Below are 67,752 nucleotides of genomic sequence, written 5' to 3' on the forward strand. Positions count from 1 at the left end.
TTTCTCAGATTTCTAATAGGGTTGCACATAATGAACCTGCAACTCGGGTATTACAGAACTCTATGGCAGTTGGCCCAGTTCTGGTGCTCCAGGGCTCCCCGCTGTATATTCCCAAAAACGTGCTCTTGCACAGATCATGCAATACGACACGGATACCGATTCTGACACTGCAGAAGGTTGTGTTGCGGGGGGGGCAGCATCTCTTCCAAAAGGGATGCAGTTTATGATAGAGGCCATTAGGGATGTGTTGAATATTACGTATACAACACCTGAGCAGGTTGAGGAGGCTTACTTCACGGAAAATAAGAAAGCCTCGCTAACCTTCCCTGTGTCAAAGGAATGAAATGCTATTTTTGAAAGAGCTTGGGAAAACCCGGATAAAAAATTCCAGATCCCTAAAATCTGGAGTTTTGTTTCCCTGATGTGGATAGAAAAAAAAGGGAAAACCCACCCATTGTTGACGCATCAGTATCCAGACTCTCAAAAAAGGTGGTTTTACCTGTTCCTGGATCCTGGAAAGAGCCGGTAGATCGTAAAATTGATAATACGCTCAAATCCATGTACACGGCTTCAGGGGCAATACTACGTCCTACTATTGCCAGTGCTTGGATTGCCCAAGCTATAGTAAAGTGGTCAGGCACGTTACTTGAAGATTTGGATACTATGGAGAAATGTGATGTTGAATTGTTTTTGCTTCACATTCAGGATTCGGAAGGATTTCTGGTGGAATCCATGAAAGACCTGGGTTGCATGGCTGCAGGAATTTCTTCCATGTCTGTCTCCGCTCGTTGAGGACTGTGGCTGCGTTAGTGGTCTGCCGATGTGGAATCCAGGAGAAGTGTGGATTCCCTACCCTATACAGGTCAGGCTCTCTTTGGGGAAGCGCTAGATGCAGCTACAGTGGGTAAGTCACCTTTTCTTCCCTCAGCTACAACTGCTCTGAAGAAACCCTTTTCTTCAACTGCAATACAGCCCTTTCAGGCTGCCAAGCTCAGAAAGGCCAGGCCGTCCAACACCTTCTTTCGGGGAGGTCAGCCCAAGTCCAAGATACCTGCTGCTGTAGGTTCCCAGGAACAGAAATCGTCTTCAGGTACACCAAAGTCCTCTGCATGACGGTGGACTGCATGCCCCAGAGGTGTGGCCGGTGGGAGCGAAACTCAGGCATTTCAGTCACATCTGGGTGTCGTCCGGCCTGGACCCTTGGGTGCGAGATATTGTGTCCCAGGGGTACAGGCTGGAATTTAAAAATCTCCCTCCTGACTGATTTTTCAAATCAGGCTTGCCAGCTCTGCTGGCGGTCAGGAATGTCCTGCAAAAAGCCGTCCAGAAGTTGGTGGAGGCACAGGTCATTGTGCCAGTACCACCTCATATGCAAAACAAAGGTTACTATTCAAACCTTTTCGTGGTACCAAAACCGGATGGTTCGGTTAGGCCCATTCTGAACCTAAAATCGCGAAAACCCTTTCTGAAAGAGTTAAAGTTCAAAATGGAGTCTCTAAGGGTGGTGATATCAGGTCCGGAAGAGGGAGAATTCGTGGTATCCCTGGATATCAAGAATGCGTAACTCCACATTCCGATCTGACTGCCGCATCAGGCTTATCTCTGCTTCGCATTGTTGGACTGTCATTTCCAGTTCCAGGCCCTGCCATTCGGCCTCTCCACAACACCGAGGGTATTCACCAAGGTGATGGTGGAGATGATGGTTCTCCTCCGCAAGCAGGGGGTGAACATCATTCCATATCTGGATGATCTGCTGATAAAGGCATCGTCCAAGGAGAAGCTGTTGCAATCCATTGTTCTCACGACCCACCTACTCAGAGTCCACGGTTGGATTCTGAACCTTTCAAAATCACATTTGGAACCAACCAGGAGGTTGTCCTTTCTGGGAATGATCCTCGACACGGAAGTGCAGAGGGTGTTTCTTCCACAGGAAAAAGCGTTGGTGATACAAAAAATAGTCCATATGTCCTGAAACCAGCCCGGGTGTCTGTTCATCAATGCATTCTCCTTCTGGGAAAGACGGTAGCCTCTTACGAGGCTCTCTGGTACAGGAGGTTTCATGCTCGGTCCTTCCAGCTGGATCTTCTGTACAAGTGGTCTCAACTTCACATGCACCAGAGAATACTATAAAAAATTAATTATACAATAAAAAACAAGTCGATAAAATATATAAATTCATAAGCATATATGTCTCACTAATGTATCCTTGGTGGACTTAATGACCCTTTATATTCTAGCACCAATAATAATAATAGCTTAACTAGCATATAAACAGTCACTGATTAGGACCAAATGAAGGATGAATCATCCAAAAAGATGTGTTTACCAAATCTGTGTTCCAATTTGAGAGGCTCCTATAGATACTGATTCGTATGGCAACGGCAACAGATAATGGAGTACTGGTTCACAGTGGACAACAAAAACCGATGATGAAGTCCTGGTTTGTGGTAGACAAACAATTCTGTGGTCCAATAAGTGGAGTCTGCAAAACGAGAAATTTGTAAGCAGTGGCTCTGCCGGCATTGGAGTCCTGGTCCACAGAAAATCTGCAAAGAGTCCTGACTGTAAACGCTTGGGCAATATTGGTGCTGGTCACAATTGGTCCACCTAAGGCAGGCATGTCCAAACTGCGGCCCTCCAGCTGTTGAGAAACTACACATCCCAGCATGCTCTGACACAGATTTAGCATTCTCTGACAGGAAAACTGTGTCAGGGCATGCTGGGATATGTAGTTTCACAACAGCTGGAGGGCCGCAGTTTGGACATGCCTGACCTAAGGTCTCAGCCTGATGCATTTCGCAGCACCAGGCAGCTTTATCTACCTTTGATAAAGCTGCCTGGTGCAGCGAAACGTGTCAGGATTAGACCTTAGGTGGACCAATTGTGACCAGCACCATTATTGCTCAAGCGTTTACAGTCAGGACTCTTTGCGGATACTGTGGTCCGATGCTGTGTGGGATGAAATATAGGAATACCGCTGGGGATGACATGCAGCAACACTGTAGGCAGATGGTAAGATCAATCACTCCTGGAAGCTGAGAGCGATGTGGACAACACTCTGAAGCTGGAAGCCAGTTACCACAGAAGCTAGAGTGCGATGCTGTAGATAACTGGAAACAATAATGATACCAGGACACCGCTGGAAGCTGGATGCAGAATAGAACCAACGCTGGAAGCCAATGTCAGGACCGCAGTAGAAAGCCAGGAAGCAGAGCTGGAACACTGCAGGAGTCAGGCTGCACCGCATGAATGGTAATTGGTGCCAATCTCTTGGAGAAGCTGAATCACAGGAGCTGGAATCCCTGGAAAGTCAAGCTGAGAATTCACCAAACAGAACAGGCATGTATGCAGGATTGACAACCAAAGCACTGACGAGTATCCAGCCCTGGAGCAGGATATTTATACCAGCTGGTGAGCAGGGATTGGCTGGATAATTACACAGAGCCCAGACTGTAGTGGATAGGCTGAAAACAACATGTGATGCAAAACAAGCATGGCTGCGTCCAATGTCTGAAACTGGAGGTAAAGTCTGTTTGTATTCCACATGTGAGAATCGTCAGTAATGGCGGTGGAGGCTGTAGAGGGTAGGAGACACCATACTTTGAACAGATGAATGCTTATTATGATGTCGCCATGTCAGCACTGCTGCGATCACAGAGAAGCACCTTGGGACACAGATATGCAGAGCGCTGCCCGCAGACAGCGCAGGTGGAATCCGGGCCTGGAACGCCAGGCCAGTCTCAGAAGGCACTTACCAGGTAAATAATGGGGGCTAATAACCCGGATCGTGACACTTGTTACTGTGGCAAGTAAGGTAACAATTCACCTGTGGGTTCTATATGACTGATAACATTTCTCCCTACACCATGAGCCAAAATGGCTTAAGGAAAATAACATAAACATATAGTATGTTCCCCACACTGACCATGGCATATGAAGATATAATGACACTAGGAATATGTACAAAATGATGTTTTGATAAGATACTGATGAATATGTACTTGAGCAGAAGAAGAAATATATCACTTATCAATTGAGACACGCTTACCAAAAGTATCTATTTATATCTCGTGTTTATAGAGCTAAAATACTATGATTTACAATTAATTTACTATAACTCATACCCTTACTGATATATCTTTTGGCTTGCTATATAGACTTGTGATAGACCTAGGAAGTTTTACTTTTATGGACTAGCTAAAAATATAAAGGCTACAAGCACCTCTATAGGACTCATTAATGAAGAACTGAGAGACATTAGAGAAGGTATGATTCAATATCCAGTAGCCATCGATTAGTTACTGCTCAGAGAAGGTAGCGGATAGGAACAATTTAAAGGAATGTGTTTTAATATCTCAGATAATTACAATCCCATTGAACAGAAGGTAAATTACTACAAGATTTACAGGAACACATGAACCAATCGGCTGATTGGGATCTTTTTGGATGGATGGGAGCTAGTATTTCTAAGTGGCTATCTCAAGTGTTACATTATGTCATGATGATAATTCTTATAATTCTCATAATCTATGTAAGCATCAAATGTCTGCCGGCCCTTGGTCGTCAGTGTGGCAAAATACTAACACCCCAAAGAAAGCCAAAAACTAATCTTATGGTGATGACCCCGGTTACCTACACTGCGGTAGCCCACACATGATCACACTAACAGAAATATACACTTAATAGGTGCTTACATGCTTTTGCTTCATACACACACACAGCAAGAAGAACCTCAACCTATAGCCAGGGTAAAGAAACAACATGTTCTGTCGCTATCTCTTCCATTTCTCTTATCTATACAAGTTTTCGGGAGGGTTGAGGCTTTTCGCATCGATACTCAGCGGACTAGTGCCAGCGATTGTATCCAGAGAACGGGTTTTCCTTATTCTATCTCACATCTCACACTACTCCACTCATCACCAGACAAATCATTTACACATGGTGAGTATTTGATTTATTATATGATAGTTGTTTAGAGATTAAACAAAACGGTGGAATGTTGAAGTTATATCAAATATCCTGTATTGTCTCATTAATTGTGCTATGATTCTTGATATTATAATGTTCCCTTAAACAGTGTTTTCTTTTAGTATAGAGTTACTATGCACAGAGTAATATTCTCCCTCAACCCTTGAGCATCATTTGATTAGGTGTTTACGTGGCTAGTAGCAAGGCCTGTGTGTAGATAACGAGAGCTCAATGATATTGTATGAGACTTTGTGTCAGAACAAGGACATATCATGGAATATCTGATGGACATTCACTTTGGACAACACGTTATTATGAACAAGAATGACCTTTATGACAACGAAGCCTATTAGAGAACCTAATTGTTATGTATAGGAGATTCAAGATTCATGGACAAGTCTGCCATCTTATGGATAAAACCACTCTCTTTAATTAGCTAATCTGACCATATTTGGCATTTCCCCTAATTGTTCATCAACCAATGTATCTCCATGATTTAATCTATATGTACGCCTTGTGTGTAAATAAGCTCTGAATAATTGTATAATGTTATGGTATAAATAATGTAAAGTCAGTGTTCTAAAGACACAGGCTCATTGATGAATTCTGTCTTGGTCCACGCTCCTCTGCGCAGAATATTGGGTGTGGTTCCCTCTTTGATAATAAATTCTGTATGCTGAATATCATCACAACGGAGAACTCTCTATTATTATTATAATTCGGCTTTAACACCAGACTTGTTGTATTGGGACTGTTTACCATCTCCTTTTCTTTTTGTTTTCCCTTGAGACAGAAAGGGCTGAAAAGCCGGAATTTTAGGCTTGAATTTGCATGTGGAAGGAAACTTCACTTTTTTGGAGTCTGCTTCTGACTCCAAGATACTGGTTAATTCTTTACCAAAAAGAATATCTCCAGTAAAAGGTAAACACTCCAAAACCTTTTTGGATTCTGAATCAGCTTTCCATGTACGTAGCCAAACCACTCTGCGAGCGGCTACTGCTGAAGCTGATGCCTGAGAGGCAATAGTACCCATATTCATTGCAACCTGTTTGATATGTGCTACATGAAATTTTTGCTCTCTATATGCAATTGAAAGAACCATTTCCAATGCATCAGCCCAGGCAGCCACTGCTTTTGCCAGCCAGGCTGGCAATTGATTGATTGATCGATTGATTGATCTTATGATTGCCCCAGACGGGGCAAAATATTTTTTTTTACCAAAAACCATCAACTCTCCTATCCATGACACCATTTAATGATGTTGAAGGCAGAGGTAATGTGGATATTCCCACTAATAGAATTACATGCGTATCTACTTTGGGGGCCACCTCCCTGTTTAAACAGTCCTCAGCCAGAAGAGGATAACTGGAATTCCATTTCCTTGGAATTCTAAATTTCTTACTGGGTGTAACCAAAGCCTCTTCTATAAATTTCCTTCAGCTGTCCTGACCCAGGAAACTCAGTCCTGACTGTTTTGGGACATTTAAACACAGGTGACTTGGATTTTAACACAGGCTCTGCTGATTATTCTAAGGATAGAATGGCTTTCATCGCATTAATTAACTCAGATACGTCCACTGAGCTGAGACCTTCCGCCTCAGCTTCGTATGCAGAACCAGAGTGTAATGAGTCTTCATTCTCCAACGAATCCTCATCTGAAGCATGTGTAGACTGTAAAGATATTGTTTCATGTCTATGTGATTTACTTACCACTGTCCTTTCAGCCTGTTTTTGTTGTGAGGCTGCTGCTTCCCCTGCTGGATGTGATAAACCCCAGGTGGAATGCTGCATGTAAGGGTTAATAGTGTAACCTAACCCTGGTACAGAAGTTGGAATTATCCGCTCAGCTACACTGGATATTGTCTATAAAAAGGTAGCCCATGGGGGTTCAACTTGCACCTGTGTCCTCCTTGGATTTGTCAAGACTTTGATGAAAGCTAAAACTATGTTTCTGAACCAGATCCTGATAGGTTAACCCAGCTTTGACAAACATGATGAGTATTGGTGTTGCTGTGAGTGTATTTTCCTCACCCTTGCCGCTCTTAGACATGATAAATAATCAGACACTTGCACAGTGTACTACACAATTTGTGACTGTAATCACTTAAAATTTTGTTAAAGTGACATAAAATCCGACCCTACCTTGCTTTGCACAAGCATTGAAGATCGGAATAGTCAGAAAAAAACTGACAGAATTATAGTAAATGCAGCAGTCACAGGTTATACATTAGTATAATCAGCAATAGGAGCACATAATCAACTACAAATACATTTCAAGTATGTTGGAGAAACCTATTACTGATAGAGCAGCAAGCGACTGGAACCGGAAGTGACATTGGGCACGCACACACAAGGACGCACACGAGGATGGAGCGACAAGGTGCTAGAGCCGTGAGCCGGGGGAGCCAGAAGCCGGCAGCAAGGGGGAAGCCAGCGGCCGGGGAGAGACAATAGTCAGGAGGAAGCAGTGGCCGGAGGGAGCCAGCAGCCGGTGGGGAAGGGAGCCTGCAGCCGGGGAGAACAACTTCTGTGCAGAGATCAGTGGAGCAGGGAGAAGATAAGTATTAACTTTCCCTATTAGCTTTTCCCACTGTGTTGTATAACTGATTGTCTTCCTTTGTCCATTACTGCATTTTATTGTTGAGTCCCTGTATTTGTACTAAATTTATCCTTATCCTATCCATTTATTTATATATATTTGTTTTTATTTGTTTATTGTCCCTTATTCCTTTATTTTATTTATTTATTATTTGTCAGTGAGACAGTGTCTCTGGCACAGCGGTGTAATCATGATGTGTGTGTGTGTGTGTGCTGAGTAGTGAGTACTGCTAGCAGCAAGTCTTACAGCTTAACTGCAGTGTAGCAGTGTGGTGGGGGTGGGGAGAAGGGGGTTGCTACACCAATGAGTCAAGGAATGGAGGAGTGGTTGGATGGTACTCACACAGCAGGTGGTGAAAAGCTTAAAAAGGAGGAGTGGTTGGAAGGGGAAGGAACTGGTAGGTTCAGAAGGGATTAGTAAGGACTCTCAAGGGAAATTGGAGTGGGATCCCAGAGGTACCAAACTGGGTAAAGAGCAGCTTTTAGGAAGGAAATTGGTGAGCCAGACCCTGTGTTTGACCCTTCCCTGCCTCATGTGGGGTGGATCCTTGGACTCTCCAGTTCCTCAGGAGGCTGTGGATTCTTCTTGCCCACTACCTGGTGGTTCTGTGGTCATCTCAGGCCATGAACCTCCCAGATACCAGGCCTCCAGATAAACATGAAATGGTCATGGAGATGGTCCTGGGCTCTGTAGAGGAGGAGGTGGAATAGCAAAGGAAAGTTGTGTCCCTTCTGAAGGGGCAATGGTGGACATTGTGAATGGTGAAGGGAAGGTTTTGTGGGTGAAGAGGGAGTTATGCCATATATCCCAGAAGTATGGGTCCTCAGCCTATATGATGTGCCACCATTAATGTGGCCTCTGTCTTGTCTGACCAAGCTTGATTTATGGGCTTTGTCATTTTTATAAGCAGGATAAAGGCTGAGTTTTTTATTTCTGCAGTAGACTAGAATAAGCCGAGACAGTCCCACTTCCATTATACCACCTGAATGTGACGGTCAGTGACCACCGTGCCATCACTTACCTGTATGCTTACACGAAACAGAATGATGGAACACTTACACGGTTTCTTTACATCTTCTGGGGTCCACTCCGAGATTAAACATTATGGCGTAATTACTCAGACGGGAATATAAAATAGAATAAAAAGAAGCTATAATGTAATAATTAGATGCAAACAAAAGCTTTTATTATGAAATCATACAGGGGAGTATCCGCACCATATAGATGTAACATACAACAAACCACCGCAGATGGAACCCGGGTGACTCTAATGCACATGGTAATGTACAGGGTATATATGGATAGGATCTTGTATCAGAAAACACTCAGCACTCCTTATCAAGATGAGTGTCTGCAACAAGTTAGGCAAACTAGAAGTGAAAACACGTTCCAATGGCCGCCATATTGTCGTGCAGCAATACAGATTGTGCAAACTGGTATTAGACATTCACATTTACACAAAGCACAAGATACAAAATAAACAGCAGAAAAAAGACCTAAGCATTTGGGATGTATTATTTAGGAAGTAAATAGAGGTACATTAATGAAAAGCGTGAGTAACAGTCATTAGTCTGTTTGTGAAGGTCTCTAGAGTGGAGGCCTCTTGGACTGTGCAAGGCAGCGAGTTCCATGGTCAGGGCTGCAAAACTAAACGTTCAACCCATAAATGAATGACAGGAGATTCTTGGTACTGCTGGTAACAGTCCTTCATCTGTAGAAGCAAGCAAGCAGGGCAGTAAGGAGGCAGAAGCTGCTTCTAGTACCTTGGACCATGTAATGTTGGGCTGGGAAGGTCAGTTAGCCAATAATGAAATAGATTTTCCATCTTACAGGCAGCCGGTGAAGGGAGTAGAGAATGGGTGTTAGGAGGCAGGAACGGGCAGGTTAGGTAACAGCTTGGCTGCTGCATTCTGTACTAGCTGCAAGCTTTGTAATTCTTTTGCTGGGTGACCCAGGTAGATGGCATTGCAGTAGTCTATGAACTTCTGAGGGAATCAAGTGCTTGATTCTGGCTATGGTCCACAGATGGAAGAATGAGGATTTGTATGTGGCAGATACCTGATGTCTGTGTCAGCCACATACCAGGACAACACAAAGATTCAGCACATGTTCAGTATTTTGCAATTCTGAACACCAAAGCATAAATCCAGATGGTTGGTAAAGCTGTAGTCTTGTCCTTTGTTGGGGAGCTTCTATTATGTTTCACAAAGACTGAGTCACAGCCAACTGGCATCATCCACCCCTGGCGCTCAGCTAGACAACCATTTATTGGTATTCGGTTCTCAGTACATGGAGCAAAAAGCAGGTCATCTGCATAGCAGTGGTAGACCAGGCCATGACGTCTGATTATATCACCCAGTGGTAGCATGTATATTTTATAAAGCATAGGAGATAGGATTCACCCGAGGAACATTGGACGACAGTGATAATTATACTCCAGAAGATGTAAATGGTTCCGTACTTGGGTAATGTCTAATGTGTTCAACAAGAGCGGATTTATTTCTCTCACAGCATGAAAATGGCTTCTCATCTGTGTGACTCCTCTGATGTGTAACAAGATGTGATTTATATGCAAAACATTTCCCACACTCAGAACAGGAAAATGGCTTCTCACCTGTGTAACTGCTCTGATGTGTAACAAGATGTGATTTCTGTGCAAAACATTTCCCACACTCAGAACAGGAATACGGCTTCTCACCTGTGTGACTTCTCTCATGCCGATCAAGAGCTTATTTCCCGACCAACATCCTGCTGATATATCCTGCTCCCTACTACGTTCTCGTTGGAAATTGCTCCACAGGGGTGTTCCAGTGTGCTGCATCTTTTGGTGTCTGTGCTGTCTCTAGCTGCAGAAAAACCTTGGCATTGCGGAGCTGCGTAGTGCGGCCTACATCCTGGGTGTCGCGGCCGGCCTCACTGCCTGACATTGTGCTGTGCGCAAGTTCACTTCCAGCTACGGCTCTCCTCTCCTGACCACTCCGGCTGGTGGGCTGCTGATTCGGGGACTGCTGGCACTGACTGGCTGTGGTGGGAGACTACTACATCACCGAGATTGACCGCATGTTTACTGTGGCCAAACTTACCTGCTGCGGATCCGCCACTTCTACTACCCGACTATTTACCCAAGCTGAATGCGGGGCGGCTTCTTCTGAGTGGTGCTTTTAACTCCGTGTCTGTGCCGCTGCTGTCGCCTTATATTGCGAGCGGAATCCTTGCATTTTGGCCGACCCTGTGAGCAGCTTATTAAGAGTGCTTTCCCGCCACGGAGATGCCATCTTTTGACCGGGCCCCTAGGAACTTCATTACTTCTCTCCTATGCTTCCCTAGTGAGTGCACACCTTTTTTTCACTATAGCTCTCTGCTGAACACTGAGGTCTCCTTCATCATGAACACACAGAACTGCCATTTCTTCTGCGTTTCATACCTCTGATATTGACTGTTTGAGACTGGACCTTTCTAATATTTCTATCTGCTATTCAGTGCTTCTTTACATATTACTGGCTTCGGTGAGGCACCCCCTGCAGCCATGTTTAACCCTGCTAGTACCTCTGAACATCTAACCTCCTCTATCCTGAAGGCTGCTATGGAATCTGAGAAAAGGATTCTTGCTATGTTTGGAGAAGAGACTGTTGCGGTGCCCGTTTCTCCTGAACAGTCTGCCTGCCTACCTGTGTTGATGCCCTCGGAGCCCTTGGGTGAGCCTGTGGGTTTCCGCTACACAACAAGTTATAAATTGGGGGAGTTGCGGATTAATCCCATGCGTATTCGCCGTTATTCCTGGTTGGCGATGGTGCATGGGATGTCAGCGGCAGTCTCCATCTCGTCATTAGGACTGTGTGGACCCACACCATCTCATTCAGGGCCTCAAAATGTGACTTTTTGAACACTGGAGAACTGTACTGTATCACATTGCAGTCCGTTGAGGTGCTAGGGAGGGGGATGGATTTCCATTCTGTAATTTTTGTGGACCTGAGGCCTTTACTCTTCTCTACTTGGATAATGCTGTACAAGATGGCTGATGACTCCATTTGTTTGCTGGTTACTGTTTGTGAATTGTTGGGCTATATGGTTCCGGAATGGGCCCGTCCCCCAGACTGAATTTGTTTCTTTCCAAGTCTGTGTACTGATTCACTGTTGCCAGGACCCTCGCTATGTTTTATTCTCACGGATTCTCTGTAAAATATTGTCCATTCTCATGTTTTTTGTATGTCTTATTATTGGCATAACTTTACTACATAGTTCCACACTATGTTTAATTTGAAAATTTTTCATTTAAGAGCTTATGTATCTAGATACGCATTGGAATATCTATTGGGTATAGCAAACACTATCCTTCATATTTTATGTTCACATATGTAAGTTTATACGTGGAAGTTCTACTAGAGTTAGATCCTTTGATATTATCTTTTCAGTTGCCCCAGTCATATATCTATTTTATTTATCCTCATTTTGGGTATGGGGGGGGGGGTTTAGGGCTTAGACAAGTTAAGTAGCTTAGGTGGGCGGGTTATGGGGATCCAGGTATACTTAGGTTGGGGTTAGGTTATACAGGGTGCGGGGTTTGTTTTGATTTAGTTAGAGACTGTAGGGTTTTGTTTTATTCTGTTTAGATTTATGGCAGATGTCTCCGGAATTATATATATTTTTTTCAATATTCCTTCACTCTATGCCTATTCTATTCATGGCCTGCAATATAGTTATCTCTGTATCTCTATATTCCTCAGCTATAGGTTACTCTCACTTTATCCTAGATATGTGAGCTCACATGGCGCCTGTGTGCTCCTATTGCTTAATGTTATACTGATGAGTGCTTTATATATCCTGTTTTTGTTGGGTATGTATTGTAATTTTATTTGGTATACATTGTCTGACAGTACTCCTGTCGGCATATTGCATGCTCTACTGTATCTGCCATGATTGTGACGCACAAAACGCGTTGGAGGCACAGAGCTACAGTTTACCATTTGACCGTCCCGAATTCCCTGACGCCGAGCCGCAGTGTGACGCCATCGAGCCGCGACTTAACAACTAACCGCGATCTCCCACCGCTGGACGCAGTGGCACGGGAGAAGAGGACTTACCATACTACATCTTGGAGCCCTGCATGGTACCGGTTAGTAGTTAGGGAAAGTTAGAACTTCCACATTTTGTGAAATCGTGACGGACTGAGCTCAAATTCTCCAAAAGGAGCTGTAAACACGTTTTGTATTAACAAATTTTTCTTACAGGTGCCACTTTCTTATAATTCTCATAATTTTTAGCGCTCGTTACAAGTATTTTAATAATTGTTTGTTGTATTTTTTTTTTTTGGGGGGGGGGGGTTAAAAAACTTACAATAAAGAATACACAATTTAAAAAAAAGAGCTTATATCCCACACCGAGAACGGGAATATGGCTTCTCACCTGTGTGAATTCTCTGATGTGTAACAAGAGCGGATTTCTGTGCGAAACATTTCCCACACTCAGAACAGGAAAATGGCATCTCACCTGTGTGCGCATGCTGATGAATAACAAATTGTGATTTGTGTGCAAAACATTTCCCACACTCAGAACAGGAATACGGCTTCTCACCTGTGTGACTTCTCTGATGTATAACAAAATGTGATTTGTGTGCAAAACATTTCCCACACTCAGAACAGGAATACGGCTTCTCACCTGTGTGACTTCTCTGATGTATAACAAGATCTGATTTCCGTGCAAAACATTTCCTACACTCAGAACAGGAATATGGCTTCTCACCTGTGTGACTTCTCTGATGACTAACAAGTTGGTATTTCGATGAAAAACATTTCCCACACTCAGAACAGGAATACGGCTTCTCACCTGTGTGACTTCTCTGATGACTAACAAGTTGGTATTTCGATGAAAAACATTTCCCACACTCAGAACAGGAATACGGCTTCTCACCTGTGTGACTTCTCTGATGTATAACAAAATGTGATTTGTGTGCAAAACATTTCCCACACTCAGAACAGGAATACGGCTTCTCACCTGTGTGACTTCTCTGATGTATAACAAGATCTGATTTCGATGAAAAACATTTCCCACACTCAGAACAGGAATATGGCTTCTCACCTGTGTGACTTCTCTGATGTATAACAAGATGTGATTTCCGTGCAAAACATTTCCTACACTCAGAACAGGAATATGGCTTCTCACCTGTGTGACTTCTCTGATGACTAACAAGATGGTATTTCGATGAAAAACATTTCCCACACTCAGAACAGGAATACGGCTTCTCACCTGTGTGACTTCTCTGATGTGTAACAAAATGTAATTTCTGTGCAAAACATTTCCCACACTCAGAACAGGAATATGGCATGTCACCTGTGTGACTTCTCTCATGTCTAACAAGATATGATTTATATGTAAAACATTTCCCACACTCAGAACATGGAAATGGCCTCTCACCTGCCTTAGCTGGCTGATGAGTAATAAGGTTTGTGTTCTGTGTAAAACATTTGGCATCTATAGACCAGGGAAACACTGTATCTACTCTCAGAGCTGTAACAGATGCACCAATATCAGAGTGATCAGGAGAACATTTCCCAGGATCAGAGGGATCAGCTGATAGAGCTGGATGTATAATTGGGGTAATGGGGTTAGCTCCTGGAGAATACTGTCTACTGTCATAATTGGTTATTTCAGAATCCAGGGATAACATTAGATGTCCTTCTGTGATATTCCTGCTTGTGTGTCCATCTGCTGGAAATAAAATACATTAATATATATAATGAGTAGACAAGACCCAGGGTGTTACAGGATACAATATATAATTCTATAACAGACATTTTTACCTGTAATCATTGCTTTTATGTTTATTAAAAAACAAAAAAAAGCTAGGATGCTTAGACTGGACCTTGATCAACACTGAACGCTCATGTGAGATTACTAGAGGTGACGTGGACGCTCATGTGGGATTACAAGAGGTGACGTGGACGCTCACGTGGGATTACAAGAGGTGACGTGGACGCTCACGTGGGATTACTAGAGGTGACGTGGACGCTCACGTGGGATTACTAGAGGTGACGTGGACGCTCACGTGGGATTACTAGAGGTGTCACGGGCGATCACGTGGGATTACTAGAGGTGACACAGGCGATCACGTGGGATCACTAGAGGTGACACGGACGCTCATGTGGGATCACTAGAGGTGACACGGACGCTCATGTGGGATCACTAGAGGTGACACGGACGCTCATGTGGGATCACTAGAGGTGACATGGATGCTCATGTGGGATTACTAGAGGTGACATGGACGCTCATGTGGGATTACTGGAGTTGACATGGACGTTCATGTGGGATTACTGGAGGTGACACGGATGCTCATGTGGGATTACTAGAGGTGACATGGACGCTCATGTGGGATTACTAGAGGTGACATGGGCTTTGCAATAAAAAAACACCAAAAAAGAGACAGTGCTGTCCTGTTTGCACACTAATAAATAATATATAACCTTCATTAAGTACAGTAAAGTATGTAAGATAAATCCGTGATATATTAAACACAAAGGTAAATGTATAAAGGTGAATAAAGTAATAAAGAAACAAGTGTATTTGTTGTTAAACATCAGCATGTATATTATATTGGGTGATAACTGATTCAGTGCTAATAATCCTGTTCAGTAAGAATATAGTAATACACAGGTTCTCAAACTCGGTCCTCAGGACCCCACACGGTGCATGTTTTGCAGGTATCCTCACAGAATCGCAAGTGAAATAATTAACTCCACCTGTGGACCTTTTAAAATGTGTCAGTGAGTAATTAATACACCTGTGCACCTGCTGGGTTACCTGCAAAACATGCACCGTGTGGGGTCCTGAGGACCGAGTTTGAGAACCACTGTAGTAATATATTACACCCATACGAGGATGGGATAAATTACACATTGAATAATATTGTGGCAGAGTATCCTCCAGCGGTAATCTCAATGTGAAATCATACTGTATGTATAAACATTTTATGGGGGGGATTCAGTTCATCGCAAAAACTCCCTATCCAATTAGCCGCAAAAAGTTATTGCTGATAATTCTCCATAGGTTTTTTATTTTGCTGACAAATATCTGCGCACGGAGCAGTTGTGCGGTGTTAGGAGGAACTCATTTAAAAAGGCTTTTTAGATGTTTCCTACTGTATTGTCTTACTGACCAATAGTTTCCAACTGTATTGTCTTACTGACCTATAGTTTCCTACTGTATTGTCTTACTGACCTATAGTTTCTTACTGTATTGTCTTACTGACCTATAGTTTCTTACTGTATTGTCTTACTGGCCTATAGTTTCTTACTGTATTGTCTTACTGACCAATAGTTTCCTACTGTATTGTCTTACTGACCTATAGTTTCTTACTGTATTGTCTTACTGACCTATAGTTTCCTACTGTATTGTCTTACTGGCCTATAGTTTCTTACTGTATTGTCTTACTGACCTATAGTTTCCTACTGTATTGTCTTACTGACCTATAGTTTCTTACTGTATTGTCTTACTGACCTATAGTTTCCTACTGTATTGTCTTACTGGCCTATAGTTTACTGTATTGTCTAACTGACCTATAGTTTCCTATTGTATTGTCTTACTGACCTATAGTTTCCCACTGTATTATCTTACTGACCTACAGTTTCCCACTGTATTGCCTTACTGACCTTCTTTTCTACTGTATTGTCTTACTGACCTATAGTTTCCTACTGTATTGCCTTACTGACCTATAGTTTCCTTCTGTATTACATAGTAACATAGTTTCTCTAACGTCCTAGTGGATGCTGGGGACTCCGTCAGGACCATGGGGAATAGCGGCTCCGCAGGAGACAGGGCACAAAAGCAAGCTTTTAGGATCACATGGTGTGTACTGGCTCCTCCCCCTATGACCCTCCTCCAAGCCTCAGTTAGGTTTTTGTGCCCGTCCGAGAAGGGTGCAATCTAGGTGGCTCTCTTAAAGAGTTGCTTAGAAAAAGTTTTTAGGTTCTTTATTTTCAGTGAGTCCTGCTGGCAACAGGCTCACTGCATCGAGGGACTTAGGGGAGAGAATTTCAACTCACCTGCGTGCAGGATGGATTGGATTCTTAGGCTACTGGACACCATTAGCTCCAGAGGGAGTCGGAACACAGGTCTCGCCCTGGGGTTCGTCCCGGAGCCGCGCCGCCGACCCCCCTTGCAGATGCTGAAAATTGAAGAGGTCCGGGACCAGGCGGCAGAAGACTTTCAGTCTTCCTCAGGTAGCGCACAGCACTGCAGCTGTGCGCCATTGTCTGTCAGCACACTTCACACAGCGGTCACGGAGGGTGCAGGGCGCGGGGGGGGGCGCCCTGGCAGCAATGTAGAATACCTGTATGGCGAAAAATACATCACATATAGCCCTTGAGGCTATATGGATGTATTTAACCCCTGCCAGATATCACAATCTCCGGAGAAGAAGCCCGCCGAAAAGGGGGCGGGGCCTATTCTCCTCAGCACACACAGCGCCATTTTCCCTCACAGAAAGGCTGAGGGGAAGGCTCCCATGCTCTCCCCTGCACTGCACTACAGAAACAGGGTTAAAACAGAGAGGGGGGGCACTGATTTGGCGATATAAATATATATTAAATGCTATAAGGGAGGAACACTTATATAAAGGTTGTCCCTGTATAATTATAGCATTTTGGTGTGTGCTGGCAAACTCTCCCTCTGTCTCCCCAAAGGGCTAGTGGGTCCTGTCCTCTATCAGAGCATTCCCTATGTGTGTGCTGTATGTCGGTACGTGTGTGTCGACATGTATGAGGAAAATGTTGGTGAGGAGGCGGAGCAAATTGCCTGTAATGGTGATGTCACTCTCTAGGGAGTCGACACCGGAATGGATGGCTTATTTATGGAATTACGTGATAATGTCAACACGCTGCAAGCCGGTTGACGACATGAGAGGGCCGGCGAACAAATTAGTATCTGTCCAGGCGTCTCAAACACCGTCAGGGGCTGTAAAATGCCCATTTACCTCAGTCGGTCGACAGACCCAGACACGGATACTGATTTCAGTGTCAACGGTGAAGAAACAAATGTATTTTCCTTTAGGGCCACACGTTAAGGGCAATGAAGGAGGTGTTACATATTTCTGATACTCCAAGTACCACAAAAAAGGGTATTATGTGGGAGGTGAAAAAAACTACCGGTAGTTTTTTCCTGAATCAGATAAATTACATGAAGTGTGTGATGATACGTGGGTTTCCCCCGATAGAAAATATTGGCGGTATACCTTTTCCCGCCAGAAGTTAAGGCGCGTTGGGAAACACCCCTTAGGGTGGATAAGGCGCTCACACGCTTATCAGAACAAGTGGCGGTACCATCTACAGATAGGGCCGTACTTAAGGAGCCAGCCGATAGGAGGCTGAAAAATATCCAAAAAAGTATACACACACATGCTGGTGTTATACTGCGACCAGCGATTGCCTCAGCCTGGAGGTACAGAGCTGAGGTGGCTTGGTCGGATTCACTGACTAAAAATATTGATACCCTTGACAGGGACAGTATTTTATTGACTATAGAGCATTTAAAGGATGCATTTCTATATATGCGAGATGCGCAGAGGGATATTTGCACTCTGGCATCAAGAGTAAATGCGATGTCCATATCTGTAAGAAGATGTTTATGGACACGACAGTGGTCAGGTGATGCAGATTCCAAACGGCACAAAGATATATTGCCGTATAAAGGGGAGGAGTTATTTGGGGTCGGTCCATGGGACCTGGTGGCCACGGCAACGGCTGAAAAATCCACCGTTTTTTACCCTAAGTCACATCTCTGCAGAAAAAGACACCGTCTTTTCAGCCTCAGTCTTTTCGTCCCTATAAGAGTCATATCTGCCCAGGGATAGAGGAAAGGGAAGAAGACTGCAGCAGGCAGCCCATTCCCAGGAATAGAAGCCCTCCACCGCTTCTACTAAGTTCTCAGCATGACGCTGGGACCGTACAGGACCCCTGGATCCTACAAGTAGTATCAAAGGGGTACAGATTGGAATGTCGAGGCGTTCCCCCCCTCGCAGGTTCCTGTAGTCTGCTGTACCAATGTCTCCCTCCGACAGGGAGGCAGTATTGAAAACAATTCACAAGCTGTATTCCCAGCAGGTGATAATAAAATGACCTCTCCTACAACAAGGAAAGGGGTATTATTCCACACTATATGGTGGTACTGAAGCCAGAAGGCTAGGTGAGACCGATTCTAAATCTGAAAAATTTGAACACTTACAAGGGTTCAAATCCAGATGGAGTCACTCAGAGCAGTGATAGCGAACCGGGAACAAGGGGACTATATGGTGTCCCGGGACATCAGGGAGGCTTACCTCCATGTCCCAAAATTTGCTTTTCTCACCAAGGGTACCTCAGGTTCGTGGTACAGAACTGTCACTATCAGTTTCAGACGATGCCGTTGGATTGTCCAAGGCACCCCGGGTCCTTACCAAGGTAATGACCGAAATGAGGATTCGTCTTCAAAGAAAATGGACGACCTCCTGATAAGAACAAGGTCCAGAGAACAGTTGGAGGTCGGAATAGCACTATCTCAAGTAGTTCTACGACAGCACGGGTGGATTCTAAATATTCCAAAACCGCAGTTGTTCCGACGACACGTCTGCTGGTCCTAGGATGATTCTGGACACAGTCCAGGAAAAGGTGTTTCTCCCGGAGGAGAAAGCCAGGGAGTTATCCGAGCTAATCGGGATCCTCCTAAAACCAGGAAAAGTGTCAGTGCATCATTGCACAAGAGTCCTGGTAAAAATGGTGGCTTATTACGAAGCACTTCCATTCGGCAGATTTCACGCAAGAACTCTTCAGTGGGATCTGCTGGACAAATGGTCCGGATCGCATCTTCAGATGCATCAGCGGATAACCCTATATCCAAGGACAAGGGTGTCTCTCCTGTGGTGATTACAGAGTGCTCATCTTCTAGAGGGCCGCAGATTCGGCATTCAGGATTGGATGCTGGTAACCACGGAGGCCAGCCTGAGAGGCTGGGGAGCAGTCACACAAAATTTCCAGGGAGTGTGATCAAGTCTGGAGAATTCTCTCCACATAAATATACTGGAGCTAAGAGAAAATTTTTAATGCTCTAAGCTTAGCAAGGCCTCTGCTTCAAGGTCAGCCGATATTGATCCAGTGGGATAACATCACGGCAGTCGCCCACGTAAACAGTAAGGGCGGCACAAGAAGCAGGAGGGCAGTGGTCAAAACTGCAAGGATTTTTCGCTAGGCGGAAAATCATGTGATAGCACTGTCAGCAGTGTTCATTCCGGGAGTGGACGACTGGGAAGCAGACTTCCTCAGCAGGCACGACCTCCACCCGGGAGAGTGGGAACTTCATCGGGAAGTTTTCCGCATGATTGTGAACCGTTGGGAAAGACCAAAGGTGGACATGATGGCGTCCCGCCCGAACAAAAAACGGGACAGGTATTGCGCCAGGTCACGAGACCTTCAGGCGATAGCTGTGGACGTCCTGGTAACACCGTGGGTGTAACAGTCGGTGTATGTGTTCCCTCCTCTGCTTCTCATAACCAAGTATTGAGAATTATAAGACGTAGAGGAGTAAGAACTATACTCGTGGCTCCGGATTGGCCAAGAGGGACTTGGCACCCGGAACTTCAAGAGATGCTCACAGAGGACTAATGGCCTCGGGAGCTAAGATGGGATTTGCTTTCAGCAAGAACCATGTCTGTTCCAAGAGGAACCGTGGCATCTGCCTCTAAGAAAGGACCTGCTCCAGCAGGGACCTTGTCTGTTCCAAGACTTACCGCGACTGCGTTTGACGACATGGCGGTTGAACGCCGGATCCTAAGGGAAAAGGCATTCCGGAAGAGGTCAGACCTACCCTGGTCAAAGCCGAGAAGGAGGTGACCGCACAACGTTATCACCACATGTGGTGAAAATATGTTGCGTGGGTGAGGCCAGGAAGGCCCCACGAAAAAATTTCAACTAGGTCGATTTCTGCACTTCCTGAAAACAGGAGTGTCTATGAGCCTCAAATTGGGGTCCATTAAGGTTCAAGTTTCGGCCCTGTAGATTTGCTTCCAGAAAAAATTGGCTTCAATGCCTGAAGTCCAGACGTTTGTCAAGGGAGTATTGCATATACAGCCCCTTGTGTGCCTCCAGTGGCACCGTGGGATCTCAACGTAGTGTTGGGATTCCTCAAATCATATTGGTTTGAACCGCTCAAATCTCTGGATTTGAAATATCTCACATGGAAAGGGACCATGTTGTGGCCCTGGCCTCGGCCAGGCAATTGTCAGAATTGGGGGCTTTGTCTTAAAAAAGCTCATATTTGTTTTTCCATTCTGACAGGGCAGAACTGCGGACTCGTCCCCAGTTTCTTCCTAAGGTGGTGTCAGCGTTTCACCTGAAACATCATATTGTGGTGCCTGCGGCTACTAGGGACTTGGAGGACTCCAAGTTGCTAGACGTTGTCGGGGCCCTAAAAAAAAATATATATATATATATATATATATATATATATTTCCAGGACGGCTGGAGTCAGAAAGTCTGACTTGCTGTTTATATTGTATGCACCCAACAAGCTGGGTGCTCCTGCTTCTAAGCAGACGATTGCTCGTTGGATTTGTAGTACAATTCAGCTTGCACATTCTGTGGCAGGCCTGCCACAGCCAAAATCTGTAAATGCCCATTCCACAAGGAAGGTGGGCTCATCTTGGGCGGATGCCCGAGGGGGTCTCGGCTTTAAAAATTTTGCCGAGCAGCTACGTGGTCAGGGGGGAACACGTTTGTAAAATTCTACAAATTTGATACCCTGGCTGAGGAGGACCTGGAGTTCTCTCATTCGGTGCTGCAGAGTCATCCGCACTCTCCCGCCCGTTTGGGAGCTTTGGTATAATCCCCATGGTCCTGACGGAGTCCCCAGCATCCACTAGGACGTTAGAGAAAATAAGATTTTACTTACCGATAAATCTATTTCTCGTAGTCCGTAGTGGATGCTGGGCGCCCATCCCAAGTGCGGATTGTCTGCATTACTTGTACATAGTTATTGTTACAAAAATCGGGTTATTATTGTTGTGAGCCATCTTTTTTAGAGGCTACTTCATTGTTATCATACTGTTAACTGGGTTCAGATCACAAGTTGTACGGTGTGATTGGTGTGGCTGGTATGAGTCTTACCCGGGATTCAAGATCCTTCCTTATTGTGTACGCTCGTCCGGGCACAGTACCTAACTGAGGCTTGGAGGAGGGTCATAGGGGGAGGAGCCAGTACACACCATGTGATCCTAAAAGCTTGCTTTTGTGCCCTGTCTCCTGCGGAGCCGCTATTCCCCATGGTCCTGACGGAGTCCCCAGCATCCACTACGGACTACGAGAAATAGATTTATCGGTAAGTAAAATCTTATTATCTAAGGTATAAAAAAATAGAATTTTAATTATCTACCGGTAAATCCTTTTCTCGTAGTCCGTTGAGGATGCTGGTCCATATCAGTACCATGGGGGTATAGACGGGTCCACTAGAAGCCATGAGCACTTTAAGAGTTTAATAGTGTGGGCTGGCTCCTCCCTCTATGCCCCTCCTACCAGACTCTAGAAACTGTGCCCGAGGAGACGACATACTTCGAGAGAAGGAAATACACAGATAATGGTGAGATTCATACCAGCTCACACAACAGGCAAATCCGGCCAACATGCCGAAAAACTCAGCAACAGCTGAAACAGTAAATAACGCAGAACTTACCTAGGAACCAGGCAGTACTGAACTATAAAACCAAAGCAGGAAAACAAAGCACTGGGCGGGCGCCCAGCATCCTCTACAGATTACGAGAAAAGGATTTACGGGTAGGTAATTAAAATCCTATTTTCTCTTAGAGGATACTGGGGTCCATATAAGTACCATGGGGATGTACCAAAGCTCCCAGAACAGGAGGGAGAGCGCGAAGGCTCCTGCAAAACTGCTTGACCAAACTTGAGGTCATCAGAGGCCAAGGTATCGAACTTGTAAAACTTAGCAAACATGTTCGACACAGACCAAGTAGCTGCTCAGCAAAGCTGTACAGACGAGACACCCCGGGCAGCCACCCAGGAAGAGTCCACCTTACGAGTAGAGTGGACCTTTACAGATTTTGGACACGGCAATCCTGCCATAGAATATGCATGCTGGATGGTGAACTTGATGCAGCGTGAAATCGACTGCTTAGAAGCAGGACACCCAATTTTCTTGTGATCATAGAGGACAGAGTCAGTTTTCCTATGATGAGCCGTCCTCTTCACATAAATCTTCAAAGCCCTTACAACATCCAAGGCCTTTGAAGCAATTGAGGTGTCAGTAGCCACTGGCACCACAATAGGTTGGTTGATATGAAAAGCTGATACAACCTTAGGCAGGAACTGCGGACAAGTCCTGAGTTCCGCCCTATCTTCATGGAAGATCAGATAGGGGCTTTTACAGGAAAAAGCTCCCAATTCTGACACGCGTCGAGCAGATAGCTAAGGCCAACAAAGTGACCGCCTTCCACGTGAGAAACTTGATTTTAGCCTCCTGTAGAGGCTCAAACCAATCCGACTGCAGGAACTAATACCACACCAAGATCCCAGGGTGCCATTGGCGCCACAAAGGGAAGCTGGATGTGCAGAACCTCTTCAAAAAGGTCTAAACCTCAGGGAGGACAGCCAATTGCTTTTGTAAGAAAATGGATAAAGCCGAGATCTGAACCTTGATAGTTCCCAATCTCAGGCCCATATCCACACCTGCTTGCAGGAAAAGGAGCAAACGTCCAAGTTGAAACTCCACAGCAGGAAATTTCTTGGATTCACCCCAAGACACATATTATTTCCAAATTCGATGGTAATATTTAGATCTTACCCCATTCCTAGCCTGTATCAGGGTAGGAATCACCTCGCTTGGGATACCCTTTCGAGCTAAGATCTGGTGCTCAACCGCCATGCCATCAAACGTAGCCTTGGTAAGTCTTGATAGGCGAACAGCCCCTGCAGCAGCAGATCCTCCCGAAGAGGTAAGGGCTGTGGATCTTGCAGAAGATCCAGCAGATCCGCGTACCAAGCCCTCCTTGGCCTGTCTGGAGCAATGAGGATTGCCAGAACCTTTGTTCTTCTTACAAGTTGAAGAACTCTTGGAATCAGAGGAAGTGGAGGGAACACATACACTGACGTGAACACCCACAGTGTTACCAGTGAGTCCACCGCCACTGTCTGCGGGTCTCTCGACCTGGAAAAGTACCTCCGCAGCTTCTTGTTGAGACGGGAGGCCATCATGTCTATGTGAGGAACCCCCCACCAACCGGTTACCTCCTCAAACACCTCTGGGTGAAGGCCCCACTCTCCTGGATGGAGATAGTGTCTGCTGAAGAAGTCTGCTTCCCATATTTCTAATCCTGGAATGAAGATTGCTGACATCGCCACTGCATGCCTTTCTGCCCAGAGGAGGATTCTTGACACCTCTGACATTGCAGCCCTGCTCTTCGTTCCGCCTTGTTGGTTTATGTAGGCCACTGTGGTCACGTTGTCCGACTGCACCAGAACAGCTCAATCCTGTAGGTGTGCTGCTTGAAGAAGGCCGTTGTACATGGCCCTTAGCTCCAGGATGTTTATTGGGAGAAGGGATTCTTGATACGACCACCTTCCTTGGAAGGTTTCTCCCTGAGCGACTGCTCCCCAACCTCTTAGACTTGCATCCGTGGTTAGAAGGATCCAGTCCTGAACCCTGAACCTTCGGCCTTCTAGAAGGTGTGGTAGTTGTAGCCACCAGAGGAGTGAAATCCTGGCTTTGGTGACAGATGTATCCTCTGATGCATATGTAGGTGAGATCCCAACCACTGGTCCAAGAGATCCAGCTAAAGGAGCGAGCAATAAATCCTCCATACTGCAGAGCCTCGTAGGAGGCAACCATCTTCCCCAGAAGGTGGATGCACTGATGAACAGATACCCATGAAGGCTTCAAGACATCCCGGACCATTGTTTGAATCACTAGTGCTTTCTCTACCGGTAGAAACACCCTCTGCACCTCCATGTTGAGGATCATTCCCAGGAAAGGCAGCCTCCTTGTCAGCTCCAGATGAGACTTTGGAAGGTTCAGGATCCAACCGTGCTCCTTGAGCAGATGTGTCATGAGAGCATTGGATCTTAATAACTTCTCCCTGGATGTTGCCTTGATCAGGAGATCATCCAGATACGGAATTGTGTTCACACCCTGCTTGCGGAGGAGAACCATTATCTCTGCCATCACCTTGGTGAAGACCCTCGGTTGAAACGGATAGTGATCGTCTAAAAAGTGCAAACTTGAGATAAGCCTTATGCGTCGACCAAATGGGAATGTGGAGGTACGCATCCTTGATGTCCAGGGACACCAAGAATTCCCACTCCATCAGTCCTGAGATGACAGCTCTCAGAGACTCCATCTTGAACTTAAACTCCCTGAGATAAGGGTTCAAATACTTTAAGTTCAGAATTGGCCGTACAGAACCATCCGGCTTCGGTACCATGAGAAGGTTCGAATAGTAACCCTTGTTCCACTGATGAGGCAGAACTGGAACAATGACCTCGGACACTACCAATTTTCAGATATCTTCCAGAAGAATTGCTCTATCTGCCTGCAAAGCCGGTAAGCCTGATTTTAAGAAACGGTGAGGTGGGAGAGTTTGAAACTCCAGACTGTACCCCCAGGACACCATATCCTATATCCAAGGGTCCAGGCCAGACGACACCCAGACGTGGCTGAAATGCCGGAGTCTTGGTCCCATCTGACTTTCCTCCAGGCTGTGTGGTCCACCGTCATGCGGAGGACTTGTGGGTACCAGAAGCAGGCTTCTGGTCTTGGGAACCTGCGGGACCAGGCTTTTTTCCTTTAGCACGACCACCTCTAAAGAAGGTGTGAGGTTTGTTCTTTGTAGGCCTCGCAGAATACTGAATGTTACGTAAGAATAAATCAACATCACCTTTATCCATCGTAGTCAAGTCCTCCTGCAGAGTGATTGACCATCTGGCTATAGCCCTGAAGCCGTATATATGGATTTGAGCGTAGCATCCAACTTGCGATCAGCCGGGTCCTTCAACGCGGTAGATCCCGGGACTGGTAAAACCACTTATTTTGACAGCCTTGAAACAGAGGCGTCCACTATAGGTGGAGACTCCCATTTCATTCTATCATCCTCTGGGAATGGAAAAACAACCAAGACCCTTCTTAGGGATCTGTAATTTTTTCACTGGATTTTCCCAGGCCTTTTCAAATATAGCATTTAATTCCTCAGATGCTGGAAAGGTAAGAGGGGCCTTCTTACTGTCCGTGAAAAAGGCCGCCTCAACCTGCTCAGGAGGAGTGTCCGAAATACGCAACACATCCCGTACGGCCTCAATCATCAACTGCACCCCCTTTGCAAGTGACGCTGTCCACCTCGACACATTTCCATCACTGTCTGCAGTGTCAGAATCGGTGTCCGTGTCATCCTGCGTAATCTTGGCAAGCGCACGTTTCTGAGAATGTACCGCAGGGGACCCCGAGGGAACAGTATCAGACCATACAACCATAGAAGATTGCAATACCTGAGTGACATGCTCAGTTCTTGTAACCCTCTCAGAAATCTGAGAAATAGTCCCCCTAAGAGAGGCTAACCACTCCGGTTCTCTAGCTGGGATCTGCGCTACAACAGTGCAATCCTGATTACATGGGATGGGATCTTCCTGAGAAGATGAATCCTCTGCAGCATATGAGACAGAGTCTCTAGACATGTTTGCTGTTACACCCCACATACACACCGGGTACAGGGCAGACAGAGTTTCCTCCCCAAGAATGTCAGAGAGACACAGAGATTGGAGCCAACCCACACACAGCGCTATTACAGGTATAGGGAGACCCTAAACCAGCGCTGACTGTGTCCCTTAATAGGTGACACAGTCTTACACAGCCTCCCTCCCTTCTACACCCCCCTGGTACTGTACAGATAGCTGGAGTTGCACTGGAGGGACTGATCTTCCACTTGCATCTGACTGCAGGCAGGAAAATGGCGCTGAAACGCTGCTGGGTCCGCTCTGAGAAGCTCCGCCCCCTTAATGGCGCCGTCTTCCCGCTCTTGATAGATTATACTGGCCTGAGGTTTTGTGTGCTGGCTGAGATCCGCAGACCCCGACAGGCTGGAATGGTCAGTGTAGGGTCAGGCGCTGGCTCGGGGCGCCCCTCACAGCGTCACACCTAGGTACCGCTGAGCCGTCCGGGAGCGAAGTTAATACTGCGCTCCTACCCTGTAGCCGCCATCTTCACACCGACTCCCTGCTTGTTGGGGGGGCGGTGACTCACTCGCCACACTTCAGCTCTGCAAGGAGGTGGCGGCATGCTGCTGGGGTGAGCGTTCCCATGTGGCGGGGAGCGATCTATCCCCTCTGGAGCTCGGTGTCCAGTCAGCGGAGACAGTGGCTCACACCCCGCAGGGCGGACACTGCTCCCCCCTCAGTCCCTCGATGCAGGGAGACTGTTGCCAGCAGCCTCCCTGTAAAATAAAAACTCTAAGAAAAACTTTTACTAAGAAAGCTCTGTAGAGCTCCCCTAGCTGTGACCGGCTCCTCCAGGCACATTTTCTAAACGGAGTCTGGTAGGAGGGGCATAGAGGGAGGAACCAGCCCACACTATTAAACTCTTTAAGTGCCAGTGGCTCCTGCTGGACCCGTCTATACCCCATGGTAGTAATATGGACCCCAGCATCCTCTAGGACGTAAGAGAAAAGACAATTTGTCCATCGAGTTCAACCTATTTGTTGTTTCCTGTGCAGTATTATTTTTGGACTAAATTTTGTCTGATGCTGATGTCAGCCGTTGTGTTTATTCCTTTTTTTTCTAATAACTATAGTGCGTGACTACGCACCATAATCCTGGATATCCTTATCCATTAGGAATTTATCCAACCCATTCTTAAAGGTGATGACTGAGTCCGCCATTATAACTCTCAGGCAGGGAATTCCAAACATGTATTGTCCTTACTGCGAAAAAAACATTTCCCGGCTTTGTGCGGAATCTCCTCTCCTCTAACCTAAGAAAGTGTCCACATGTCCTCTGTGCTGATCTTACCAAACACAGGTCCCGCGCAAGCTCTGTGTATTGTCCCCTTATATATTTATAGATGTTGATCATGTCCCCTCTTAGGGCCTAATTCTGAGTTGATCGCAGCAGAAAGCTTGTTAGCATATGGCCAAAACCATGTGCACTGCAGGGGGGGGGGGGCAGATATAACATGTGCAGAGAGAGTTAGATTTGGATGGGGTGTATTAAAACTGAAATCTAAATTGCAGTGTAAAAATAAAGCAGCCAGTATTTACCCTGCACAGAAACAATATAACCCACCCAAATCTAACTCTCTCTGCACATGTTACATCTGCCCCACCTGCAGTGCACATGGTTTTGCCCAATTGCTAACAAACTTTCTGCTGCGATCAACTCAGAATTACCCCCTTAGTCTCCTCTTTCCAAGTGTAAACATGCCTAGCCTAGCAAGCCTGTGCTCGTATTCCAGCGTCTCCATGCCCTTGATTAGTTTGGTCGCCCGCCTCTGAACCTTTTCTAGCTCCAGGATATCCTTTTTGTAGTATGGTGCCCACAACTGCACACAGTATTCAAGATGTGTCCTCACTAGTGATTTATATAACGGGAGTATAATACTCTTGTCCCTAGCATCAATTCCCTGTTTTATGCATGCTAATATCTTATTAGCTTTCTTTGCTGCACTCCTACTTTGGGTACAACTGCTTAGTTTGTTATCTATGTGAACCCCTAAGTCTTTTCCAGTACAGAATCCCCTAATATTACCCCATTTAGTAGGTAGGTGTTATTTTTGTTCTTGTTACCACAGTGCATTACCTTACACTTGTCTGTGTTGAAGCGCATTCTCGATTTGGCTGGCCATACTTCTAGTTTAACTAAGTCGTTCTGAAGACTCAGCATCCCCCTCCATATTTATAACCTTACACAATTTGGTATCGTCTGCAAAAATTGACACTATGCTCCATAGACCTTCTGACAGGTCGTGAACAATAGTGGTCCTGGTACAGACCCTTGCGGCACACCACTTAGCACTTCAGTCCAATTTGAAAATGATCCATTAACCACAATGCACTGCTCCCTATTGTCTAACCAATTACTGACCCAAGTGCATATTGTGCTCCCTAGCCCTATTCCTTGTAGCTCATAGATAAGTCGCATGTGTGGTACTGTGTCGAAAGCTTTGGCAAAGTCTAAAAAGATTACGTCCACCTCCTTACCCTGATCAAGGTTCGCACTTACTGTTTCATAAAAGCCAAGTAAGTTGGTTTGACATGATCTGTCCTTCACAAATCCATGTTGATTCCTTTTAATGACCCTATTGAACTTCTGAATCCCTTAGAATATCTCCCAATACTTTCCCCATTATAGATGTAAGACTAACTGGTCTATAATTACCTGGTTCAGCTTTACTCCCCTTTTTGAATAATGGCCCTACAGATGGGTCCACATTTATCTTGACCTTTAATAGGATTAACTGAGACTGGCCAGTCGGACTTAATCCCCTGCTGTATTGTTCTCTGTATTGTATTGCTGCTGAGAACAATAGATGAAGGGTTTATGCTAATAAGTCATGTTGTGCCTAGGTGCAGAAAACTAGTCAAGATAACCATGGACCCATATGTACTTCCGCTATACGCCAGTCTTTGGGAACCATACCTGATATAACTGAATCCTTAAAGATCAAAGATAGCGGTCTGGCAAGTTCAGAGTGAAGCTCCATAAGAACCCTTGGGTGAATTCCATCGGGGACCCGGTGACTTATTAATCTTTACATTTATTAATCGGTCACAGACTACCTCCTCACATAAATAAGCACTTAGCAGTGGGACATTATCTTTGGTGACATTGTGTGTTAGTCCCAGCATTTGGTCTTCTCTTGTACATACAGTTGAAAAAAAAACTAATTTAGTTTGTCCGCTATGTTATTATCATTATTGATTAAGACTCCCAATTTGTCTTTTAAAAGGTCTATATCAGGCATTCCCAAACGCGGTCCTCAAGGCACACCAACAGTGCAGGTTTTAGTGATATCCAGGCTTCAGCACAGATGGTTAAATCAAAATAACTGAGCTACTAATTAAGTCACCTGTGTTCAAGCCTGGATGTCACTAAAACCAGGACTGTTAAGGCCCGTACACACTGGCCGACATATCGGTCGTTCTCTTGAATGGCCGATATATCGCGGGACCGTCGGCCAGTGTGTACGGCGATACATCTGTGAACTCCGTCGTTCACAGACGTATCGTGTCGGCCGCACAGCACAGCCGACAGCCAATATATCTACCGATATATTGGCGCGTCGCTGTGTGTGTATGGGGCGGTTTGCCGACCGCCCGTACACATGCTGCGGTGGCCGGCGGTGATTGACAGCTGGACTGGGCGGCCGTGTGTACATGCCCGCCCAGTTCATGACATCAGTCCCCGACGGATCGGGCAGTGTGTATGCTGAACACACTGCCCGATCCGTCCATAGATATATCTGCAGATCAATTGATCTGCAGATATATCTATTGGTGTGTACCCACCTTTAGTGTGCCTTGAGGACCGTGGTTGGGAAACACTGGTCTATACTCTCCTTTAATCTCTTGCTGTTGATATATTTAAAAAAAAATAAGAATTTACTTACCGATAATTCTATTTCTCGTAGTCCGTAGTGGATGCTGGGACTCCGTCAGGACCATGGGGAATAGCGGCTCCGCAGGAGACTGGGCACAAAAGTAAAAGCTTTAGGACTACCCGGTGTGCACTGGCTCCTCCCCCTATGACCCTCCTCCAAGCCTCAGTTAGGATACTGTGCCCGGACGAGCGTACACAATAAGGAAGGATTTTTGAATCCCGGGTAAGACTCATACCAGCCACACCAATCACACCATATAACTTGTGATCTAAACCCAGTTAACAGTATGATAACATGAGGAGCCTCCAGAACAGATGGCTCACTACAACAAAACCCGAATTTTTTGGCAACAATAACTATGTACAAGTATTGCAGACAATCCGCACTTGGGATGGGTGCCCAGCATCCACTACGGACTACGAGAAATAGAATTATCGGTAAGTAAATTCTTATTTTCTCTGACGTCCTTGTGGATGCTGGGACTCCGTCAGGACCATGGGGATTATACCAAAGCTCCCAAACGGGCGGGAGAGTGCGGATGACTCTGCAGCACCGAATGAGAGAACTCCAGGTCCTCCTTAGCCAGGGTATCAAATTTGTAGAATTTTACAAACGTGTTTTCCCCTGACCACGTAGCTGCTCGGCAAAGTTGTAAAGCCGAGACCCCTCGGGCAGCCGCCCAAGATGAGCCCACCTTCCTTGTGGAATGGGCATTGACAGATTTTGGCTGTGGCAGGCCTGCCACAGAATGTGCAAGCTGAATTGTACTACAAATCCAACGAGCAATAGTCTGCTTTGAAGCAGGAGCACCCAGCTTGTTGGGTGCATACAATATAAACAGCGAGTCAGATTTCCTGACTCCAGCCGTCCTGGAAACATATATTTTCAGGGCCCTGACTACATCCAGTAACTTGGAATCCTCCAAGTCCCCAGTAGCCGCAGGCACCACAATAGGTTGGTTTAGGTGAAACGCTGAAACCACCTTAGGGAGAAATTGAGGGCGAGTCCTCAATTCCGCCCTATCCGAATGAAATATCAGGAAAGGGCTTTTATAGGATAAAGCCGTCAATTCTGATACGCGCCTGGCTGAAGCCAAGGCCAACAGCATTACCACTTTCCATGTGAGATATTTTAAATCCACTGTGGCAAGTGGTTCGAACCAATGTGATTTTAGGAATCCCAAAACCACATTGAGATCCCAGGGTGCCACTGGAGGCACAAAGGGCGGCTGTATATGCAGTACCCCCTTTACAGAAGTCTGGACTTCAGGAACTGAAGCTAATTCTTTCTGAAAGAAAATCGACAAGGCCGAAATTTGAACCTTAATGGATCCTAATTTTAGGCCCATGGACAGTCCTGTTTGCAGGAAATGCAGGAAACGACCTAGTTGAAATTCCTCTGTCGGGGCCTTCCTGGCCTCGCACCATGCAACATATTTCCTCCAAATACGGTGATAATGTTGTGCAGTTACATCCTTCCTAGCTTTGATCAGGGTAGGAATGACTTCATCTGGAATGCCTTTTTCCTTCAGGATCCGGCGTTCAACCGCCATGCCGTCAAACGCAGCCGCGGTAAGTCTTGGAACAGGCAGGGTCCTTGCTGAAGCAGGTCCCTTCTTAGAGGTAGAGGCCACGGATCCTCCGTGAGCATCTCTTGAAGTTCCGGGTACCAAGTCCTTCTTGGCCAATCCGGAGCCACGAGTATAGTTCTTACTCCTCTCCGTCTTATAATCCTCAGTACCTTGGGTATGGGAGGCAGAGGAGGGAACACATACACTGACTGGTACACCCACGGTGTTACCAGAGCGTCCACCGCTATTGCCTGAGGGTCCCTTGACCTGGCGCAATACCTGTCTAGTTTTTTGTTGAGGCGGGACGCCATCATGTCCACCTTTGGTTTTTCCCAATGGTTTACAATCAATTGGAAGACTTCTGGATGAAGTCCCCACTCTCCCGGGTGGAGATCGTGTCTGCTGAGAAAATCTGCTTCCCAGTTGTCCACTCCGGGAATAAACACTGCTGACAGTGCTATCACATTATTTTCCACCCAGCGAAGAATCCTTGCAGCTTCTGCCATCGCTCTCCTGCTTCTTGTGCCGCCCTGTCTGTTTACGTGGGCGACTGCCGTGATGTTGTCCGACTGGATCAACACTGGCTGACCCTGAAGCAGAGGCCTTGCTTGACTTAGGGCATTGTAAATGGCCCTTAGTTCCAGGATATTTATGTGAAATGACGCTTCCATGCTTGACCACAAGCCCTGGAAATTTCTTCCCTGTGTGACTGCTCCCCAGCCTCTCAGGCTGGCATCCGTGGTCACCAGGACCCAGTCCTGAATGCCAAATCTGCGGCCCTCTAGAAGATGAGCACTCTGCAACCACCACAGGAGAGACACCCTTGTCCTCGGAGACAGGGTTATCCGCTGATGCATCTGAAGATGCGATCCGGACCATTTGTCCAGCAGATCCCACTGAAAGGTTCTTGCGTGGAATCTGCCGAATGGAATCGCTTCGTAAGAAGCCACCATTTTTCCCAGGACCCTTGTGCATTGATGCACTGACACTTGGCCTGGTTTTAGGAGGTTTCTGACTAGCTCGGATAACTCCCTGGCTTTCTCCTCCGGGAGAAACACCTTTTTCTGGACTGTGTCCAGAATCATCCCTAGGAACAGCAGACGTGTCGTCGGAATCAGCTGCGATTTTGGAATATTTAGAATCCACCCGTGCTGTCGTAGCACTACTTGAGATAGTGCTACTCCGACCTCTAACTGTTCCCTGGACCTTGCCCTTATCAGGAGATCATCCAAGTAAGGGATAATTAAGACGCCTTTTCTTCGAAGAAGAATCATCATTTCGGCCATTACCTTGGTAAAGACCCGGGGTGCCGTGGACAATCCAAACGGCAGCGCCTGAAACTGATAATGACAGTTCTGTACCACAAACCTGAGGTACCCTTGGTGAGAAGGGCAAATTGGGACATGGAGGTAAGCATCCTTGATGTCCAGAGACACCATATAGTCCCCTTCTTCCAGGTTCGCTATCACTGCTCTGAGTGACTCCATCTTGAATTTGAACCTTTGTATGTAAGTGTTCAAGGATTTCAGATTTAAAATAGGTCTCACCGAGCCGTCTGGCTTCGGCACCACAAACAGCGTGGAATAATACCCCTTTCCCTGTTGCAGGAGGGGTACCTTGATTATCACCTGCTGGGAATACAGCTTGTGAATGGCTTCCAATACCGCCTCCCTGTCGGAGGGAGACGTTGGTAAAGCAGACTTCAGGAACCGGCGAGGGGGAGAAGTCTCGAATTCCAATTTGTACCCCTGAGATACTACCTGCAGGATCCAGGGGTCCACTTGCGAGTGAGCCCACTGCGCGCTGAAATTCGTGAGACGGCCCCCCACCGTGCCTGAGTCCGCTTGTAAGGCCCCAGCGTCATGCTGAGGACTTGGCAGAAGCGGGGGAGGGCTTCTGTTCCTGGGAAGAGGCTGCCTGATGCAGTCTTTTTCCCCTTCCTCTGCCCCGGGGCAGAAATGAGTGGCCTTTTGCCCGCTTGCCCTTATGGGGACGAAAGGACTGAGCCTGAAAAGACGGTGTCTTTTTCTGCTGAGAGGTGACCTGGGGTAAAAATGTGGATTTCCCAGCCGTTGCCGTGGCCACCAGGTCCGATAGACCAACCCCAAATAACTCCTCCCCTTTATACGGCAATACTTCCATATGCCATTTGGAATCCGCATCACCTGACCACTGTCGCGTCCATAACCCTCTTCTGGCAGAAATGGACAGCGCACTTACTCTTGATGCCAGAGTGCAAATATCCCTCTGTGCATCTCGCATATATAGAAATGCATCCTTTAAATGCTCTATAGTCAATAATATACTGTCCCTATCCAGGGTATCAATATTTTCAGTCAGGGAATCCGACCAAGCCACCCCAGCACTGCACATCCAGGCTGAGGCGATTGCTGGTCGCAGTATAACACCAGTATGTGTGTATATACTTTTTAGGATATTTTCCAGCTTCCTATCAGCTGGTTCCTTGAGGGCGGCCGTATCAGGAGACGGTAACGCCACTTGTTTTGATAAGCGTGTGAGCGCTTTATCTACCCTAGGGGGTGTTTCCCAACGGGCCCTAACCTCTGGTGGGAAAGGGTATAATGCCAATAATTTTTTAGAAATTATCAGTTTTTTATCGGGGGAAACCCACGCTTCATCACACACCTCATTTAATTCATCTGATTCAGGAAAAACTACAGGTAGTTTTTTCACACCCCACATAATACCCTTTTTTGTGGTACTTGTAGTATCAGAAATGTTCAAAACCTCCTTCATTGCCGTGATCATGTAACGTGTGGCCCTACTGGAAGTCAGGTTTGTCTCCTCACCGTCGACACTGGAGTCAGTATCCGTGTCTGGGTCTGTGTCGACCATCTGAGGTAACGGGCGCTTTAGAGCCCCTGACGGTGTTTGAGACGCCTGGACAGGTACTAACTGATTTGCCGGCTGTCTCATGTCGTCCACAGACTTTTGTAAAGTGCTGACGCTATCACGTAATTCCTTCCATAAGACCATCCAGTCAGGTGTCGACTCCCTAGGGGGTGACATCACTATTACAGGCAATTGCTCCGCCTCCACACCATTTTCCTCCTCATACATGTCGACACAACCGTACCGACACACAGCACACACACAGGGAATGCTCTGATAGAGGACAGGACCCCACTAGCCCTTTGGGGAGACAGAGGGAGAGTTTGCCAGCACACACCAGAGCGCTATATATAATGTATAGGGACAACCTTATATAAGTGTTTCTCCCTAATATAGCTGCTGTATAATTCTTATGCCAAATTAGTGCCCCCCCTCTCTTGTTTTACCCTGTTTCTGTAGTGCAGGACTGCAGGGGAGAGTCAGGGAGACGTCCTTCCAGCGGAGCTGTGAGGGAAAATGGCGCTTGTGTGCTGAGGAGATAGGCTCCGCCCCCTTCTCGGCGGCCTTTCTCCCGCTTTTTTAAGGAAAAACTGGCAGGGGTTAAATGCATCCATATAGCCCAGGAGCTATATGTGATGTATTTTTTTGCCATCTAAGGTGTTTTTATTGCGTCTCAGGGCGCCCCCCCCAGCGCCCTGCACCCTCAGTGACCGGAGTGTGAAGTGTGCTGAGAGCAATGGCGCACAGCTGCAGTGCTGTGCGCTACCTTATTGAAGACAGGACGTCTTCTGCCGCCGATTTTCCGGACCTCTTCAGTCTTCTGGCTCTGTAAGCGGGCCGGCGGCGCGGCTCTGGGACCTATCCATGGCTGGGCCTGTGATCGGTCCCTCTGGAGCTAATGTCCAGTAGCCTAAGAAGCCCAATCCACTCTGCACGCAGGTGAGTTCGCTTCTTCTCCCCTTAGTCCCTCGATGCAGTGAGCCTGTTGCCACTGAAAATAAAAAACCTAACTTAAACTTTTTCACTAAGCAGCTCAGGAGAGCCACCTAGTGTGCACCCTTCTCGTTCGGGCACAAAAATCTAACTGAGGCTTGGAGGAGGGTCATAGGGGGAGGAGCCAGTGCACACCTAAAGCTTTTACTTTTGTGCCCAGTCTCCTGCGGAGCCGCTATTCCCCATGGTCCTGACGGAGTCCCAGCATCCACAAGGACGTCAGAGAAAATGGGATTTGCTTTGCTTTCCTTTGCTGCTAGTTTTTCAGTTTCTACTTTAGCCTCTCTTATTTCTTTTTTGAATATTTTGTTACAATCCTTGAGCCAGTATAGGACTGCTTATGAACGCTGATATTGACTGAGACCATATCGTGGTCGCTGTTTCCTATGGGCTCCCCTACTATAATATTTGATACCAATTCCCCATTGTTTGTTAATACCAGGACTAAGATTGCATTGTACCAGTTGGTTCCTCGATTAATTGAATGAAGTAGATATCATTTAGTGTGTGTAAAAACATATTACCCCTAGCAGTATCACATGAATGGATTTTCCAGTTTATCTCTGGATAGTTAAAGTCTCCCATCACTACTATGTCTCCTACTCCTGCTGCTCTTTCACTTTGCTTCACTAACAATTCCTCATCAGACACATTAATACCAGGCGGCCTGTAGCATAACTCCAATAACTTTTTTATAGCTTTACCCTCGCATGCAATTTCTACCCATAACGTCTCAACAGTATTTACAGTCCCCTCTTGAATATCTTCCCGTATATGAGGTTTTAATAACGGCTTTACATAAAGACATACCCCTCCACCCCGTTTATTTAAGCGGTCTCTACTGAACAGCGTATAACCCTCTAGATTGACTGTCCAATCATGAGATTCATCCCACCAAGTTTCAGTAATGCCTATAGTATCATACTGTTTGCTTGCTGCAAGGATTTCTAGTTCCCCCTTTTTCCTGTAAGTCTTCTAGCGTTTACATACATACAACGAAGATCAGTATTTCCCCCTGTGCTAGGGACATCATTCTCTTTATGCAGCAACGGTCACCCATAATCGTTATTAGTGTTTTGGTAAAAACTTTTTTAATACCCATGTTAATACTCTTGCCGGCTGCTCTTTCCCTACCCCCTACTCCTCCCCCCTTTCATTCACTACCGCCACCCCACTATTCTCACTGCATGGTCTTACTGACCTATAGTTTCCTTCCATATTGCCTTACTGACCTATAGTTTCCTCCCATATTGTCTTACTGACCTATAGTTTCTCACTGTATTGTCTTACTGACCTATAGTTTCTCACTGTATTGTCTTACTGACCTATAGTTTCCTTCCATATTGCCTTACTGACCTATAGTTTCCTTCTTTATTGTCTTACTGACCTATAATTTCCTACTGTATTGTCTTACTGACCTATAGTTTCCTTCTGTATTGTCTTACGAACCAATAGTCTCCTACAGTATCGTTTTACTGACCTATAGTTTCCTTCTGTATTGTCTTACTGACCTATAGTTTCCTACTGTATTGTCTTACTGACCTATAGTTTCCTACTGTATTGACTTACTGACCTAGTTTCTTCTGTATTGTCTTACTGACCTATAGTTTCTTCTGTATTGTCTTGCTGACCTATAGTTTCTTCTGTATTGTTTTACTGACCTATAGTTTCCTTCTCTATTGTCTTGCTGACCTATAGTTTCTTCTGTATTGTTTTATTGACCTAGTTTCCTTCTGTAATGTCTTACTGACCTATAGTTTCTTCTGTATTGTTTTACTGACCTATAGTTTCTTCTGTATTGTTTTACTGACCTATAGTTTCCTTCTGTATTGTCTTACAGACCTATAGTTTCCTTCTGTATTGTCTTACTGACCTATAGTTTCTTCTGTATTGTTTTACTGACCTATAGTTTCCTTCTGTATTGTCTTACATACCTATAGTTTCTTCTGTATTGTCTTACTGACCTATAGTTTCTTCTGTATTGTCTTACTGACCTATAGTTTCTTCTGTATTGTCTTACTGACCTATAGTTTCTTCTGTATTGTCTTACTGACCTATAGTTTCCTACTGTATTGTCTTACAGACCTATAGTTTCTTCTGTATTGTCTTACTGACCTATAGTTTCTTCTGTATTGTCTTACTGACCTATAGTTTCTTCTGTATTGTCTTACTGACCTATAGTTTCCTACTGTATTGTCTTACTGACCTATAGTTTCTTCTGTATTGTTTTACTGACCTATAGTTTCCTTCTGTATTGTCTTACAGACCTATAGTTTCTTCTGTATTGTCTTACTGACCTATAGTTTCTTCTGTAATGTCTTAGTGACCTATAGTTTCTTACTGTATTGTCTTACTGACCTATAGTTTCTTCTCTATTGTCTTGCTGACCTATAGTTTCTTCTGTATTGTCTTACTGACCTATAGTTTCTTCTCTATTGTCTTGCTGACCTATAGTTTCTTCTGTATTGTCTTACAGACCTATAGTTTCCTATATACATAGTTTTCCTGTCTATGTATAGTAGGTATGGAAGGGATACCTACCATACATAGACAGTATATATAAGCCTCAGCCTCTCCCTTATGAAAATGATAATGAATAAGGTGTGTGTGTGGATACCATGCACATGTAACTGATTCTATTTACAGGAAACAATAGGGAGAGCCCACGGCTGTCTGGCAGTGTTCTAGATGGTAAAGTATTACACATATGAATATATTTCTTCTAAATAAAATATTTTTCACCCTGATTGATATAATACTGATAGTAAGACAATTCAGTCAATAGTAATCTTTCTTTTAATTAAGTAGGATCAATTTATATGAATTTTTAGTGAATATTTCTTAAAGGTTATATTTTATTTGCAATTAAGTTAACAAAGGTATCAAACTTGTCAAATTTCACGAACGTGTGGGCTGAGGACCACGTCGCCGCTCTGCAAAGTTGAGTAGTGGAATTGAATGGGAGCAGCATTTGGAAGGCATGCTGTTCCTTGTAGTGCCAATGGGAGATCCCTGGGGGTGACTCCCGGGTAAGTTAGCTCTCTGTCTGGAAGTGTTTTAGTAATAGCCTTTATCATGAGGCCTACTGTGACAAATTACATGGCGCTATGTGGGCACTGCCATTATGTAGGTTAGGACTGCTGTATCAGAGAAGGCGTGACGTGGCTCAGCAGCTAAACATGTGTTTGCAAACATTTGTGACTAATTCTCTGAATTTTATTACCAGATAGGTTCAGGTATGGTTACAGGGTCATTTTCAGCGTGCGGAAGGGAATTTGGGGGAGTGGATTTGCACCCACTCCTCTTTGTCTGTTGAGTAGTGGAAACACGTCTGGCAGCCGCCCATGAGGCACCCACTGATCTGGTGGTATAAGCACCCGTCTGAACCGTAACCTGTTTGCCACAGGAAATATAAGCTTGCCGAATGGCAAGTCGAATCCATCTAGACAAAGGCTGCTTAGATGCTGGCACCCCTTCTTTGGCCCATCATAAAGAACAAACAATGGTCCGACTTTCTGAAGGATGACGTAACTTGTACATATACCCTTAAAGCTCGGATAACATCCAAGGACACTTCCCCATCTGCGAGACCCTGAAAAGATGGGACCACAATTGGCTGGTTTACGTGAAACCAACCTTAGGAAGGAAACCTGCTCTTGTACGGAGTTCTGCCCTATCCTCATGAAACATTCATAGGACTCTTACACGATAAGGCTCCCAACTCAGAAACCCGCTTGGCCGAAACCAAGGCAATCAATAACGTGACCTTCCAAAAGAGATATTTCAGGGCTGTTCTTGCTAACGGCCCAAAAGTTGGAGATCTCAAAAATTCCAACACCAAATTTAAGTCCCATGGCACAGTGGTAGGACGAAAAAGGGGGTTGTATCCTCAGAACCCCCTGTAAAAAGGTTTGAACCTCTGGCAAGAATGCTAACCGCTTGTTGAAATAGTATAGAGAGAAACGAAATTTGAACCTTCAGAGGGCCCAGCCTCAGTCCTACATCTAGACCGGCCTGAAGGAAAAGTAGAAGTCTGGATAAGTGGAAGATCGTTGAATTCCACCCACATTCTTGACATAAGTCCATGTACCTCTTCCAAATCCTGTAGTAGTGCATGGCTGTCACCGGCTTCCTAGCGGCAAACATTGTATGAATGGTCGTTCTTGGTATCCTTCTGTTTCCTTAGATCCGGGTTTCATTAGTCACGCCGTTAAATGCAGCCTGTGCAGGTGTGGGTGTTGGAACAGTCCCTGAGATAGCAGGTCCTCCCTCTGAGGTAACCGCCAAGTATCTTCCACTAGTAACCCTCGCAGGTCTGAGTACCAACTCTTGCGGGGCTAATCTAGTGCGATTAGAAATGCCCACACTCGTTCTCGTTTCAACCGTTTCAGAACCCTGGGTATGAGTGGGAAAGGTGGAAAAATGTAAACCCTCCTGTAACACCAAGGAAGTGTTAATGCGTCCACTCCTTCTGCTGCTGGATCTTTTGTCCTGGACACATATCTAGGCAGCTGATGGTTTTGCCAAGACGCCATTAGATCGACTTGAGATAGACCACATCTCCTCACCACCATTTCGAAAATCCGTGGATGTAGGCACCACTCTCCCGGATGCATGTCCTGGCGGCTGAGATAATCTGCTTCCCAGTTTTCCACACCTGGAATGAACACTGCCGAGAGGATGATGTTCCGCCTTTCTGCCCACAAAAAGATCTTTGTGGCTTCCTTTAACGCCATCCTGCTCTTTGTTCCTCCTTGATGGTTTACGTAAGCCATCATCGTGACATTGTCCGACTGTATCTTTAAGTGTTGACCCATGACTAGGTCTGCGGCTAAGAGAAGCACATTGTAAACTGCTCTCAGTTGGAGAATGTTTATGGGTAGGCTGCTCTCCTGTAACGTCCATCCTTTATGTCCATGGATACCATGACCCCTCCATGTTCTAAACCCACAATAACTGACTGGATTTATTCCATCTTGAATCTGCAAACCGTTAGGAATTTGTTCCACTAGGACGGCACCCCAACCTCTGAGACTGGCGTCCGTTGTCAGGATCCTCCAATCCCAAATGCCGAATCTGTTGCCTGCTGCGAGATTCTTGTGCAACGACCACCAAATCAAGTAGGTTCGTATGCGTGGTGGATGCTGGATTCTTCGATATAGAAGCCAGTGCGAACCTGCTCCCTGAGCAATGAGTTTCATCTGGAATTGTCAGAAATGAAGTCCGCCGTACCGGAGAGCTGCGAACGACGCCACCCTCTTCTCGAGAAGTAACACAGAGGTGTAGAGAACCCGTCTGTGTCTTTAGTACCTGAGCCACTAACCTCTGTGGGTCCTAGATCTAGTTCTCTGGTAGGAATACTCTTAATTGTATCGTGTCCAAGATGAGATCAAGGAAATGAATCCGTGGAGTTGGCATGAGGTTGGATTTCTGGAAGTTCACAATCCACCCATGTTGAATGAGAAATTGATGAGATGTCTGAGCATCCTTTATCAGCTGTTTCTGAGATGAGGCCTTGATCAGTAGATCGTCTAAATAAGGTATGATCATGACCACCGGTGCAAATCTTAAGTAAGCTTGGTGAGGGGTCCAAATCGGGATATGAAGGTATTTTGCACTACCAAAAGTTTTTAATAAAATCCCGTTCCTCATTGAGGATCTGGGACTGGCGACTTAACCCTTTGTATGCATGAGTCTTTGAAGTTGCCTCCTGTAACGCTCCTGCTCACAACGGGCTGCAAATAAATGGACTGTGTGGACGCTCTTGTAACTATCCTGTAACCCTGGGAAATATCTGGTTGACCCAGACGTCTGGTGATGTTTTGGTCCAGGCGTCCCGAAAACCTTCCAACTCTGCGCCCCCCAAGGGGGACCCCAGGTGAGCAGGAAAACCGTCATGCCACGGGTTTGTCAGCAGGTCTGTTCTGCTTTTCTGGTGTCGACTATGAACGACCTCTACCTCTAGTTCCACGAGTCTGTTGCCACAAAACCTCTTCTGGCTCGGTACGACAGCGATCGAATGAATTTAAACACTGGTCCCGAGCAACCTCCTCTAACGTGTGACGTGGTGCTCGAGTAACAAGTAGGTAGAAAGGTAGATGTCACTGCAGTTGCCTGCGAAATCCACTTGTCTAACTCATCAAACATCATCTAACCCCCAAATGGAATAGCCTCTACTCTCTATAAAAGGGGAGCGGCGGAGGAGCTGCGCTGCTAGCCTACCAGGGCTTAAGTTATAAGGCAGCAGCGTATGAGAAGCCCTCGTACTAGCGCCGACTGCGGGAGGAAGTGTGCGGGGGATATAGCCCGGGTCCCGGCGAGTGCAGGGGAAGCTGCGGCTGCTAGCCACGAGGGATATGTTGTTTCAGCGGGAGGGGACGCTCTTTTCAAGCGCCCCGCTGTGTGTTTAAGAGGCGGCTGTGTCTCCCTCAGCCCTCCGTCTGTAGAGGAAGGAGGGGCGGACGGGGGAGCTGACATGAAGCGGGAGTGTATAGCCGGCCAGGGAGTGTTTTAGACCGTTTGTTCTGTTACAGCGGCAGCGGAAGGAGGGGGGCGGCGGGGAAGCTGCGCTGCTGAGTCCCAGGGCTTAGAGCCAGAAGGTAGCAGCATTGTGTGCGGTCCACGGGAGGAAGTCTGTCAAACTGCCTCCTGGATCCATGAAGAAGCTATGGTTACCGTAAGTGTAACTGTAACTAGGGCCCCTTTACAACCAGTACTCACTGCTGACTCTGCGCTCCGGATTTTCTGAGGAGAGATGCAGATCCCCTTTAGTAGGGATCATTGTCTCTCTATTCTGAAGACTTTCCTCCTCCTTTACATTAGGGTAACTCAGTCTCAGTACTGAAATGGAGGAGGAGCTCCCTTCTTGTGTTTGTACCTCCTTGGCACAATTTTTCAAACTGAGGGATGTGAAGGGGGAGGAGCCGGCTGTGGAGAAAATGCTAATTTTTAGATTGTGCCACACCTCCGGTTGCAAGCTTCACACCCCTACTGTATAAGACTCCAGTGTCCCCTAGTGGATGAAAGAGAAAGGAGGTTTACTTCTTTCTTTCCCGACCGCTCTTCTATGCAGAAGGGAAATATCTGCTGTTTATTGAGAGATGCTCCCTGTAAGGAATATAGAAATTTGCCACTTGTAGCTGAACGTGCAAAAGACCCCCACCCAATTTGTATCAGTTAAATTAAAGTCTCCCACGATTATGACTTCTCCCTTTAAAGCCATTTTAGTGATGTCCAACAATAGATTCCTGTCCAAATCCTGCCCCTGGTCAGGTGGTCTACAGATCACCCCAATGCGAATAATGTCCTTCTCCTCGGTTTCTGTGGTGACCCAAAGGTCTACTATATACAAGTAGTTATTTAATACCTGCATCATCTAACAAAATGAAGGTTATTTAATAAAAGGTTGCTAAACTGAGAAATGTAGATCCCATACAAATTAGACGCTCCACAAAAAACACACTACTACTTATATATGATTCCTAAAAATAAACTTCTCATAGTTACTTTTAATAACATTATAGTGTTGTGTGTAATAACTTTCTTCATGTGATGTTTGTCATGGATAGCCTTGTGTTATAAACACCCAACTGAGAACAGGGCTGATGGCGGAGGAGGGTGTAGGATAAGAGATTGCTGTAGTGACTGAGCAATGAGAATATGTGACTCTTCTGTAATAAGTGTTTATTACTCACCTGTGCTGATATCTGTAGGGATCTCCTCCTCCTTACACTGCTGATCACCCCTCACATACGTCTCTTCTTCTCCCTTCATATCTTCTGCCTTTATATCAGTCACATACGTCTCTTCTTCTCCCTCTGTATCTTCTGCCTTTATATCAGTCACATACGTCTCTTCTTCTCCCTCTGTATCTTCTGCCTTTATATCAGTCACATACGTCTCTTCTTCTCCCTCTATATCTTCTGCCTTTATATCAGTCACATACGTCTCTTCTTCTCCCTCTATATCTTCTGCCTTTATATCAGTCACATGCGTCTCTTCTTCTCCCACTGTATCTTCTGCCTTTATACGAGAAAGACGTTCTACCTACATAACCCAAAAAATACAATGGCATTTGTATACTGTTTGGTTAAATTGAGGTGAAACAGTATAATATCAGTGTACTATACGCACACAGCTTCTCTACACATTATATAGTGACAGTCACTTTGGTTTATTGGGGAGACCCTAAATCCCACCTACCTGATCCTCCTGTGGGATCCTGTGATTCTCCTCTGTACAATCCTGGGAATACAGAGGACGGGGACATCTCTCTGGGGTATCTCTGTTACTGGGCCCATCTGTAGGAGACACACAGTGACTGAGTACAGTGTATATATGTAATTATCAGATGATGTGTGTATATAGGGGCCCCCATACCTGCTCTCCCTTGTACAATACATGACAGTCTCCTCTTACCCAGTGATGTGAGGGGCCGGTGATTCTCCATCATCACGTCCTTGCACAGACCCCCTGTGTTCCTCTATATACTCCCCCTCCTGCATGGAGACATAGACAGTGACATCCTGACACCTTATAGGCACCTGACACACACAGTGATACAGTCATCACGCAGACACGTCCCCTGGTGTTACTGTATAATGTCCCATTACTAGCAGTCACCTCTCCAGCCATCACCCGGACATGTCCCCTGGTGTTACTGTATAATGTCCCATTCCCAACAGTCACCTCTCCAGTCATCACCCAGACACATCCCCCGGTGTTACTGTATAATGTCCCATTCCTAACAGTCACCTCTCCAGTCATCACCCAGAAACATCCACCGGTGTTACTGTATAATGTCCCATTCTCAGCAGTCACCTATCCACTCATCACCCAGACACGTCCCCTGGTGTTACTGTATAATGTCCCATTCCCAACAGTCACCTCTCCAGTCATCACCCAGAAACATCCACCGGTGTTACTGTATAATGTCCCATTTCCAGCAGTCACCTCTCCAGTCATCACCCAGACACGTCCCTCGGTGTTACTGTATAATGTCCCATTCCCGGCAGTTACCTCTCCAGCCATCACCCAGACACATCCCCCGGTGTTACTGTATAAAGTCCCATTCCCAGCAGTCACCTCTCCAGTCATCACCCAGACACGTTCCCTAGTGTTACTGTATAATGCCCCATTCCCAGCAGTCACCTCTCCAGTCATCACCCAGACACATCCCCTGGTGCTACTGTACTCCCAAGTCTCCTCAGACCCCAGTCACTTCCCTGTATTATAACTATAGATATAAATGACGTCACTGTGGCGCTCCCAGATCCCCTCACCTCCCCAGTCATGTCCCTGTGTTCTTACTATAGATATAAGTGACGTTATTGTGACACTTCCAGATCCCCTCACCTCCCCAGTCGTGTCCCTGTATTATTACTATAGATATAAGTGATGTCACTGTGACACTCCCAGATCTCCTCACCTACCCAGTTCATGTCCCTGTTTTATTACTATAGATATAAGTGACATTATTGAGATACTCCCAGATCCCCTCACCTCCCCAGTCGTGTCCCTGTATTATTACTATACATATAAGTGACGTTATTGTGACGTTCCCAGATCCCCTCACTTCCCCAGTCATGTCCCTGTATTATTACTATAGATATAAGTGATGTCACTTTGAGACTACCAGATCCCCTCACCTCCCCAGTCATGTCCCTGTATTATTACTATAGATATAAGTGACGTTATTGTGACACTTCCAGATCCCCTCACCTCCCCAGTCATTTTCCTGTATTATTACTATAGATAGAAGTAATGTCACTGTGACGCTCCCAGATCCCCTCACCTACCCAGTCATGTCCCGGTATTATTACTATAGATATAAGTGATGTCACTGTGACACTCCCAGATCTCCTCACCTACCCAGTCATGTCCCTGTTTTATTACTATAGATATAAGTGACATTATTGTGACGCTCCCAGATCCCCTCACCTCCCCAGTCATGTCCCTGTATTATTACTATACATATAAGTGACGTTATTGTGACGTTCCCAGATCCCCTCACTTCCCCAGTCATGTCCCTGTATTATTACTATAGATATAAGTGACGTTATTGTGACGCTCCCAGATCCCCTCACCTCCCCAGTCATGTCCCTGTACTATTACTGTAGTACCCTAGTGATCTGAAGGCCTTGGGACACTATGAGGGGGCAAATCAATGAATGAATGTGTAGATCTATAAGGTAATAGAGATGCTGCCAACTGATGTACACCATATATGTGATAATAACTTGGATCTTTCTAGTGATCCAATAATGTATAGTGTGTTTATGCATGTTATTATTCTGTGCCTGAAGGTGAGGGGACTCTGGCAAGCGCAGCGGAGATCGTGGAGAAGCTTCCAGAGGTCCCGTGTGCTGAGAGAGGTGGCTGGGCGCGTGTAGTGGCGGTTTTGTTGGTGGGCTGACTAAGGGGAGAGTAAAAGGCTGGCGGCTGAGACGAGGGAGCTTACAGGAAGGCGGTTCCCTGCGAGTGGGGGAAAGGAATTGGATGTCTCCCGCTGCGGATGAGAAGCGCTGTGTTAATTTCCCCTGGTGGACGCCGAGCAGGGACGTCCCGGTACCTGGTTGTCATGGAGAGTGCTGGGAGGCGGAGTGCTGGCGGGGCAGGCTAGTACATGGGAGGAGACCGCAGTTCGGGCAGCAGATACCAGGAGTCCAGCAGTAGCAGACAGTTTCCCCCCCGAGGCAGAGCTGTGTCCCTCATCCCATCCAACCTGCAGGGAGAGCCCGGTTGTTGGAGGAGGCGGAGTCGGGGGGAGGTCCAGACCGGGCACACTATCATTGTAAGTGCAGGATGCCCCCATATAAATCCTGCTAATCTGCATATTCCCCTATCAGCCTTTAACTATTAAAGTACCAGCCCCCAGCACAGTAACACAGGGACCAGCAGGATCGGTGGATCTGAGGAGTACAAATAGCACCTCTAGAGACTCCATATCCATTAGATAATGACCAGCCGGGTAGCAGTCATAAAGAGTGCGGAGGGTGCAGGGTCGCCTAAACTTGGAAATGATACACTAGGGAGACTAAGTACCCCTCGCCTATAAGAGACAAGTGCCAACAACCGGAATTCTGTATGTTCTGGAGCCACCCCCACGGATCTACAGTGGGGCTATGCTTATACTGGGACAGGTAACACAGATCATCACCCCACTATATGTAACGAGTAGATCACGGGTGTCAGGGATTCCAGGGTGGACAGCTCCACGTACTACCTTCCTGTTTCAGGTTGTCTAGGAGCGCTACAAGTAGATCTTCCATGGAAACCATGCTATTCATTGCCGGAAAGTAGGGATTTCTCAACAATCGTGAGGACAATTGCTCCAAGTGGAGAACCATATAACCCAGAGTACTTCTTATAGACAGACACGAAAGGGCCTCAACCGTGCACGATTATAGTAAGAGAACCCGGGTGGTTTTCAAACGCAGCCCCACAACTTTCTTGAGGAATCACATTTTCTGTATTGCATGCATTACCTTATGTATAGGTGGGGTATATTATTATGTATAGGTGGGGTATATTATTATGTATAGGTGGGGTATATTATTATGTATAGGTGGGGTATATTATTATGTATAGGTGGGGTATATTATTATGTATAGGTGGGGTATATTATTAGAATGGTTCATGGTTTGAGTATTATATGATATAACTGTATATAGTGGCCTATAACTTCTTGCATATTAAAACTAGTATACTTACCGGTGGAACTGTCTCCGTATCTGTGAAAGAGCCTGAAATCACAAAGGAAAGGTACGATAGGACTATGCACATTTATCTATCTGGTTACATCACATACCGACCACTACAGTGGTAGGGTATTTCTCAAGCGATTAGAGTATTGGGCTCTAAATAGCTTGGGTGGAGGCACATTGCACATATACACTGTACCCCAAGGAAAAAGAGGGGTTACATTACTATAGATATGTGATTTCACTGTGACACTCCCAGCTCCCCTCACCTCCCCAGTCATATCACTGTATTATTACTATAGATATGTGATGTCACTGTGACACTCCCAGATCCCATCACCTACCCAGTCATGTCCCTTTATTATTACTATATATATAAGTGATCTCACTGTGACACTCCCAGTTCCCCTCACCTCACCAGTCATGTCCCTGAATTATTACTAGAGATATAAGTGATGCCACTGTGACGCTCTCAGATCCCCTCACCTCCCCAGTCATGTCCCTGTTTTATTACTATAGATATAAGTGATGTCACAGTGACACTCCCAGGTGTGTGATATACATTTGCTTCATACTGCGCAATATATTCAATCCCAACAATTACATATAATAAAATTTATAATAATAATAATAATAATGACACAAAAGGCTGCACCCCAGTATAAAAATAATAACAGGTGTCTTTAAAAGCAGGACACCTCAGACCATTCCTCCAGTATTGTAGGACATCACCACCACTCCCAATGTATAATAATAATACCAGGACACCACAAGCTGCTCCCCCTGTATAATAATAATAAAAACAATAATAATAATAATAACAGGACACCACAGGCCGCTCCCCCTGTATAATAATAATAATAACAATAACAATAACAGGACACCACAGACCGCTCCGCCTGTATAATAATAATAACAACAATAATAATAACTGGACACCACAGGCCGCTCCCCCTGTATAATAATAATAACAGGACACCACAGACCGCTCCCCCTGTATAATAATAACAACAATAATAATAATAACTGGACACCATAGGCTGCTCCCCCTGTATAATAATAACAACAACAGGACAACACAGGCTGCTCCCCCTGTATAGTATAAAAAAATGGGACACCACAGGCTGCTCCCCCTGTATTATAATAATAATAACAGGACACCACAGGCTTCTCCCTCTGTATAATAATAACAGGACACCAAAGACTGCTCCCCCTGTATAGTAATACTAATAATAATAATAACAATAACAGGACACCACAGACCGTTTCCCCTGTATAATAACAATAATAATAACAACTGGACACCACAGGCCGCTCCCCCTGTATAATAATAATAATAACAACAGGACACCACAGGCCGCTCCCTCTGTATAATAATAACTGGACACCATAGGCTGCTCCCCCTGTATAATAATAACAACAGGACAACACAGGCTGCTCCCCCTGTATAGTATTAATAACAGGACACCACAGGCTGCTCCCCCTGTATAGTTTTAAAACTGAGACACCACAGGCTGCTCCCCCTGTATAATAATAATAACAACAGGACACCACAGGCTGCTCCCCCTGTATAATAATAATAACAGGACACCACAGGCTGCTCCCCCTGTATAGTATTAATAACAGTACACCAAAGGCTGCTCACCCTGCATAATAATAATAATAACAGGACACCACAGGCTGCTCCCCTGTATAATAATAATAACAGGACCCCACAGGCTGCTCCCTCTGTATAATAATAATAATAATAATAATAATAATAATAATAATAATAATAACAACAACAGGGCACCACAGGCCGCTCCCTCTGTATAATAATAATAATAATAATAACAGGACACCACAGACCGCTCCCCCTGTATAATAATAACAACAATAATAATAATAACTGGACACCATAGGCTGCTCCCCCTGTATAATAATAACAACTGGACAACACAGGCTGCTCCCCCTGTATAGTATTAATAACAGGACACCACAGGCTGCTCCCCCTGTATTGTTTTAAAAATGGGACACCACAGGCTGCTCCCCCTGTATTATAATAATAACAGGACACCACAGGCTGCTCCCCCTGTATAATAATAACAGGACACCAAAGACTGCTCCCCCTGTATAGTAATAATAATAATAATAACAATAACAGGACACCACAGACCGCTTCCCCTGTATAATAACAATAATAATAACTGGACACCACAGGCCGCTCCCCCTGTATAATAATAATAATAATAACAGGACACCACAGGCCGCTCCCTCTGTATAATAACTGGACACCATAGGCTGCTCCCCCTGTATAATAATAACAACAGGACAACACAGGCTGCTCCCCCTGTATATTATTAATAACAGACACCACAGGCTGCTCCCCCTGTATAGTTTTAAAAATAAGACACCACAGTCTGCTCCCCCTGTATAATAATAATAACAGGACACCACAGGCTGCTCTCCCTGTATAATAATAATAACAGGACACCACAGGCTGCTCCCCCTGTATAGTATTAATAACAGTACACCAAAGGCTGCTCACCCTGCATAATAATAATAACAGGACACCACAGGCTGCTCCCCTGTATAATAATAATAACAGGACACCACAGGCTGCTCCCCTGTATAATAATAATAACAGGACACCACAGGCTTCTCCCCCTGTATAGTAATAATATCGGGACACCACATGCTGCTCCCCCTGTATAGTAAGACGCCATTACCTGATCTCCACGGACACTGGGAGGCTGCAGCAGTCGATGAAAACTAATTTCCTGTATGTGGAACGCACAGTCCGGAAATAAGGTGGAACGCACAGGCAGGAAGTAAGGCATGATTGGCAAAGGCTGCTTACTGGTTACTGGCCCCTCCCCTCCTTCACCCTGCCAACAGCCCCGCCCTCTGTAAATACAATTGCCATATATGTCCTCAGTGCAGGAGGCCGGCGGCCATTTTCTTGTAGACCAGTCTGGCAGAAGCAATAGGTTCCCTGAGCGTGTAGTGACGTCAGGAGCGGCGGCCATTTCCCCCTGGTCTGTGAGCTGCCGCCTTATCCTCCAGGTAATGTCCCCGACATCCCACCTGTCTCCTGCCCCCAACCTCTCCCAATACCCCCTCTCCTGCCCCCAACCTCTCCCAATACCCCCTCTCCTGCCCCCAACCTCTCCCAATACCCCCTCTCCTGCCCCCAACCTCTCCCAATACCCCCTCTCCTGCCCCCAACCTCTCTTAATACCCCCTCTCCTGCCCCCAACCTCTCTTAATACCCCCTCTCCTGCACCCAACCTCTCCTAATACCCCCTCGCCTGCCCCAACCTCTCCTAATACCCCCTCTCCAGCCCCATCCTCTCTTAATACCCCCTCTCCTGCCCCAACCTCTCCTAATACCCCCTCTCCTGCCCCAACCTCTCCTAATACCCCCTCTCCTACCTCTCATAATACCCCCTCTCCTGCCCCATCCTCTCCTAATACCCCATTTCCTGCCCCATCCTCTCCTAATACCCCCACTCCTGCCCGAACCTCTCCTAATACCCCCTCACCTGTCCCAACCTCTCCTAATACCCCCTCTCCTGCCCCCAACCTCTCCTAGTACCCCCTCTCTTGCCCCCAACCTATCCTAATACCCCCTCTCCTTCCCCTGACATTCTACTAATGCCCCCTCACCTAATGCCCTTCTATTGCCCTCTCTCCTGCCACTGACATTGTCCTAATGCCCCCTCACCTGCGGCCCCTGACATTGTCCTAATGCCCCCATACCTGCGGCCCCTGACATTGTCCTAATGCCCCCATACCTGCGGCCTCTGACATTGTCCTAATGCCCCCTCACCTGCTGCCCCTATATTCTCCTAATACCCCCTCACCTGCTGCCCCTATATTCTCCTAATACCCCCTCACCTGCTGCCCCTATATTTTCCTAATACCCCCTCACCTGCTGCCCCTATATTTTCCTAATACCCCCTCACCTGCGGCCCCTGACATTGTCCTAATGCCCCCATACCTGCGGCCTCTGACATTGTCCTAATGCCCCCTCACCTGCGGCCCCTGACATTGTCCTAATGCCCCCATACCTGCGGCCCCTGACATTGTCCTAATGCCCCCTCACCTGCTGCCCCTATATTCTCCTAATACCCCCTCACCTGCTGCCCCTATATTCTCCTAATACCCCCTCACCTGCTGCCCCTATATTTTCCTAATACCCCCTCACCTGCTGCCCCTATATTTTCCTAATACCCCCTCACCTGCTGCCCCTATATTTTCCTAATACCCCCTCACCTGCCCCTATATTCTCCTAATACCCCCTCACCTGCGGCCCCTGACATTGTCCTAATGCCCCCATACCTGCGGCCTCTGACATTGTCCTAATGCCCCCTCACCTGCGGCCCCTGACATTGTCCTAATGCCCCCATACCTGCGGCCCCTGACATTGTCCTAATGCCCCCTCACCTGCTGCCCCTATATTCTCCTAATACCCCCTCACCTGCTGCCCCTATATTCTCCTAATACCCCCTCACCTGCTGCCCCTATATTTTCCTAATACCCCCTCACCTGCTGCCCCTATATTTTCCTAATACCCCCTCACCTGCCCCTATATTCTCCTAATACCCCCTCACCTGCTGCCCCTGACATTCTCCTAATGCCCCCACACCTGCTGCCCCTGCATTCTCCTAATGCCCCCTCACCTGCTGCCCCTGACATTGTCCTAATGCCCTCTCACCTGCGGCCCCTGACATTGTCCTAATGCTTCCTCACCTGCGGCCCCTGACATTGTCCTAATGCCCCCTCACCTGCGGCCCCTGACATTGTCCTAATGCCCTCTCACCTGCGGCCCCTGACATTCTCCTAATACCCCCTCACCTGCGGCCCCTGACATTATCCTAATGCCCCCTCACCTGCGGCCCCTGACATTGTCCTAATGCCCCCTCACCTGCGGCCCCTGACATTGTCCTAATGCCCCCTCACCTGCGGCCCCTGACATTGTCCTAATGCCACCTCACCTGCGGCCCCTATATTCTCCTAATGCCCCCTCACCTACGGCCCCTATATTCTCCTAATGCCCCCTCACCTGCGGCCCCTATATTCTCCTAATGCCCCCTCACCTGCTGCCCCTATATTCTCCTAATACCCCCTCACCTGCCCCTATATTCTCCTAATAGCCTCCCACCTGCCCCTATATTCTCCTAATACCCCCTCACTTGCTGCCCCTGACATTCTCCTAATGCCCCCTCACTTGCTGCCCCTGACATTCTCCTAATGCCCCCTCACTTGCTGCCCCTGACATTCTCCTAATGGCCCCTCACCTGCTGCCCCTGACATTCTCCTAATGGCCCCTCACCTGCTGCCCCTGACATTCTCCTAATGCCCCCTCACCTGCTGCCCCTGACATTCTCCTAATGCCCCCTCACCTGCTGCCCCTGACATTCTCCTAATGCCCCCTCACCTGCTGCCCCTGCATTCTCCTAATGCCCCCTCACCTGCTGCCCCTGACATTCTCCTAAAGCCCCCTCACCTGCTGCCCCTGACATTCTCCTAATGCCCCCTCACCTGCTGCCCCTGCATTCTCCTAATGCCCCCTCACCTGCTGCCCCTGACATTCTCCTAATGCCCCCTCACCTGCTGCCCCTGACATTCTCCTAATGCCCCCTCACCTGCTGCCCCTGACATTCTCCTAATGCCCCCTCACCTGCTGCCCCTGCATTCTCCTAATGCCCCCTCAGCTGCTGCCTATGCGTTCTCCTAATGCCCCTTCACCTGCTGCCCCTGCATTCTCCTAATGCCCCCTCACCTGCTGCCCCTGACATTCTCCTAAAGCCCCCTCACCTGCTGCCCCTGACATTCTCCTAATGCCCCCTCACCTGCTGCCCCTGCATTCTCCTAATGCCCCCTCACCTGCTGCCCCTGACATTCTCCTAATGCCCCCTCACCTGCTGCCCCTGACATTCTCCTAATGCCCCCTCACCTGCTGCCCCTGACATTCTCCTAATGCCCCCTCACCTGCTGCCCCTGCATTCTCCTAATGCCCCCTCACCTGCCGCCCCTCACATTCTCCTAATGCCTGCTGCCCCTGACATTCTCCTTATTAATGCCCCCTCTCCTGCCCCTGACATTGTCCTAATGCCCCATCACCTGCTGCCCCTGACACTCTCCTAATGCCTCCTCACCTGCTGCCCCCTGCCTGTCACCTGCTACCCCCTGCCTGTACCTTACCACCCCGTCTGTCACCCGCCTCTCCTGCCACCCCCTGCCTCTACCCTGCCACTCCTGCCTGTCACCCACCTCTCATGCCATCCCCTGCCTGTCATTTGTTACTCCCTGTATGTCACCCGCCTCTGCTGACGCCCCTGCCTGTCACCCACCTCTCATGCCATCCCCTGCATGTCATCTGCCTCCCCCTGCCACTCGCTGCCTGTCACCCACCTTTCCTTCCACCTCCTGCCTGTACCCTGCCACCCGCCTCTCCTGCCGCCCCCAGTCTATACCCTACCACCCCATCCTGTACCTTACCACCCCCTGTCTGTCACCCACTTCTCATGCCGTCCACTGCCTGTCATCTGCCCCTCCCTGTATGTCACCTGCCTCTCCTGCCACCCCCTGCATGTCACCCACCTCTTATGCCATCCCTTGCATGTCATCTGCCACTCCCTGTATGTCACCCGCCTCTCCTGCCACACCCTGCCTCTACCCTGCCACCCGCTGCCTGTCACCCACCTCTCCTGCCACCCCCTGCCTGTCACCCACCGCTCCTGCCACCCCCTGCCTGTACCCTACCACCCCCTGCCACCCTGTCTGTCACCCGCCTCTCTTGCCACCACCTGCCGTCCTCAGTCTATACCCTACCACCCTGTCCTGTACCCTGCCAGTCGTCTGCAGCCGCTTGCCAGTTGCCTGACACTCCTGCTGCCCCCTGCCTCTCCTACCACCCCCTGTCTGTCACCTGCCACCCCTGCCTCTCCTACCACCCCCTGTCTGTCACCTGCCACCCCTGCCTCTCCTACCACCCCCCTGCCCATCACCTGCCACTTTCCTGCCTCTACTACCACCCGCTGTCTTTCACCTGCCACCGCCTGTCTTACCTGTGCCTCTCTGCCTGTATCTTTCCTCCATTGCCTCTTCTACCACCCCCTGCCCATCATCTTCCACCACCTGCATCTCCTGCCACCCACATGTCCGTCACCTGGCTCTCCTGCTTGCACCCTGCTGCCTCACCTGCAGCCCCCTACTCATCACCTGCATCTGCCTGGCTGTACCCTGATGCATCTTCCTCTCCTGCCACCCCCTTTTCATCACCTGCTGTCCCCCCTGACTGTCACCTGGCATTCCCCCCATGGCTGTCACCTGTCGTTCCCCCACCCCTGGCCGTCACCTGTCGTTGTTCTCGAGTTGTGTGACCTTGTGGCTTTATGGGGGTGAGGTTGCATGACCGGTGGCTTTATGGGAGTGAGGTTGCGTGACCGGTGGCAGCATGGGGGTGAGGTTGCGTGACCGGTGGCTGCATTGGGGGTATAACCAGCAGGCACAGCATAGTGAGGGTGGGATGTGTGATTGTAGCTGCATAAGGGTGGGGTGTGTGACCAGTAGGCACATCAGTGAGGGTGGTATGTTTGACCGGTGGCTGCATGGGGGAGCGGTGCGTGTCAGGTGGCTGCATGGGTGCAGGGTAGGTGTCAGTAGGCACATCAGTGAGGGTAGGATGCGCACAGATCACAGTTTGGTTGTGGTGGGAGAAGTGTGCACAGCAGAAGTGAGGGTAGAACGCTCCGCACACATGGGGTTGGGTGTACCTGTGCATCAGTGACGTGCGGGGAGACGGAGCTTTTCCTGTCATACTAACATATACGCCACAGTTTTGACTGTATACAGTATATAAAAAATACAAAGAACATATAAATATCATCTTTGTATTATTCTAATAATTTCTGTAGTCAAAGGTCTGAAGTAAAAATTCTATGGTAGGTGAGGCAGTGCCCCCCCCCCCCCTCCCCCTCTCCACCTACCTTACCCGCACTCGCCAAATTTATACTCCTCCTCCTGTGTATAATGCCCAAATGTGTATATACTGCTGCACCTGTGTACAATGCCCACGTGTATATACCTCTGCACCTGTGTATAATGCCCACGTGTGTATACCTCTGCACCTGTGTATAATGCCCACGTGTATATACCGCTGCACCTGTGTGTAATGCTCACGTGTGTATACCTCTGCACCTGTGTCCAATGCCCACGTGTGTATACCTCCACCTGTGTCCAATGCCCACGTGTGTATACCTCCACCTGTGTCCAATGCCCACGTGTGTATACCTCTGCACCTGTGTACAATGCTCACGTGTGTATACCTCTGCACCTGTGTATAATGCCCACGTGTGTATACCTCTGCACCTGTGTATAATGCCCACGTGTATATACCTCTGCACCTGTGTATAATGCCCACGTGTATATACCGCTGCACCTGTGTATAATGCTCACGTGTGTATACCTCTGCATCTGTGTCCAATGCCCACGTGTATATACCTCTGCACCTGTGTATAATGCCCACGTGTGTATACCTCTGCACCTGTGTATAATGCCCACGTGTGTATACCTCTGCACCTGTGTATAATGCCCACGTGTGTATACCTCTGCACCTGTGTCTAATGCTCACGTGTGTATACCTCTGCACCTGTGTCTAATGCCCACGTGTGTATACCTCTGCACCTGTGTCTAATGCCCACGTGTGTATACCTCTGCACCTGTGTCTAATGCCCACGTGTATATACCTCTGCACCTGTGTATAATGCCCACGTGTGTATACCTCTGCACCTGTGTATAATGCCCACGTGTGTATACCTCTGCACCTGTGTATAATGCCCACGTGTGTATACCTCTGCACCTGTGTATAATGCCCACGTGTGTATACCTCTGCACCTGTGTATAATGCCCACGTGTGTATACCTCTGCACCTGTGTCCAATGCCCACGTGTGTATACCTCTGCACCTGTGTCCAATGCCCACGTGTGTATACCTCTGTACCTGTGTCCAATGTCCACGTGTGTATACCTCTGCACCTGTGTCCAATGCCCACGTGTGTATACCTCTGCACCTGTGTCCAATGCCCATGTGTGTATACCTCTGCACCTGTGTCCAATGCCCACGTGTGTATACCTCTGCACCTGTGTATATAGCCCACGTGTGTATACCTCTGCACCTGTGTCCAATGCCCACGTGTGTATACCTCTGCACCTGTGTCCAATGCCTACGTGTGTATACCTCTGCACCTGTGTCCGATGCCCACGTGTGTATACCTCTGCACCTGTGTGTAATCCTTGGGCTCATATATTGTGTGTAAATCTGGCTCTGGTACTAGCCAGTGCCTCCTGATAAATGTACCTCACCGCACGTCCCTGGTGTGTATGTCTGGTAGGTACATTGAGTAGAAAGAAGGTAACCATAATGCAGAGGTAAGTGTGCCCGTTATAGGACAGGTGCACTGTGTGGGTTGGGATGAGTGTGTCTATTGGCACAATAGTAATAATACAGGGACATGACTGGGGAGGTGAGGGGATCTGGGAGTCTCAGTGACATCACATATCAATAGTAATAATACAGGGACATGACTGGAGAGGTGAGTGGATCTGGGAGCGTCACAGTGAAATCACTTATCTATAGTAATAATACAGGTACATGACTGGGGAGGTGAGGGGAACTGGGAGCGTCACAGTGAAATCACTTATCTATAGTAATAATACAGGTACATGACTGGGGAGGTGAGGGGAACTGGGAGCGTCACAGTGACATCACTTATCTATAGTAATAATACAGGGACATGACTGGGGAGGTGAGGGGATCTGTGAGTATTTACAGTGATGTCTCCCCCATTTCGCAGGGTTACGCAGTAGTGAAGAAGACATCCGGTGAGTGTGAGACACCGAGCAGCCATCCCCGTGTGTCAGGAGGACTGCGCAGGACCCAGTGCCCCATCACGGTGCCTCCACCTCACTCACTGACACATGAGACACATTGACCAGAAGATCCTGGAACTCCCTAACAAGATCATTCAGCTGATGACTGGAGAGGTGACTGCTGGGAATAGGACATTATACAGTAACACCAGGGGATGTGTCTGGGTGATGACTGGAGAGGTGACTGCTGGGAATTGGGCATTATACAGTAACACTGGGGGACGTGTCTGGGTGGTGACTGGAGAAGTGACTGCTGGGAATGGGACATTATACAGTAACACTGGGGGACGTATCTGGGTGGTGACTGCTGGGAATGGGACATTATACAGTAACACCGGGGTATGTGTCTGGGTGATGACTGGAGAGGTGACTGCTGGGAATGGGGCATTATACAGTAACACCAGGGGATGTGTCTGGGTGATGACTGGAGAGGTGACTGCTGGGAATGGGACATTATGCAGTAACACCAGGGGATGTGTCTGGGTGATGACTGTATCACTGTGTGTTTTAGGTTCCTATAAGGTGTCAGGATGTCACTGTCTATGTCTCCATGCAGGAGGTGGAGTATATAGAGGAACACAGGGGTCTGTACAAGGACGTGATGATGGAGAATCACCGGCCCCTCACATCACTGGGTAAGAGGAGACTGTCATGTATTGTACAGGGGGAAGCAGGTATGGGGGCCCCCTATATACACACATCACCTGATAATCACATACATACACTGTACTCAGTCACTGTGTGTCTCCTACAGATGGGCCCAGTAACAGAGATACCCCAGAGAGATATCCCCGTCCTCTGTATTCCCAGCATTGTACAGAGGAGAGTCACAGGACCCCACAGGAGGATCAGGTAGGTAGGATTTAGGGTCTCATCCAATATACCAAAGTGATCATCACTATATGATCTGTAGAGGAGCTGTGTGTATTATACACTGATATTACACTGTTTCACCTCAGTTTAATCTGACTGTATGCAAATGTCATTATAGGTTGGTTTTTTTTATTTGTAGGTAGAACGTCTGTCTAATATTAAAACAGAAGATACAGAGGGAGAAGAAGAGACTTATGTGACTGATATAAAGGCAGAAGATATAGAGGGAGAAGAAGAGACGTATGTGACTGATATAAAGGCAGAAGATATAGAGGGAGAAGAAGAGACGTATGTGACTGATATAAAGGCAGAAGATATAGAGGGAGAAGAAGAGACGTATGTGACTGATATGAAGGCAGAAGATATAGAGGGAGAAGAAGAGACATATGTGACTGATATAAAGGCAGAAGATATAGAGGGAGAAGAAGAGACGTATGTGACTGATATAAAGGCAGAAGATATAGAGGGAGAAGAAGAGACGTATGTGACTGATATAAAGGCAGAAGATATAGAGGGAAAAGAAGAGACGTATGTGACTGATATGAAGGCAGAAGATATAGAGGGAGAAGAAGAGACGTATGTGAGGGGTGATCAGCAGTGTAAGGAGGAGGAGATCCCTACAGATATCAGCACAGGTGAGTAATAAACATTTATTACAGAAGTCACATATTCTCCTTCCTCAGTCACTACAGCAATCTCTTATACTACACCCTTCTCTGTCAGTACACACTAATGTGGAATATGTATTTCTGCTGCGGGGTACACTGGGCTCCACAGGGAATGACATTGGCATGTAGAGTAGGCTCTTGATCCGATGCACCAACAGGCTCAAAGCTTTGACCTTCTTCCCAGAATGCATAGAGCCGCCTCCTCTATAACCCCACCTTTGTGCACAGAAGCTCAGTTTTGTAGTTGGTGCCATGCAGTAAGCAGGCATACAACACGGGGGCTGCAGCCCTAGGAAAAAGCTTTTTAAAGAAATTCACGCCTCACAAGAAGATGCTGGCTCACTACCCGCTCGCTGCTGAGCTAAGTAAAAATTGGGAATCACACCCGCCAGTGGATTCACAGGTGGCGCAGCTGGTGGTATCCTCAGCTCTGCCCGTAACTATTGTCACGTCCCTGAGAGAGCCGACGGATAAGCGTGTGGAGGGTTGTTTAAAGGCAATTTACACTCTAAGTGGTGCTGCACATAGGCCCACCATTGCAGCGATATGGGCTGCAGAAGCTGTGGAAGCGTGAGCTCAGGAGCTGGAGGCGGAGTTGCCGTCCAACGCTTCTGATCATGCTAGACAATGCTTGTCATATATTGTCACAGCGAGTCATTACATTAAGGAGGCAGCTTCGGATACAGGTATTCTGGCAGCCAAGGTTTCTACTACGTCCATACTGGCTCGCCGGATTCTATGGTTGCGGTCCTGGTCCGTGGATCTGGATTCTAAGAAAACCCTGGAGGTACTCCTGTTTAAGGGAGACATTCTTTTTGGGGAAGACCTCAACAAGATAGTGGCTGACTTAGCTTCTGCTAAAACAACGTGTCTACCTAGTACTGCCCCTTCGGTGCCGAAGGCTAAGAGTACTCCCTTTTGTCCTTCAGGGTAAGCAAAGGGTCAGGCGTACTCGAAACAGGTACGCACTTCCAAACCAAATAAGCCCAAACTGGCCTGGGCTACCCATCAGCCTGCTTCCAAAACTAAAAAGCCTGCCGCATGGGGGATCCCAGGGTGGGGGGCCGAATTCTAGGGTATACCCAGGAATGGTTGAAGACCACTTCCGATGCCTGGGTACGGGAAGTCGTCACTTGAGGTTACACCGTATCCTTCAAAAATCACCCCCCTCATAGATTTTGCCTGACAGACATCCCTTCAGATCAGGTAAAGGCAAAAACTCTTCATTCGGTGGTACATTCCCTACTGGACACAAGAGTGGTAGTACAGGTGCCTCTGGCTCAGAGAGGCAAGGGGTACTATTCACCGCTGTTCCTAGTCCCGAAACCGAATGGGTCTTCCCGGCCCATTCTCAACCTCAAGTCCTTGAACAAATTTGTGAAGGTCTCCAAGTTTCGTATGGAAACTCTTCGCTCTATTGTTCTGGCATTGGAACCTGGGGATTATATGGTCTCCCTGGACATACAGGATGCTTACCTGCATATTCCCATTGCAATGTCGCATCAGCAATACCTGAGGTTTGCGGTTGGCAACCTCCATTACCAATTTTGGGCGTTACCCTTTGGTTTGACCACGGCTCCGCAAGTCTTCACCAAGGTTCTGGTGGTCATGACGGCTGTGCTCCGCCGTCAAGGGGTCAGGATCGTACCGTACCTGGACGACTTGTTGATCCTGGCAAATTCCCCAGAAACTCTCCTACGCCATCTGCATCTGACTATCCAGTTTCTGCAAGCCCACGGGTGGCTCATCAACTGGAAGAAATCTTCCCTGGCCCCTGCTTGGAGCATGGTGCACCTGTGGGCAGAGGCGGATTGGCCACAGGGCTTGCAGGGAAGATTCCCGGTGGGCCGACGCACCCGTGGGGCCTATTTTGTTTGAGGACATGTGATCCTTTTTATAGACATAATGAATAAGATACAAAATAATTTGCATATATGAAAATGACTTTGCCACTTAGCCTGTGATTGCAGATGATCTAGTGTATGCTCTGTCTGCCTGCTTGGCTGACATATAAGATTGAGTGAATAGTGATTGGGATACGGTTGGTGTAATAAGCAAGAAAATATATCTACCTAAAGAATGATATCGTTTCCTAAATTCTGAAGGTGTATCATATAATGTGCTCATAATATTTAATTTTATTTATTTTTAACTTCCCCCTTGATGCTGGACCTGCCCACTATCTGGAAAGTCTTGGGTGGAGGGTGCTGCTGCCATGGCCCATGGCTACACCTTACACCTCTGGTGCTGCCCATGTGGGGCCACTAGTACATATTTTTCCAGGGATGCTTTTTGTTCCCAATCCGCTCCTGCCTGTGGGCGTTGTTGGACACTCACAACCAGCAGTTGTTTTTGTCTCAGGAGAAAGTCCTGAAGCTTCAGGACAGGATTCGATGCTCCCTATCTTGTCCGCAAGTGTCGATACATTCGGCAATGCAAATGCTAGGTCTCATGGTGTCTGCTTTCAACATGGTGGAGTATGCTCAATTCCATTCCTGCCCTCTGCAGAAGCTAATTCTTACCAAGTGGGACTGCTTGTCTCACCGTATCAGGTCTCAAATGATCTCCTTGTCTCCGGAGGTCCATCTGTCACTGAGCTGGTTGCTTCAGGACCAACGATTTAGCAGGGGTCGTTCCTTCTGGATCTCCAGCTGGGTCCTTCTGACGACTGATGCCAGTCTGAGAGGTTGAAGTGCTGTGTTGGAACAACACTCCCTTCAGGGTTGGTGGACCAAGGAGTCGTCTCTCCTCCTGATAAACATTCTGGAATTGCGGGCGGTGTTCAACTCATTGAACTTGGTCCTCATTTAATACAGAACAGACCTGTTCAAGTACAGTCGGACAAATCCACCACGGTGGCGTGCATCAATCATCAAGGCGGCACTCAAAGCCACATGGCATTGAGGGAAGTATCACGGATTGTTCAGTGGGTGGAACGTCATCTGTCAGCCATATCGACAGTGTTCATTCCGGGGGTCCTAAACTGAGAAGCGGACTTTCTCATTCGTCAGGACGTACATGCCAGAGAGTGGAGCCTCCATCCAGAAGTGTTTCAACTCCTCGTGGACAAGTGGGGCCTTCCAGATGTGGACCTGATGGCATCTGGACACAATCACAAAATTCTGGTCTTCAGAGCAAGGACAAGGGATCCTCAAGCAGCGTTCGTGGACGCACTGGCAATTCCATGGAACTTTCGGCTGCCATACATGTTCCCTCCGGTGTCACTCCTGCCCAGAGTAATAAGGAAGTTCAAGAAAGAAGGAGGAATCCTACTTCTGATCGCTCCAGCGTGGCCCAGATGGCATTGGTTCTCAGACCATCAGGGTCTCTCGACAGAGAATCCCCTTCTACTTCCGCAGTGTCCAGATTTCCTCATTCAGGGCCCCTGTGTATATCAGAATTTAGCCCGATTGGCTTTGACGGCGTGGCTTTTGAAACTTCCGTCTTGAAGGCCAAAGGATTTTCTGAGGCGGTCATTCAAACCATGTTGAAGGCCCGGAAACCGACCTCTGCTCGGATTTACCATAGGGTCTGGAATTTTTACTTTGCTTGGTGTGTATCTAATAATTATGACGCTTACAAGTTTAGTACGGCCAAACTTTTGGCCCCTCTACAACAGGACCTGGACTTGGGCCTTCGTCTGGCCTCCATCAATGTTTATATTTCTGCCTTGTCGGTTTGGTTCCAGAGAAAAATTGTGACCTTACCTGATGTGCATACATTCACTCAGGGTGTGTTGCGGATTCAACCTCCTTATGTCCCATCTGTGGCTCTTTGGGACCTGTCGGTGGTTCTGGAGGCGTTGCAAGGGTCTCTGTTTGAGCCTCTTGAATCTGCAGACCTTAAGTGGCTTTCCCTTAAGGTATTGTTTCTGCTGGCTATTGCCTCTGCTAGACAGGTGTCTGATTTGGGTGCCTTGTCTTGTAGGTTACCTTATCTGATTTTTCACCGTGATCGGGCGGTTCTTAGAACACGTCCCGGGTATTTACTGAAGGTGGTGTCTTCTTTCCACCTTAATCAGGAAATCATGGTTCCGGCCTTTGTCTCTCCTGACTTGTCTTCCAAAGAGAGGTCTTTGGATGTGGTATGGGCTCACTGTATCTATGTGAAGAGGACAGCTCCCGTCAGGAAGTCGGATTCTCTCTTTGTTCTGTTTTGGTTTTCACAAACGTGGCTGGCCAGCTCACAAGCAGACCCTGGCCAGATGGATTAGAATGGTGATTGCACATGGTTATGTACAGGCTGACCTTCCAGCTCTTGCTACCATAAAGGACCTTTCTACTCGGTCGGTTGGACCTTCTTGGGTGGCCCGCCGTGGTGCGACCCTTGAACAAATGTGCAAGGTGGCTACGTGGTCCTCAGTGAACACGTTCATAAGGTTCTATGCCTTTGATACTTCCGCCTCCTTCTATGCCTTTGATACTTCCGCCTCCCAGGATGCTTCCTTTGGATGCCGGGTTCTTGTGCCCGCTACAGTGCGTCCCCTCCGATAAGGAACTGCTTTAGGACATCCCCAATGTCATTCCCTGTGTACCCCGCAGCAGAAAATAAGATTTATGGTAAGAACTTGTTGTTAAATCTCTTTCTGCGAGGTACACTGGGCTCCACAGGGCGCCCACCCTGATGCACTTAGCTTTTTTGGGTTGGTATGGCATTAGCCGCTGACACTTTCTCCTGTCATGAGTGTGAGTGTGAGTGTGTGTGTCTGTGTGTGTGTGGCTACTAACAGTTGTCTCTTTTCCTTGCTACTGCATTGGACTATTTAACAAAAACTGAGCTCCTGTGCACGGAGGCGGGGTTATAGAGCAGGCGGCGTTATGCTTTCTGGGAAGAAGGTCAAAGCTTTGAGCCTGTTGGTGCCTCGGATCAAGATCCTATTCTACACCCCAATGTAATTCCCTGTTGAGCCCAGTGTACCTCGCAGAAAGAGCTTTAACAACGGTAAGTTCTTACCATAAATCTCATTTGGAGTCATGAGCCATCAGCCTCTATTATACTCCTGCTCTCCTCCTCATATCATGTCACTGTGTGTTACCAGCCCAGAGATCTGACCAGTCTCCTCCCCACACTCTCTCTGGTGTATCTCATACATGAGGAGCCATCAGTCCCTATTATACTCCTGCTCTCCCCCTCACATCATGTCACTGTGTGTTACCAGCCCAGAGATCTGACCAGTCTCCTCCCCACACTCTCTCTGGTGTATCTCATACATCAGGAGACATCACCCCTATTATACTCCTGCTCTCCCCCTCACATCATGTCACTGTGTGTTACCAGCCCAGAGATCTGACCAGTCTCCTCCCCACACTCTCTCTGGTGTATCTCATATATCAGGAGCCATCAGCCCCTATTATACTCCTGCTCTCCCCCTCACATCATGTCACTGTGTGTTACCAGCCCAGAGAGCTGACCAGTCTCCTTCCCCACTCTCTCGTGTATCTCATACATCAGGAGCCATCAGCCCCTATTATACTCCTGCTCTCCCCCTCACATTATGTCACTGTGTGTTACCAGCCCAGAGATCTGACCAGTCTCCTCCCCACACTCTCTGGTGTATCTCATACATCAGGAGCCATCAGCCCCTATTATAATCCTGCTCTCCACTCACATCATGTCACTGTGTGTTACCAGCCCAGAGATCTGACCAGTCTCCTCCCCACACTCTCTGGTGTATCTCATACATCAGGAGACATCAGCCACTATTATACTCCTGCTCTCCCCCTCACATCATGTCACTGTGTGTTACCAGCCCAGAGATCTGACCAGTCTTCTCCCCACACTCTCTGGTGTATCCCATACATCAGGAGACATCAGTCCCTATTATACTCCTGCTCTCCCCCTCACATTATGTCACTGTGTGTTACCAGCCCAGAGATCTGACCAGTCTCCTCCCCACACTCTCTGGTGTATCTCATACATCAGGAGCCATCAGCCCCTATTATAATCCTGCTCTCCCCTCACATCATGTCACTGTGTGTTACCAGCCCAGAGATCTGACCAGTCTCCTCCCCACACTCTCTGGTGTATCTCATACATCAGGAGCCATCAGCCCCTATTATACTCCTGCTCTCCCCCTCACATCATGTCACCGTGTGTTACCAGCCCAGAGATCTGACCAGTGTCCTCCCCACACTCTCTGGTGTATCTCATACATCAGGAGCCATCAGCCCCTATTATACTCCTGCTCTCCCCCTCACATCATGTCACTGTGTGTTACCAGCCCAGAGATCTGACCAGTCTCCTCCCCACACTCTCTGGTGTATCTCATACATCAGGAGCCATCAGCCCCTATTATAATCCTGCTCTCCCCTCACATCATGTCACTGTGTGTTACCAGCCCAGAGATCTGACCAGTCTCCTCCCCACACTCTCTGGTGTATCTCATACATCAGGAGCCATTAGCCCCTATTATACTCCGGCTCTCCCCCTCACATCATGTCACTGTGTGTTACCAGCCCAGAGATCTGACCAGTCTCCTCCCCACACTCTCTGGTGTATCTCATACATCAGGAGCCATCAGCCCCTATTATAATCCTGCTCTCCCCTCACATCATGTCACTGTGTGTTACCAGCCCAGAGATCTGACCAGTCTCCTCCCCACACTCTCTGGTGTATCTCATACATCAGGAGCCATTAGCCCCTATTATACTCCGGCTCTCCCCCTCACATCATGTCACTGTGTGTTACCAGCCCAGAGATCTGACCAGTCTCCTCCCCACACTCTCTGGTGTATCTCATACATCAGGAGCCATCAGCCCCTATTATAATCCTGCTCTCCCCTCACATCATGTCACTGTGTGTTACCAGCCCAGAGATCTGACCAATCTCCTCCCCACACTCTCTGGTGTATCTCATACATCAGGAGCCATTAGCCCCTATTATACTCCTGCTCTCCCCCTCACATCATGTCACTGTGTGTCACCAGCAGCCATACTGTGTGCTAGCAGTACCTCTGCCTATCGTATTACATGCCAGGTATTCAATGAGAGTGTCTCTATTAGCACATGCCAGTCTATATATAAACCACTCCTTTTTCTCATACGTCCTAGAGGATGCTGGGGGGGTTATCATAAAACCATGGGGTATAGACGGGATCCGCAGGAGACATGGGCACTTCAAGACTTTGAAAGGGTGTGAACTGGCTCCTCCCTCTATGCCCCTCCTCCAGACCCCAGTTTTAGAATTGTGCCCAGTGAGACTGGACGCACTACAGGGAGCTCTACAGAGTTTCTCTGAAAAGACTTTGTGTTAGGTTTTTTATGTTCAGGGAGGCTGCTGGCAACAGTCTACCTGCTTCGTGGGACTTAGGGGAGAGAAGTATGACCCACTTCCAGTGAATTCAATGGCTCTGCTTCTGGCTACAGTACACCATTAGCTCCTGAGGGCCTGATCGCTGGGTACGCCTAGATCCTCACTCCCGCAGCCGGCCGTCACCCCCTTTCAGAGCCAGAAGACAGGTGAGTAGCAGAAGAAAAGAAGACTTCAGCTTCACTGACGGCATTTTCTGAGGTACTGCGCAGCGGGCAGACGCTGCGCGCTGAGCTCCCACACACTGTCCTAACCCCCGCCAGTATAAATATCAGAAAATGCGAGACAGAAGCACGCCATAAAGGGGGCGGAGCTTCTTCCTCACAGCGCCATTTCTTCTCCGCAGGCTGCAGAGACGCTGGTCCTCCTCACACTGACAAGTACCAGGGGTACACAACGGAGGAGAGGCAGGTCAATTGGTGCAATATATATGTGACTGTAAAAGCGCTTTAGGTCTGAGGCAATTTCTTGGTGTTTTCAGACCCGTTGATTTAGCGCTGGGTTGTGAGCCCTCTGCGTCTCTCTGACAGACTTTACTGTGGGTCTGTCCCCTATATGCCCGGTGTGTCTGTGGGTGTTTGGTGCACGTGTGTCGACATGTCTGAGGCTGAAGGCTCTTCCCAGGAGGAGGCTGTATTGGGGACACAGACTACTGCGGGGGTGACCCAGTCTGCACCGCCGACGCCGGATTGGGTAAATGTGTTGAACGCCTTGAATGCTAATGTGGCTCTTATTAGTAAGAGGCTGGATAAGTCTGAGTCGCAGACCCAGGCATGGAAGAAATCTGTGGAAGATATGTTATTCCAAAGTCAGGTCCCCTCAGGGTCACAAAAACGTACGTTGGCCCAGTTGGCAGACACTGATACCGACACAGACTCTGATTCCTGTGTCGACTATAGCGATTCCAGATTAGATCCAAAATTGGCAACTAGCCTTCAATACATGATTGTGGCAGTTAAAGATGTATTACATATCACTGAGGACCCGGCTGTCTCTGATAAAAGGGCCTGCATGTATGAGGAAAGGAAACCTGAGGTGACGTTTCCTCCCTCTCATGAACTGAACACTCCATTTGAAAAGTCTGGGAAGGTCCTGACAAAAAGTTTCAGATTCCCAAAAGAATTACGGTAGCTTATCCGTTTCCCTCGGCAGATAGGGAAAAGTGGGAGTCACCCCCCCACTGTGGACAAGGCCTTGTCTAGGTTGACTAAAAAGGTGTATCTCCCGTCACCTGACACGGCTTCCCTTAAGGATCCTGCGGATCGTAAACAAGAAACTACGTTAAAGTCCATTTATGCGACCACAGGTACGCTACTCAGACCTGTCATTGCGTCTGCGTGGGTAAGTAGGGCTATTGAAAAGTGGGCAGACAACTTGTCTTCTGAAATAGATACTCTAGATAGGGATAGCATCCTCTTAACGCTGGGTTATATCAAGGACGCTGCAGCATACCTTAAGGAAGCTGCGAGAGATATTGGTCTATTGGGATCAAAGGCCAATGCCATGGCAGTCTCAGCTAGACGAGCGTTGTGGATTCACCAATGGAATGCTGATTCCAAGAAAAGTATGTAGTCTCTACCATATAAAGGTAAGGCCTTATTTGGTGACGGCCTTGATGATTTGGTATCTACAGCTACCGCAGGTAAGTCATCCTTTTTGCCTTATGTTCCTCCACAACAAAAGAAAACGCATCACT

The 67,752-nt window shown here is 47.3% G+C and overlaps 1 protein-coding gene across 2 annotated transcripts; it reads right to left on the bottom strand.

Annotated features, from left to right (window-relative positions):
* Positions 1-9,231: 9,231 nt before the first annotated feature.
* Positions 9,232-43,451, bottom strand: LOC134984501 (zinc finger protein OZF-like). 2 transcript variants are annotated; one of them, XM_063950072.1, is made up of 3 exons: positions 43,283-43,451; positions 12,971-14,272; positions 9,232-10,265 (listed from the first exon to the last, which is right to left on the bottom strand). In XM_063950072.1, the coding sequence occupies exons 1-3, from the start codon at positions 43,359-43,361 to the stop codon at positions 9,997-9,999; spliced, it is 1,650 nt and encodes a 549-aa protein (XP_063806142.1). In that variant the 5' UTR covers positions 43,362-43,451; the 3' UTR covers positions 9,232-9,996. The 2 variants fall into 2 exon arrangements, with proteins under 2 accessions (XP_063806142.1, XP_063806141.1); XM_063950071.1 differs by lacking the exon at positions 9,232-10,265 and having other exon boundaries at positions 12,047-14,269.
* Between the last annotated feature and the right edge of the window lie 24,301 nt (positions 43,452-67,752).

The sequence above is a fragment of the Pseudophryne corroboree genome, assembly GCF_028390025.1.
Source record: "Pseudophryne corroboree isolate aPseCor3 chromosome 3 unlocalized genomic scaffold, aPseCor3.hap2 SUPER_3_unloc_6, whole genome shotgun sequence".
NCBI lineage: Eukaryota > Metazoa > Chordata > Amphibia > Anura > Myobatrachidae > Pseudophryne > Pseudophryne corroboree.

Excerpts from the sequence above, each read along its gene's own strand:
- LOC134984501 (XM_063950072.1), bottom strand. The coding sequence starts at position 43,361 with ATGAAGGGAGAAGAAGAGACGTATGTGAGGGGTGATCAGCAGTGTAAG. Across the intron at positions 14,273-43,282 it reads CCCTACAGATATCAGCACAG|CAGATGGACACACAAGCAGG; the intron begins GTGAGTAATAAA and ends TTTTATTTCCAG. Across the intron at positions 10,266-12,970 it reads ACATCAGAGAATTCACACAG|GTGAGAAGCCGTATTCCTGT; the intron begins GTGAGAAGCCAT and ends GAAGTCACACAG.